Below are 72089 nucleotides of genomic sequence, written 5' to 3'. Positions count from 1 at the left end.
TAAAGGTGAATTTAAAGAAGATCGGCAATGGGGTTTTTAGTGGTGTTTAAAAACGCGGACCCAACGCGGAACGCGGCCGAAGAAAATCTTTGTCAACTCAGAGCGGACGCGGCCAAAAGCGCGGTTGGCGCGGTTGATGCGATCAAATCAGATGAGTCTTCATTTAAAAAATAAATAAATAATAGAAAAAGTATAGAAATAATATAGAGGTATTTTTAAAGGGAAATGTTAGCAGCACTACTGTATTTTGATGAGAACACTCCTCACTTTATTAAAAGTACGGTATGGCCCACACCATAGGATGATCCAAACCGTTCAATAGATGGGCCACAGCATAAATAGCTTGTGCCTCAAAAATCATTTCCACAGGTTGATCCTAACCCTCCCATCTGAATTGTAGAGGGTTGATCCTAACCCTCTATAGATGGGAGGGTTAGGATCAACCTATGGAAATAATTTTTGCCGCACAACCTATTTAAGCTGTGGCCCATCTAATGGACGGTTTGGATCATCTTATGATGCGGGCCATACCGTACTTTTAATAAAGTGAGGAGTGCCCTCATCAAAATACAGTAGTGCTGATAACATTTCCCTTTTTAAAATGGAATTTGCTAGGCAATTTTGTGAAAAGCCATTCAAGGGCTCACAGCCCACTCTTACAGCAGAGAACCACCTGAGATTCATTAAGGGCCCGTAATGAATAAGACAAAATATGCCACTAGATGGCTTTTTGCAAGATTGCCTAGTAGATCCCTTAAAAAAATGTTATATTCTCCCTCCTATTTACCTGGGACAGCCCCTGTAGTCCAAAAAAGTAGTTATAAATACACTCGAAGGGGTTGCCACAAATAAGCAAAGGGACACTAATGGCACTTCCCAAATATTTAGGGGTTGAAAAGGCATGATAGAACGGCTGTATTGGTTGGCAGGTGACAAGTGACAACACATTCAGCCATCTTGTTTTTTCAGGGTTATTTACTGTTACATGCTGGACATTTGAAAAAATGACGAGAAAATGTTGACTTTTGAGAAAACTCTAAGAAATGCTATTTTATTAAAAAAATGACTTTTTAGGACGAAAATACCCCTAACCTTACTTTATCTTTCTCTTCTTTGTTTTTACACTTTTTTACTTTTACTTTCAAGTTTTACAGTTTCATTTCTAGGTTTTACTCCGACCCTTTTTGTGTGAAACGGCCCATTTTCCGACGATAGAAGCCTTCTTCTCCGGCGAAACATCTTCATTTCTCCGGCATATGCTCATTTGTCTTGAGAGGTTAGAAAGAGTTCTCTAGAGACGCCCCTTTCTCATTTTCTTTTTCGTCTTCCAAATATCCAAAATCTCATTATCTTTGTAAGTATTTCCCCTTTTCTAGTGCCTGTAGCCAAAATAGGTGGCTGTAGCCAAAATCAATTGCCCAAAGAGCTTTCACTAGGCAAAAGGGTAGTGGAAGCCAAAATGGTACTCGCACGAGTTATTCATAACCAAAAAATAGGTTACTTGAAGCTAAAAAAATGTAACTCGAATCCAAAATCGATAGCTCAAACCCACAAATTGATAGTTGAAGCCAAAATAAGAAGCAAGGCACTTGAAGCAAAATGTAAGTTATTTGAAGGCAAAAATGATAGTCGAAGCCCAAAAAATGCTAGTTGAAGCCAAAAAAAAGTTACTCGAAGCCAAAAATGATAGTCGAATCCAAAAAATGATAGTTGAAGCAAAAAAAATGATAGTCGAAGCCAAAAAAAAATTTACTTAAGCCAAAAAACTAGTCGATGCCAAAAAACAAATTACTCAAAGCCAGAAAAAGTTAGTTGAAGCAAAAAAAAAGTTAGTTGAAAAAAGAAGTCGAAGATAAAAAAAATTTAGTCGAAGCCAAAATGTGTTAGTCAAAGCGAAAAAAAAAAGTTTGTCGAAGCCTAAAACGTGATAGTCGAAGCCAACAAATATTTCTCGAAGCTAAAATATATTAGTTAAAGACGAAAAAAGTTCCAAATGTTACTGGAATTCAAAAGTTTTAGTCGTAGCCAAAAACATGTTAGTAGAAGCAAAAAAACCAGTTATTCGAAGCCTAAAAAAATTTAGTCGAAGCGAAAAACACAACGGCGAATGTTACAGGAAACACATTTTTCACTTCGACCAAGTAAATTTTGGCTTCGAATATCCTGTTTTGGCTTCGAGTACCTATTTTTGCGTTGAGAAGAAAATGGGGAGATCTCGAAACCCTTTTTAGAAAGATTTGACGAGGCAGAAGGCTGATGGGTCCAATTTTGTGCATTTCAAGCAAAAAAAACCTTTGAATACCCTAAAAAATGAGAGAGAGAGAGAGAGAGAGAGAGAGAGAGAGAGAGATGATGTTAGATGGAGTTTTGAAAAAAAAAAGAAATATGGAGAGAGAGAGGGAGAATGAGATTTCAAGCTTACCTTCTTACGTATTGCCGGAGAAAAGAGTAGGTTTCGCCGGAGAAGAAGCACTTTAACTAGGTTAAAAACAGGGTAAAAGTAAAACTGTAAAAAGAAGAAGGGAAGCAGAATAAATGTACTGAGGGGCATTTTGGTCCTAAAATTTTGATTTTTTATAAATCAGCATTTATTCGTTTTTTCTCAACAACTGACATTTTTATGTCAATAATGCAACTCTCTGACACGTAACAGTAAATAACCCTTTTTATTTTTACTGAAAATGAATCTTGTGATTGGAAAAAGTTTTTATTTTTACTGTGGTTGGCAGGTGACAAGTGACAAGTGACAAGACATTCAATCCTATAGTTTTCAGTGGTTTACTACATTGAAAAAACAAATCTTGTTTTTTTTATTTTTACCGAGTCATTCATTTTTTTTTTTCGTTCAACATGACTCGGACTCGGCCGAGTCTGTGACTCTATAACGCGGCTACCACCATTCCGCGTCGACTCGGCCGAGTCCCGAGCCGAGCCAACGAGTTTTAAATCACACTGGTTTTTACCAATGTTTGATTTTTCTTTGGGAAATTGATCCGGAAATTGCATTTTATTTTGGAAATTATGAGTGCCTTGTACTTTCAATTCTTCTTACTACCGGATGGTGCCATACATAAAAGACCTATTTGCATCTTCTTTGAACAAGGGTTCTTTCTTCATCTTCTTTTTCTTCTTTTTATTTGTTTTGTTTTTTCATTACCACTGTCGGAGACCATTGTTGCAACTTGAAAGAGGAAGAGGGAAAAAAGGAAGAGGAGGATGAAGAAACATAAAAGAGAAGGAAGAATTGACGCCGAAAAAAAAGGAAGATGCTTGAAAAAATTAAAAAAAAGAGGAAGAAGAAGAAGAGGAGGAAGTTGGGATCGAGTCGAGAAAAGTTGAGATCAAGTCGAGAACTTTTCCTAACTCGTCCCCAACTTTTGCCGCCGCAACGTGAACCTATGTTTTCCTGAGATGGCTTGAAGTTTTCCTACTTAACCCAACATTTTCTACTTGACCCCAACTTTACTTAGTCAACATGAACTTTTGCCTACACGACACGAATTTTTCCCGCTAAGACCCAAACTTTTTTGACTTGACCCTAACTTTTCTCAACATGACACGAAGTTTTCCCGACACGGCCTGAACTTTTCCTACTCGACAACATTTCCACTTTTTTTTTCCTCTTTTTTCTTTCATTTTTTCTTGCGACGTCCATTTTTCCGATGTCATCCAATTTTTCTAGCGTCGATTCTTCTTTTTCCATTTCCTCCTCATTTTCTTCCTCTTTTCAAAATATAACGGAATTTAGGAGGTGGAATTGACACCGGGGCTGAATTAGAGGCAGGAAAAATGCCACAGTCTGTTTCTCGCCCCAAGAGGTGGTATCCTAAGCCAACCACAATTAGATTGGAATTTTATTATAATTTTTTAATTAAAACTTTTATTTTAATTTATTTTCTCATTTCGTTAGAGGGAGAATCAGAATAGGAATTTGTTACCGTTCGGATCGACGATCGCAATCCTTAGGGTTGTGGGAAAAAACACAAGAAGTAGAACTCTTGCTAAATGCTCAGAAAAGCTTTCTTTTTTTTAGCCAAAAACTATCATCCGCTTTCTTTTTATAGCCAAAAACTATCATCCCCTCTTTGCTCATTCTCATTGATATATTTGGAGATACAAGAAGTAAATGAATGAGATACATGGAAAATGACTTACCAATAACTTCTATACCTATTCTCAATAGTCAATACCCTATAATAACTTCTAGGACAATTTTCATGACAATACCATTTCCTAAGTAGTCAAAGTACAAACCCAATAAGTCTTAACAAAGTCCCTATAAATCATTAAAGAAATACTTAACTAACACATACTAAAAACTAGACATAGTAATTGCTTATCTAAATTCCCATGCAAAACCAAGACCAAGTCAAACCACATAGATGTGCCACATGGATGACAAATGGCATTATCCTACGGTGCCACTTGGATATGCCACTGCATCAGAATCGATATAAGAAGTTGATTCCTATTCCTAGGCATTCCAACCGCAGGCAGAGTGAAGTGATGATACAAGGACAAGCTAGTAATTGCAAGTGTATTCAAAGAGGAGAAAAAACTCTCCCCCTTGATTTTTGATCCAAGTCAAACCTCCTTTTTTTACTTTAGGTTGATCAAAAATCAACATGGTGGATATTTTCTCTCTCCGCCCTTTACATATAAAGGGCGGCCACCATATAATTACTCCAAAGGAGTTTTTACATGGTAGCCGACCGTCCAACGTAAAGGGCAGAGAGAGAAAAAACTCTCCCCCTTGATATTTGATCCAGGTCAAACCTTCTTTTTCGACTTGTAGGTTGATCAAAAATCAACTTGGTGGATATTTTCTCTCCCCGCCCTTTACATATAAAGGGCAGCCACCATATAATCTCTCCAAAGAGGAATATATCTGTAAAAAATATAAGAATTAATAAGTAATTTATGCCTGCTTGAAAACATGGCAGAATATGGAGGGCTGTCCATATCCCTAACATCCCTGATACAGGAGTGTCTTCCTAGCGGCTCTCAAACAAGAATAAGTATAGGGAAATGTTATCGGCACAACCATATTTTGATGTTTGCACAAACCCACCAGTCTTTTTCTTCCTTTTGACAGCTCTTTAATTAAAAAGAAAAGATGGTTTATGAAAATATCAATGTATGGTTGTGCTGATATCATTTCTCTAAGCATAACTTTCAAAAAAAATTTGCAAAAAGGGGAAGATTACCTTCTAGCTACCATAGGGAGAAGAGAGGTGCTTCCCATGGTTGAGGCCGTGTCACAAGTCACAACTGATTTACTTTGTGTCCAAAAGATTGCGTTTTGTAGAAGAAGAAAAACCTACTCTTTTGTCACACTCTTTAATACCCAGCAACACCGGGCCCCACACCCGTCAAGGCGTGGGTTGTGTCTGTGTCGGTGTCGATGGGATAAAAGATAAGGCTTTGCCTAATGTCGTTTGCATTTCAGGGAAAAAAACAAAAGAGTAGAGAAGAGAGACAGACAGAGAGAGAGAGAGAGGGGTGCAACTAAGCGGATAACGAAATCTTGGCGATTTTCTCTATCTAATGATTGAGGAGGACCACCCATGTGAGCATAATAACTAGCCTTGGAAGGGCCTAACCTTCTTGGTCGGGTTGAGGCCAACCCGAACAGAACCCGAGCCTAACCCTATAACCTGACCGACCCGACCCGAGCCCAACCCGAGCTAGGGTGCAACTCAGGTCGGGTTGAGGCCAACCCGAACCGAACCTGAGCCTAACGGCATAACCCGACCCGACCGGACCTGACCCTACCCAAACCTTAATAGAGAAAAAAAAAACGTGAATCTGTTGCTTTTTTCTCAAGAAACAAATGGCATAAGAAAGATAAAAGTTACAATGTAAAAAAGGGGAAAAAAAACACTAGTAACTACAGATCAATAGCTTGTAGAAAAAAAATCCTGAAAATAAAGAAAGGAAATAGGACCAAGAAAAACAGAAAAAGAAAAAAAATAAACCTAACCTGTGTTTGAAAACGTGAATGTGACGCGAAACACAGCTGAAGAAAATCCTTGTCGACTCGGCGCGGACGCGGCCAATAACGCGGTTTAAGTCAAATGAGTCGTATTTTTTAAATGAATAAAATATAAAAATCCAAACCAAGTAGGGTACACCAAATGAAGGGTAAAGATCATCTGACCATAATTGGGAAATACTCTATGTTTGTGGAGTTTAGTTTATGGTTTGTGGCCTGAGATTACTTAGGTAATCCATGGGTTAGACAAAATTGGTTGAGGGGTAAAGGTGTCATCTGGTTCTAATATATCTGTGATTAACTCAACACAATTCAGTTGTCCCCCCAACCAGTGTCACTTTAGGATCATCAGATGAGACATTATATCTGGAAAAAAAACTAGTGACAACTTCCTAAAGCTGACCGTCGACGGTGCAGCCATGGTTTTAAATTTCGATCGAAATCCGAAATTTCTGATTTCGGTGGAGACCGACACCGAAATTGATGAAAACCGAAACGGTCATTTATGTCGACCGAAATTTCGGTCAAAATTTCGGTTTTTCCGAAATTTGACTCAAAAAATCTTTTTTTTAATATTTCACCGAAATTTCAGCCGAAATTAAATATTGAATAAAATAATAATTTCTGGTTTTGTACCAGAGTTCATTTCGCTCGGTCGAAAATTTGAAATTTCAAGGTCCGAAACCGAAATTTTAAACCTTTGGTGCAGCTAGCGAAAATCCTGGTATTGCTAGAAGAGGGGGTATTATTTGAGAAAATAACAGTAGAGTAAAATTTGCTTTCTCTCATTCCTATGATGTGAATACTAATATGCTGGCTGAAGCTAATGTTATGAGAGATGGTCTCTACTACTATGATGCTTTAGGGATTAATAGAATTTGGGTTGAATTTGATAGTCTTGTCATTGTCAACATCAACAAAGGTAAAAAGAGAACACCATCTCTCATAGGACTAGGTTTTTCTACAAGAACCCCTTAAAAAACATAGGTTTTGGATTCTTCTTCTTTCTTCTTTCTTCTTTCTTACCCTTAGCAAAGACTTCAATCTTTAATTGATTAGGGTTCCAAACCCTCTTCATTTCTTCTGCCCAAGCAAAGCCCTAAGAGACCACGTGTGAAAAGCCCTTTTTCACTATTTTATTCTCTCCTCTCTCCATCTTGTTTTCTCTCTTCTTTTTTTCTTGTTTTCTCTCTTTTTTTTTTCATTCTTTCAATCGAATTACACCACCGACTCTCTCTGTTTTTTAATTAAGAGATGAGTGGGGTGTGGGGGCACACAACATGAGGATGGACCCCACAGCAAATAGGAGAGGATATTGATACGGCCCAAATATTTGTATTTTCCCCTTCACTGGCTTGGGACCATGGTTTGAAATTTCAGTTTCGACAAAAATTTCGGAACTACCCGAAATCCCAAAATTTGGTAAAGACGCACGAAATGTCGATTTTTTTCGCCGCGATTTCGATAATTTCGGCTGAAATTTGAGAAAGGAATAAAAAATTAATACTTTTGTTAAAGTATAAAAGATAAATAACTCCTTTTCTCCAATAGCTTAAGCTTTTGGAGAAGTTGGTAAGTTAAAAAAATTTATTCAAATTTCGCCAAAATTGACGAAATTGACTAAATTTTGGCAAAAAATTTTGAAATCTCGACCGAAATTTGGTTCATTTCACCAATTTCGGTTTCGGAACATTTCCGAAATTTTGGATTTCGGTCGAAATTTAAAAACATGCTTGGGACACAATATTGAAATAAAATTTAAAATAATTTTCTTTACTAACATGGCCAACTTTTTTATTGAATTCATACACGCTCTAAAATAAAATGAAGAAGTAAAGGATACGAACAATATCATTAGATGGATTGGCAATGGGTGAAAGCTCATGGCAACATCAAGAAGCTGAAAAATGCATAGCAAACATTGGATTGACAATGGTGTAACCACCATTAACTACAAGGTCGTGACCACTCACATACTTGGATTCATCACTTCCCAAATAGTCTATAGATCAAAGTCAATAGGTTTTTTTTTTTTGGTTTTTTTAAAAAAATAATCAGTTTAAAGGAGCTAGGAACAACCCTAGTAGGAAAATATGTAAGCATTAAAAAAATAATCAGTTTAAAGGAGCTAGGAACAACCCTAGAAGAGAAAATATGTAAGCATTAAAGAAGAGAATACATGGCACGATTTTATAGACCATCTACTTGGTGGGCTCTTACCTTGCAAAAAGTCGCATTAATTAGAGAACCGTATTATTGTGCATCAGTCCCTTGAAGTGTTATTATTTTATTTTCGAAAATAAAATTAAAGATATTTGGCTTTCTTGAAAACTTTGCACTATTTTAGGCAAACTTGGAAAGAATTCACACAACCTCCCCTTATTTTTCATTACTTAATATAAATTTTAGGCAAAACATGATTGTATACATAAATAATATATATATGCGTGTGTGTGTGTTAATTATTACTTCCAAAAAGTACATATCTTATTATGGAGTGCAGGGACCTTGACAAATTTTCCTTTTTGAATTATTTTAGTGAAATGATAAAATAAGGCTGTGCCTTATCTCTTTTGCATTTCAGGAAAAAAAAGAGTAGAGAAAGAGAGAGAGAAGTTAGTAGAGTGCAACTCAGGTCGGGTTGTGGCCAACCCGAACCGAACCCGAGCATAACCCTATAACCTGACCCGACCCGAGCCCAACCAGAACAGAAAAAAAAAAAAAACTGTGAATCTACTGCTTTTTTCCTAAGAAACTTATGGCATAAGAAAGATAAAAGTTACTATGTAAAAAACGGGAAAAAAAAACTAGTATGTAGCTACAGATCCATAGGTTGTAGAAAAAAAATCCTGAAAATAAAGAAGGGAAATAGGACGAAGAAAAACAGGAAAAGAAAAAAATCCTGAAAATAAAGAAGGGAAATAGGATGAAGAAAAACAGGAAAAGAAAAAAAATCAAACCCAACCTGTGTTTAAAAACGCGGATGTGATGTGGAACGCTGCCGAAGAAAATCCTTGTCGACTCAGCACGGACGTGGCCAATAACGCGGTTCACGCGGTCAAGTCAGATGAGTTGTAATTTTTAAATGAAAAAAATACAAAAATGAAAACCAAGTAAGGCACACCAAATGAATGGTAAAGATCATCTTACCATGTGGGAGCCCACTAATTTTTTAAATTCAAAAAGACAAGATGAGTTAGTGAAAATATAAAGGAAAAATTGTCAACTGGTGACAGAAAAATACGAAAATAGTGAATGGGTGACACCCTTTTGAAAGTTGGTGAACGGAGGTCGAAACACCTTTTCTGACATGGCATTTTACCCAATTACCCTTCATGGCAAAAAGAACACGTTATACTATATTTTTCTCTCTCTTACTTTTCACCTACCAAAGTTTACCGCCTACCTCTTGCAAATTTCTCCATTAACGCCTGAAACCCACGAAGTGTAAGTGAAGGTTAGTAGCTTATCTACTCTCTTAGGATTAGTGTTTTCATTAATGCGTTTGAACCCTGTCTTTAGTGTGTGATAATAACCCTGTCTGTATTGTGTGTGATAACCCTATCTTTATTGTGATTGATAACCCTATCTTATAACCCTTTTAAAATGGTGACTTAGGGCTTCTGCTTCTATTATCTCTGAAACTGTTCTTATAGAGTTGGTACCCTACTTATAAAGTTGGTATTAGTGTTTGATGACCCGAATATAGATGGTTTATGTAAACCCTTTTGTACATGAATCACAATTTTTTGCACTTGATAATCCCTTATTTGTTGTTGGTAAGTCCCATATATTTACCTGATAAACTTGTTTTGACACTTGATGTAGTTGTAGGTGTTGGATGTATATGGGAAGTATTTGTGCGCCTCCAGCAATGCCTTGTTTGGACGAATTGTATATATTCCTTCGTCGGTACATGTAAGAGGCTTTTTTGTAGCTATACATGTTACTTTACAACTTATCCATGATTTAGTGTTCCCACAAAATTCATTTAATTGTACAGGGATATAAGACTTCAGGGCGTGATTCAATGGATGACAAAAATAAGTTGGACTCCGATCGGTTGGCGAACGAGCTATTGCATCGTACACTTGACCATATCCCGTCAGAAGATATTGGGATGCTTTTAATCCCATGCTGTTTCATTGGGCTCTTGTGCTTGTTGATATGGTGAATAAAAAGATGGTCGAGTTCAACTCATGGAAGGGGACTCATTTCAGGAGCGAGCATCTCCCACTGTAAGTAAATTAACATCTTCCATAACATTTAAAGTTACTTCCATATGTATAACACTCAATATTCCTTCATTGTCTTAAATTCAGGTAGCATTAATGAAGGAATATTTGAAGGGCCGGGGTTGCAACATCGATGACTTTCCATATTCACAGATGGATGGCTTCCGAAAGCAGAACAATGGGTGGGTTCAAACTTAAAACTTTCGATTTTTTGTTAGTATTCCTATCTCATTCGTAGTTAGCTTAAAAGTAACTCCATTCAATACATGCTTTTATACAAGGTTGATTGCGGCGCTTTTGTCCTAAAAGCGATTGAGCATCTCTACCATGGTCAACCACTGAACTTTGGGCCGACAGACATTCATGAATTTCGGCTACAACTCTGTGAGAGATTTTTACGAGGAGAGTTTGGGGACTGCACACTTATATAGGAACACCTTCTAATGTTGATGGATGTTTATTTTTTCTGATGATTAAACTTTATTTTTTAATGGAGATTGGCAGGGGATTTGTTAAATGGCAAGGGAAGTTGTTATGGTCTGTATTTTTGTTTGTGAATGGGTGGAGAACTTGTAAATTGAAATAGGTTTAATGGAAGTGTGTTTGTGTTTGTGAATGGGTGGAGAACTTGGTTGGTGAAACAGGTTTTATGAAATTGTGAACTTGTTTATGAATGTGGAGAAGTTGTAAATGTAAGCAGGTTTTATGGAATTGTGAACTTGTTTATGAATGTGGAGAAGTTGTAAATGTAAGCAGGTTTTATGGAAGTGTATTTGTGTTTGTGTTTCAATTTGAATATTGGAACTTGTAAATTTAAACAGGTTTTAGACATGTGTGTTTCTGGGTTGATAACCCACATTCGAAGGTTAATAACCCAAAAAAAGGGAGGTTGGTAACCTTAAGTTCCAATTTCAGCAACTTTACTCGGCTGGACAAATGGTTGGTGACCCTCTTTCTGGGTTGATAACCCACATTCGAAGGTTAATAACCCAAAAGAAGGGAGGTTGGTAACCTTAAGTTCCAATTCTAGCAGCTTTACTCGGCTGGAAAAATTGTTGGTGACCCTCTTTCTGGGTTGATAACCCACATTCGAAGGTTAATAACCCAAAAAAGGGGAGGTTGGTAACCTTAAGTTCCAATTCCAGCAGCTTTACTCGACTGAAAAAATGGTTGGTGACCCTCTTTCTGGGTTGATAACCCACATTCGAAGGTTAATAACCCAAAAAAAGGGAGGTTGGTAAGCTTAAGTTCCAATTCCAGCAGCTTTACTCGGCTGAAAAATGGTTGGTGACCCTTTTTCTGGGTTGATAACCCACATTCCAAGGTCAATGACCCAAAAAATGGGAGGTTGGTAACCTTAATTTTCAAGTCCAGCAGCTTCACTCCTCGGACGGAAAAATGGTTGGTGACCCTTTTTCTGGGTTGATAACCCACATTCCAAGGTCAATGACCCAAAAAATGGGAGGTTGGTAACCTTAATTTTCAAGTCCAGCAGCTTCACTCATCGGACGGAAAAATGGTTGGTGACCCTTTTTCTGGGTTGGTAACCCACATTCCAAGGTCAATGACCCAAAAAATGGGAGGTTGGTAACCTTAATTTTTCGGTCGATCACCCACTTTCGAATGTTGGTAACCTCGTTTTGAGGGAGTCGATAACCTGGATTTTGAATTCCAGTAGCTTTATCAACCAAGGGAATGGGTTGATGATCCAATTTTGAGTGTTGATAACCTCACTTCCGATTGGTTGATGACCTATTTTGGGGGAGTCGATAACCTAGATTTTGGTTGATAACCTAGGGAATTGGTTGATAATCCTATTGTTTGTGCCGGTAATCCAATTCTGACTGTTGATAAGTCCCTTTTCATGGTTTAGATGTAGGAGAGCGACAACTAAATAGAGAACAAATAGCATATCTATATCCAAAAAAATTGTTTATGTATTGATGTTCCAATTACAACCATTCTTTACAAAATAACAAAAAAGAAGTCATCACAATATCTGAGAAGTTTGTATGTTCAAGGGACCGTACTTCATATTCATGAACCCCAACTCGATAAGCTGTATACTGGCGGCTCTCTTCCCTCGCTAATGTTATACGTTCTTCTGCGTAATACAACTTTGTTTGCCAACTATGACCCAATTTCTGACGCTTTTGAATGAAGTCTGTAGTCTGATGTTTACTGTGCTCTACCAATGATGCAATCGGCAATCTTCTCGCATCCTTCAGGACAACATTGAAACACTCCGATCTATTTGTAGTCAATACATCATACCTATTCCCCTTAAAATAAAAACTAGCCCAGTGTTCGTTCGCAATGTCACTTATCCACTTGTGGGCACGTTCATTCCTCACCTTAATCTTCTCCATTGTTTCTCTGAACACACTCTCTCTCAAAGTCCGTGCGGCTTTCCAAAACAATCTCTCAAGTAGAACATCTTTGAACTCGGATCGCAAATTGGCGGCGAGGTGACGCATGCAATAACTATGATGAGAATTGGGAAATATATTAGGCACTGCCTGCAACAACCCCTTATGTCGATCGGAGCATATGGTGAATATGTTCGTCTCCGCTGCCAATACGTACTGCCTCAGCAACATAAAAAACCACCTCCAACTATTTTCGTTCTCCGTCTCAACAACCCCAAATGCTAATGGATATAAACTGTTGTTACCATCGACCCCGATTGCAATCAATAAGATTCCTAGATACTTCCCTCGCAGATGTGTCTCATCAACCAAAATTATAGGCCTGAGTGTTCGATGAAAAGACCGTATGCTAGGACCAAATGTCCAAAATAAGCGAACAAATCTATCATCTCTCCTAGGTCGTAAATCTCTGGCTCTGAAAACACGCATATAGCTGCCGGGATTTCTTCTCATCATCTGAACTGTAAGTGCAGGCAATATTCGATAAGAGTCCTCCACATTCTCACACTTAATCTCAAGTATGATGTTCATCGCGTTGTACGCCTTCCAATAGCTTATAATTATACCCCAATGCATCTTGATATATTCTCGTATCATCCTCGTCCTCACATCATCTGGGCAAGCAAATAAGCGTAAACATGTCTGAGCAACCCAAGCTGCTGTGACAAGAGGGTGATCATTGCCCCTTAATTTAGTTCTACACGTATGGTCGGGGACAAACGACTTCACTAACACACAGGTCATATGATTAGTACCCGTTATACGCCATTTCCAACCCTCTACCTTGCATCGAACGGCATACTTCTTCGGTGTTGACTTTGACCTCACGAACATAAACCTCTGCCGAATAGCGTACTCTTTGACAACCTTTTTGAAGTGTTGCATATAGAAAATATTGCCCCAACCGTTAACTGCTCAAACTGAAGATTATTAGTATCTACATCATGGGCCCCAACAAACATCTCATCTGCTTTCATTGGCGGATTACTGTTAGTCGGAACCGGTTGAGATCCCTCTCTGATAGGAGAATCCGCACTGAAAGGCTGAGCGCATGGACTAACACCGATATTTCCATAATCGTCATCATCATCATCCTCCTCCTCCTCCTCCTCATCATCATCATCATCACTACCATCGTCATTATCATCATCATTTCTTTCTTCTTCTAAATCTAAACCCCTCACACAGAAACCGTCTTCAAAAACATTACTGAAGTCCACTTCAAGATCTCCCACATTTTGGAAGTCATCAATACCTCCACAAACATGGTTGCCATACAAATCACTTGCCAATGTTTCATTTAAGTCAATTTCAGACCTGCATAGTTTGGCAATATATAATCAAGTTGGATCCATATAAATTATAAATTGAAATATTGAAGTATTCAAACATTGCCAAATAACTACAATACCTTATGACAGGTTCTGCTGGAGCACCTCTGATCTCTTCACTAACATATCTCCCATCAAATTCACTTTCGTAGTCTTTTTGCAAGTCCACTTCAAAACAAAGACGTTTTTGGGACGGAATCGAAGTAGAAGGAATGCTACGATTAAGAGAGGGTCTCCTAGTGCCGAGTTTGTTTGGGGGAAGCATTGACGAATTCAAAGAATTAATACATTTGTCATTTATGCTCTTAGTTATGTATATCATCACAGAATTGAATATGTATCTGTCAAACATCCTTAACATTGTTTGGAGGACATCATCATCATCGACGTCGATTAAAGTGACTATATATGGATCCACAACATATCGACATTTTATTGATAGTAAAACATGCCTTTCTATAACACCAATCCTTCTTCGGATTGCAGCTTCAAATTCGTCGAAATTGATTCCGCGGCTGACAGATAACAATGTCTTCTTCCCTCCGACGTATTCCCAAGAAACATCATCTTTCAAATCTCCATCATAGTGTAAAAGAAGAGAAACCATTGTTTCGGACATTTTTATAAAATTCTAAATAGGGGTTCTAAACAGAGTTGTTACTAAAAGGGGATCTTCATATCTTCTTGAGGGGTATTCAAGTGTACACAATGGGTTACCAAGTTCATAATGGACTCTAAATGGGGTTTTACTACCTCAATGGGGGTTTGAAAGTCAGTCCACAAGGTGTTCTAAGAGATTATCAGCTACCTAATGGGGGATTCAAGTCCGTACGGAGGCTTCTGTAAAGGGTAATCAAGTTGCAAATTAGGGGTTTTTAACTCTCTACACAAGGGGGTTTTCAAGTTTCTAAAGGGATTACCAAGTATATAGAAGGGGAGTTACCAACAATGTACAAGGGCTTTTCAACACTCTCCAAGGGGGTTACCAAGCCTCTCCGAGGTGTATCAAGTGTCAAAACAAGTTTATCAGGTAAATATATGGGACTTACCAACAGCAAATAAGGGATTATTGAGTGCAAAAAATTGTGATTCATGTACAAAAGGGTTTACATAAACCATCTATATTCGGGTCATCAAACACTAATACCAACTTTATTAGTAGGGTACCAACTCTATAAGAACAGTTTCAGAGATAATAGAAGCAGAAGCCCTAAGTCACCATTTTAAAAGGGTTATAAGATAGGGTTATCAATCACAATAAAGATAGGGTTATCACACACAATACAGACAGGGTTATTATCACACACTAAAGATAGGGTTCAAACGCATTAATGGAAGCACTAATCCTAAGAGAGTAGATAAGCTACTAACCTTCACTTACACTTCATGGGTTTCAGGCGTTAATGGAGAAATTTGCAAGAGGTAGGCGGTATACTTTGGTAGGTGAAAAGTAAGAAAGAGAAAAATCTAGTATAACGTGTTCTTTTTGCCATGAGGGGTATTTGGGTAAAAGGCCATGTCAGAAAAAGGTGTTTCGACCTCCGTTCACCAACTTTCAAAAGGGTGTCACCCATTCACTATTTTCGTATTTTTCTGTCACCAGTTGACAATTTTTCCAAATATAAAACTAGGGCTGTGCTAATATCATTTTCTTAGATTTAAAATATTAATTTTTTAGATATTAATTGTTTAACTATTAATCGTTGGTACTTTGGCTATGATATTCACACTACCATTCTTTAATAATGAGACAAACTCACTTTATCTTTTATTATTTAAACAGCTGTCAAAAGCTATTACAATTTCTAAGAAGCCTCAACAACCCATTGATTATAGAATAAGACATGTGAGAATATAGAATAAGACAATGTGAGTTTGTGTTGAACACAAGCATCCTTCAAAAAATAACGAAAATAGAGGTTATATCTTTGTCTACATGCATAACTGTAGAGACAGCCAAAACGAGGCACTCTTTTGTGAACAACTGTACAGAAAAGAGGTACTCTTTTGTGAACTATATTACAAGAAAAAAACTAGTGACAACTTCCTAAAGCTGAACGTCGATGGTGCAGCTACCGAAAAAACCTGGTATTGCTAGAAGAGGGGGTATTATTTGAGATAATGACAATAGAGTAAGAATTGCTTTCTCTCATTCCTATGATGTGAATTCTAATATGCTGGTTGAAGCTAATGGTATGAGAGATGGTCTCTACTACTTTGATGCTAGGGATTAATAGAATTTGATAGTCTTATCATTGTCAACATCATCAAAGGTAAAAACAGAACACCATCTCTCATAGGACTAGGTTTTTCTCCAAGAACCCTTTAAACATGGATTTTGGATTCTTCTTCCTTCTTCTTTCTTACGCTTAGCAAAGACTTCAATCTTTAATGCATTAGGGTTCCAAACCCTCTTCATTTGTTTTGCCCAAGCAAAACCCTAAGCGACCACATGAGAAAAGCTCTTTTTCACTATTTTATTCTCTCCTCTCTCCATTTTGTTTTCCCTCTTTTTTTTCCTTCTTTCAATCGAACTACACCACCGACTCTTTCTGGTTTTTAATTAAGAGGTGAGGGGGTGTGGGGCCGACAACATGGGGATGGACCCCACAGCAAATAGGAGAGGATATTGATACGGCCCAAATATTTGTATTTTCCCCTTCACTAGCTTGGGACCATGGTTTCAAATTTCGGTTTCGGCAAAAATTTCGGTCTTAGCCGAAATCCCGAAATTTTAGTAAAGATGGACGAAATGTCGATTTTTTGGTCCAAAATTTCAGTAATTTCGGCTGAAATTTGCGAAAGGAATAAAAAATTAATATTTTTGTTAAAGTATAGAAGATAAATAATGCCATTCTCCAACAGCTAAAGCTTTTGGAAAAGTTGGTAAGTAAACAATTTTTATTCAAATTTCGCTGAAATTGACGAAATTTCCGAAATTTTTGCCGAATCCAACATTTGGTACGTGTCGCCAATTTCGGTTTCGGAACGTTTCTGAAATTTCGGATTTCGGTCGAACTTTTAAAACCATGCTTGCGACACAATACTGAAATAAAATTTAAAATAATTTTCTTTACCAACAAGGTCAATTTTTTATTGAATTCATAGAGGCCCTAAAATAAAATGAACAAGTGGAGGATAGGAACAATATCATTAGATAGATTGGCAATCGGTGAAACCTCATGGCAACATCAAGAAGCTGAAAAATGCATAGCAAACATTGGATTGACAATGGTGTAACCACCATCAACTACAAGGTTGTGACCACTCACATACTTGGATTCATCACTTCCCAAATAGAGAGCAGCATTAGCAATGTCTTCTGCTTTAAGATAGACCCCCTTAAGATTAGCAGGACCCTCCATTGCCTTCTCAAGCTCTTCACCCTTTGCGGTAAAAAATTTCTCAGCCAAAGGGGTTACAAGACCATAAGGAGAAACACAATTTACTCTAACACCAAACTGCCCGAGCTCAACGGCCGCGTTCTTCTTGAGCCCCACCAGCGCGTGCTTTGAACTTGTGTAGGCATAAGTACTGAGCCCACCTAAGACAGAAGCAATACTAGCTGTACTAATTATGCTGCCGCGGTGAGCCGGGATCATGACCCGTGCAGCATGCTTGATGCCTAAGAAGGCCCCTGTTAGATTCAGGCTAAGTACTCTTTCAAAATCCACCTTCTCATTGTTAATAATGCTTTGCTTGTACGCGTCTAAGGTGCCCGCATTGTTGAACATTATGTCGAGCTTCCCATACCTGGTTACAACACTGTCGATAGCATTTCGGACCTGTTCTTCGTCTGAGACATCACAGTGGATGAAGGAATCGGGGGAGGCGAGGTCTTTGCTAACTAATTGGCCCAATTCGTCTTGGACATCGGCTATGAACACTTTGGCACCGTGCCGGTGGAACAATTTGGCCGTGGATTTGCCGATCCCGCTTGCTCCGCCGGTGATCAGTGCCACCTTACCTTCTAGTCTATAGATCAAAGTCAATAGGTTTTTTTTTGTTTTTTTTTTTTTTTTAAATAATCAGTTTAAAGGAGCTAGTAACAACCCTAGTAGGAAAATATGTAAGCATTAAAGAAGAGAATACATGGGATTAACACTTTGTAAAAAGACAATAAGTGATTCTGCTAAAATAAAATTATCATCTGAAGGGCTTTACTCATGTCTCATTTTACTAGAGCATCTATAGCCTATAGGAGGTTCTGGAATTCATCAAACAGGGCAACTTTTGTGAGTTTTTCTAGGCAAGATTAAGAAAGAGCAATGCTAATATCATTTCTCCAATCCATTGTTGTTGTGAAGGGCGCATTGGTGGTGGCTTGATAGAAGAATATTATCTTTCCCGAATAAAATATGTAAAATAAAAGAAAATATGAGATACATTACAAATTGTATGGGGAAACAATGACATTAGGTTTTCAAAAAGATGATAAAATAGAAATTTTCAAACATAATTTGTCTATAGCAAAAAAATTATTTACATAGCGTCTACTGTTAGACCTACCGAGAATGTATTCTACAAAGGTGAATTTAAAGATGATTGGCAATGGGCTTTTACCAATGTTTGATTTTTCATTCGGAAAATGATCCTGACATTCCGCTTTATTTCTGAAAATATGAGTGCCTTGTACTTTCAATTCTTCTTACTAACGGATGGTGCAGTACATAAAAAGACAGGTTTCCCCTTAAGTCTATATATATGCATGAGAATAGAGTCATTTTTTCATCTTCTCCGAACAAGGGTTCTTTCTTCATCCTCTTTTTCTTCTCTTTATTTGGTTTTTTTTCATCACCATTGCCAATGACCATTTCTGCAACTCGAAAGAGGATGAAGAGGGAAAAGAGGAAGAGGAGGATGAAGAAGAAAAAGAAAAGGAAGAAGAGGAAGAATTGACGCTGAGAAAATGGAAGATGTCGGAAAAAAGTAAAAAGAAAGAGGAGGACGAAGGGGAAGTTGGGGTCGAGTTGAGAAAAGTTGAGGTCAAGGCAAGAACTTTTCCCAACTGATCCCCAACTTTTCCTGTCACGAACTGAAGTTTCCCAACGTGAACCAATGTTTCCCCGACATGACTTGAAGTTTTCCTCCATTTACGTGACCCCAACTTTACTAAGTCGACATGAACTTTTGCCGACACGACACAAATTTTTCTCGATATGACCCGAACTTTTTGACTTAACCCCAACATTTCTCGACACGACCCGAAGTTTTCCCGACACGACCACAACTTTTCCTATTTGACACCAACATTTCCTTTTTTTCTCATCTTTTTTTCTTTCATTTTTCTAGTGTCGTCCCTTTTCCGGCATCATCTATTTTTTTCGGCATCGATTCTTCTTTTTCCATATTCTTCCTCATATTTTCTTCCTCTTCATGTTGTTCTTCCTCTTTCTCCCCCTCTTTACCTTCCTTTTATTTTTCTTCGACTTCTTCTTCTTCCTCTCCCTCTTTCTCTTCCTTCTGTTCTGAGTTGCAGCAATGATCGATGAAAAAACATAGCAAATAAGAGAAGAAGAGGAAGAAGATGAAGAAGGAACCCTGTTAGAGAATATCAGGTATACGATCTGATTTTCATTAACTTCTCCAAATGCTTAAGCTTTGGAGTAATTGGTAGTTTCACAAACCCTTAATTGGAGAAGATAAGGAATAAAAATGGCATTATTCTCATACATATAGACTTGATGGCAAAAGGGTCCTTTTTCTTGTACGGTGCCTGTTACGTGCAAAATAGAAACTCTTCTTTTTTCTCTCTTTTTTCTTTTATTATGTGTAGATAGCTAACGGCACATGATGTGTATGTGACGTGGGTTAGTGGAATAAGGTAGGATAAGTCTGCAGTTATCCTGTTATATGATGTAGTTATCATGTAGGTGATGTGGGTGAGTGGGAGTAGATCTTTCTCCTATTTTCTTGTATTGAATGTGGGTTCACTTATTTTAAATTGAATGGAAGCAATCTGCCAGGGTATCATTTTGAAACCCAACAAACACTTTGTGTTAACAGAGGCCAAGGTTTCCTCAATCAAACCTACATCTAGTGTTATTCTTCGTAGTTGTTTTCTAACACCATAGGTACAACTAAGATCAAGAGAAACTCTCCCCAGTACGTACCATTGTGATATCAAAGCTCAGGCATGGACCAACGTGTGGGGCGATTAGAGCAAGCAATGGAGTCGCTTTCAAAAGGCCAGCAAGACATGATGAATTGAATGGCGGAGATGTTCAAAAAATTGAACATACGTGTGGATCAAATCTCTAATCAATCTGCCAGGGAGACGGGGGAGACTTCCCACGCTCCTATTCGAATCAATGAAGATCAGGCTAATGGCAATGGTGGCTCTCATCATGCTGGTTCCACCAACTCATACACACCCAAATTTGTGAGGTTGGACTTTCCGCATTTCAACGGTGGTGAACATCCAACGAGTTGGTTATGTAGGGCAGAACAGTTTTTCCAATTTCATGAGACCCCAGTGACAGAAAAAGTATCGTTGGCTTCCTTTCACCTTGAGGGTGACGTCCAACTATGGAACCAATTGCCGAAGCAAGAAATGAAGGTAGTTACTTGGGAAGAGTTAAAGGATGGGCTCCATTCTCGATATGGTCCAAGCCAATTCTTATATTTCTTTGGAGAACTTACCAAATTGGAGCAAACTGAATCGTTGCGAGCTTACCAAACCCAGTTCGAGAAGTTACTTGCGAAGGTCAGACATCTTCCCCAAGATCGTCAGGTCAGTTGTTTTGTTAGGGAACCACATATTATACCTCGGAACCATTACGGAACCACATTTTATACGCTGGTAACACTAGGGAACAACATTTTCTACCCCAGAACCACTATGGAACCACATTTTATACACCAGAACCACATTTTATACCTCAGAACCACTAGGGAACCACATTTTATACCCCGAAACCACTAGGGAACCACATTTTCTACTCCGGAACCACTAGGGAACCACATTTTATACCCCGGAACCACTAGGGAACCACATTTTCTACCCCGGAACCTCTAGGGAACCACATTTTATACTCCGGAACTACTAGGGAACCATATTTTCTACCCCGGAACCACTACGGAACCACATTTTATACCTCGGAACTACTAGGGAACCACATTTTATACCCCGGAACCACTAGGGAACCACATTTTATACCTCGGAACTACAGGGAACCAAAATTTTTACTCCGGAACCACTAGGGAACAACATTTTATACCCCGGAACCATTAGGGAACCACATTTTATACCCCGGAACCACTAGGGAACCACATTTTATACATAACAACCATTAGTGAACCACATTTTATACATCGAACAGCTAGGGAACCACATTTTATACCCCGGAACCGCTACGGAACCACATTTTATACCCCGGAACCACTACGGAACCACATTTTATACCCCAGAACCACTACAGAACCACATTTTATACCTCAGAACCACTAGAAAACTAGATTTTCTACCCCGAAACCACTACAGAACCACATTTTATACCTCGGAACCACTAGGGAACTAGATTTTCTACCCCGGAACCACTACAGAACCACATTTTATACCCCGTAACCACTAGGTTCTAACATGTAACCAAACATGATTGTATACATAGAGAGAGATAGAGAGAGGTCAAGATAAACATGGCAACCAAACAAAGAGTCTCATAAATATGGTGAAAAAACCAAAGCACAAAAAACATGAAAACATGAAGAGAAGATGTTAAACCTAACCGAAGCTATGTTTATCACCCAAATAAGCAATGAAGATCTTTTTCCAAACTACAATGGCAATGGAGCTTTATCACGTTGGCAATGGGCTTTTTTCCTAATGTACAATGGCAATGGAGCTTTATCACGTTGCAAATGGAGTTTTTTTTTTCAACACTACAATGGTAATGGAGCTTGAAAACGTTGGCAAATGAGCTTTTTTCCAAAACTACAATGGCAATGGCAAGCTTCAAAAACCTTCCATGAAGCCTTGAGGAAGAAGAATGTGGTAGGTAAATGGCAACCTTCAAAACCCTCTCATGGAGTTTTCCACGTTAGAAAAGCCTTGAGGAAGAAGAAGGTGGTAGGTGAGAAGGTAATAAGTGTATAGGGATAGGTGAAAAAGGTGGAGGGAAAAAAGAGGTAGGAGGGGTATATTTGTCCTAAAAGCCATCTTCTCTCACCTGACAACACCTTTTTTATAATTTTCAAATCACTACCCTTTATTCACAATTTAGACAAAACTTTACATTTTTTTAATAATTTTTCCAAGAATAAACGTCCATAAGGAAGATATATTTGTAAAAATAGAAATTAGAAATCAGTATAGTAGAAGATAATGCCCAAATTAGGAAGAAAATAACAATTAAAAATAAATATAAAGCAAAAATAAAAAAAGCAGCCGAAACTTTAAACCCAAAATAGAAAGAAATCAAAAACATAAAAAAAAGGCCAAGTTGGGAAGAAATTAACAATAAAAATAAAGCCAAAATGAAATGAATAAAAATACAGCCACATCTTAAAGCCCCAAATAAAAATAAATTTAAAAATTAAAACTAAAGCCCAAATTAGAGAGAAATTAACAATATAAATATAAAATCCAAAATAAAATTCACTAAATTCACAAAAGAAAATAGCATGATGCCTTTACCCATCTTATTGCCAAACAAATCACACACCAATATTTTCAAGGGGTTTGAAAATTAGAAGAAGAAAACAAAATCCAATGAATCCATTTTTTATCTTTGAGATATATCCTTTCTGTTCATACCTGTTTTGTTTTTCTGAAAAAAATGTCATTACACAAATTTCCGTAACCTTGTTTGTGTTTTTTCTCAATTATTAATTAAAATGCTTTTTGGTGGCTTCTGCTAATAACATTGTTAATCCACAAAGCATTGATTTTGATAACCATAAAGAAAAATTGATATCTATAGAAAAAATGAAGGCCACCAAGTGGTTATAGAATTCAGTACCTCCATTCTGTAATAGTACATATAAATATGCTTGGACAAATAGAAGCGCAGGCAATGTAATAGGTTCCAAAACTCTTATTTCTTAACATTGGATTGTGAAGACTCTGGTTTCTCTTTTGCAACCACATATGATTCATGCTCAATATAATTTTCTCCATTTGAGTAAGAATATACCAATTATTAATTTTTTACCCTACAAAAGAACAATTACAATATATTGAAAGATGAAGGCAGCAGAGCAGTTATACATATAGCTTGATCTGGGTGTCAAAATGGATGGCCGGATTTTAATCCAAGGACAATAGCTAAAATGCAAAATAATTTGCAATCGTCGCAAGAAGAGTGCTCTAATTTGGGAGGCACTAACAAAGATGTAGGAAGTAAAACCGCAGATTCGGTAAGAGGGGAAAAACAGTTGCATGTGGTTTTTGATTTTCAAAACTGAGCAACTCATAAGATTTCATTGAAATAACAACAAAAGCTTAATAATATTCAATGAGAATCTCATTGTTTACACCATAAATTATGGACAATACACACAACATCCTCTACAGAGATGGATAACATATGATGGTGTGGTTCTCTTAAGCATTTGTCTTCCTTGCCATTAATTGTAAAAGGAATTGTCACTAATACCATATACTACTATATAAAATAAAAAATTTTACCCACCAATAAAATAGAAAAGGAGAAAAAGAACATTAAATGCAATTGAACAGAACCATCAATTTTATTGTAAAATAATAACAGAAATGCATAATTAGTTTTTTAACATTAAAATAGTGAAAAAAAAACTAAATATATCCATTAGAAATTGAAAGGGCTGCTATTGTTGGGATTTGATGAATTAGGCAAGACTTTCTGTTGATCATTTGATCTATCTGGGTAAACCATGATAACATGAAGCTCTTCCCTGCCCTGACAACAAATGGCATTAGAAAAAAAACTACATCAAACTCCAAATACAGATGCAATGAATCAGAAGGGATGTAAAACAATGTGGAGATTTAGATATCTACTTGGTCTTTTGGCTATATTTTTTAGCTATGTTTCCATGTTTAGTGCTAGGAAGGAACATATAGAATTCCAGGGCTATTAAAATTAAAATGGAGCTCAAAATAGCATGGAGCGAGGAGGAATAACATGCTCAAATTCCAAAATAAACAGTGGGATAAAATGAGCAAAGAAATTATAAAGATGATCAAGCAAAAACATAAAAAACAAAGTAAAAAAAAATCAACTCAAAGAAAGGGGTAAGGAGGAAAAAAGAAAGTTATTGTTGCTTTAATCATAAGTTCCATATCAGGTCCAACGATCCTATAGAAAAACAAACATGAAGCAAGTAAAAAAAATGAAAATATATAATTCCCATTGCCAAAAAATAACACAAGAGAAGAGGAGAAAAAAGGTTCTGCAACTTAAATCGGCTGGAAGGAAGAAATGATCCAGCTTTATTCAGCCGGAAACCATCTTCACTGAACTCGTACAAAAGATTATCTTGCAATCTACCAACTAATCTTTCACAACCCAACCGAAAACCTAACAACAGCCCATCATAAAGCAGGGGAAGAAAATAATATTACTACTTTTAATATCACCAAAATTGTACGTTTACCCTTGTTGCAAAAACAAAATGAATGAAACATTTTGTGGGGCAAAATGCATAGCTCAATTTGTTTAATGGGGAGATTTTAGTTCTATTTGCAACCCATAAAAAACTACTTATGAGAGCACGGTTTGTGGTTTTTTTTTTTTTTTTTTATGTAGAGTTTACAACATAGAGTTGATACTAAACCCATGGTAGAAACAAAACTGAATCCCAAAGGACACATAAACAATAAGACAAAAAGACAAGAAATAAAATGGACCTGGGAAATCTGAATGGTTTTCTGCTTCCCGGCTTGCCAACAATGATGGTGGTGGTGTTATTTTCTACCAGATAAGAATGGAAGTAAGGTATTTGAAGAGGAAGAGGCTTTGCCTCTGCTTGCCACGGCACTAAAACCCTAGTCTGAGTGAAAATAGTAACAATCAGAAAGAAACCCACGAATGATGGAAACCCATAATCAAAGAGGATTTAATGGGATTATTATGGAAACGTTACCACTTAATTGGTTGTGTGTTATTGGAAACGTTAGCTGTTAATTGATCTTTAGCTGTTATTGGAAACGTTACCACTTAATTGGTTGTGTGTTATTGGAAACGTTACCACTTAATTAGTTGATGTTAATTGCGATTTAGGCGAGAATGAGATGTGTTGGCCAAGACGCCCCTAATTGAGCGTTAATTGTGATTTAAAAAAAAACGTCAAATTAAAGCCATTTCACGCCCCTCCTTTGCATGTGATGACAGCCACATGTTGACTTTTTGGCAGATTTTGTCTTATTTATTGATGTGGCTGTCATCACTTACAAAGGAAGGGTGTGAAATGGCTTTCTGCGAAGGTGCCCCCCCCCCTAAACGTAGTTAATGGAACTTTCTAGTTAGATGGGAACCTCTTTGGTACTAGGGCCATATTTGGAAACTGGCCATGAATTTGTTTTCATGAAAAATTTAGTTTCACTGGCAGAGAGATTTAAGAGGGCACAAAATCACATATGAGTAGAGGGTGAGAAAGCCTGAAGAAAAAAAAAAGGAATAAAAACACTCCACTCAAAATATGATTGATTATTTATTATTTTATTTTTTTAGAAACTTTTCACCCTCTACTCATTGGTGCCCTCTCAAATCTCTCCTTCTCCCAACTACCCTACCCCTAGCTCATCGGGTTCGGGCTGAGCCCAGCCCAAGTTGCACCCCTAATTTTTCCCAAAAGAGCATTTTCCCTTTTTGAATAATGCCAAGTGAACGTATTTATACAAAAGAGTATTTAACACTTAAAACACCATTCAAATGAAACTTATGTGAATCTTTTTCTTAAAACTTAAGATTGAATCTATGTCACACCCTGACCCTACTGTATAAATTTTGTTAGGTTCTAGGTCTTCCCACCCTCCCCGATTTTGTTTTCCAGCATCACTAATTGTGCCTGACCCACTTCGAAGGCCCGTCCCTTAGAGATTCTGAAAATGTGTCTACACAGGGAGAGGGGGAATCCACATATATAGCCCAACAACCTTTCCTCCCTTTCCGATGTGGGATCTCACAATCTAATAAAACATGTGAGATTATAAATCCTTAAAACTCATTATTCTAATCATTTGTGAAATAATTTTACTACTTGGGCACTGCTCATTTAAGATTATGTCAAACGATTGTGAGTGCCAACCCCGTTTATGGGGCCCACAATTACGCTTAAATTTGAGTCCAATAATCAGTTGTCATAATCTTAAACAAACAGGCCCTTGTACATTAACCCTTCCTCCCAAACCTACTATGATTCTACTCTTTCCATACACATATTGTTCACTTATAATGAGTTATTATATACATCATCTTAATTTTATGATGCTTCCCACACGCTTCATATATACTTTTTAAAGCCTTTTGCTTCCCAATTTTCTCTCTTTTAAACCCATTGATTACCGCTTCTGCTTCAGCTTCCCGCGTCACTTCTCGCACTCACTTCCCATTTGGCAACTATACTATGTATCCACTACTATAGTAGGTAGGACACAGTGGTGCATCCAAACTGACCCAAAAGGTTTTTAACAGGTCCATGAGCTTGTGGAATGTAGAAGCAGTTTCCGTAACTCAGGCTCACCAAAGTGGCTTGAGCTAATACTGTTAAAAAATAACCCCAAAAAAAATAAAAATCTCTTGATCGCATCCAATCACATCATTTTAGAGTTTGGTTCCATTCAGTTAATAGAATCTACCCTATTTGGGAAAAAATCATATATAAATCATTCCCATTTTTCGATTACGTTTGTTACAAGCCTTAATATATAGTCTCTATCTCTTAAACTACTAAACCTTACATTAGGACAAGGCCCCTAATGTAAGGTTCACAACCTTAAAGCAAGCTGGGAAACAGATGACCATCTAACGAAAGCTAAAAACAACATCAAGAAGCATGGGAAGTGTACATACCAAACGCTGGATTGACAATAGTGTAACCTCCATCAACTACAAGGTTGTGCCCACTTACATACCTCGATTCATCACTCCCTAAATAAAGAGCAGCTTCAGCAATATCTCTTGGCTTCAACACTTCCCCTTTCAGGTTAGAATAAACATTCTTATAAGTCTCACCATCTTCATCAATCTCTAACTTGAAGGGATCCTTAGTCAAAGGAGTTGCTATTACATATGGGGATATGCAATTCACTCGAATGCCGAACTGCCCAAGCTCAACAGCGGCATTCTTCGTGAGACCCACCACTGCGTGCTTCGAGCATGTGTAGGCATGAGAGGCTGCCCCACCAGAGATAGAGCAAATGCTAGCTGTGCTAATTATACTTCCACGGCGAGCTGGGACCATGACACGGGCCGCATTCTTGATGCCCAAGAAGACGCCAGTTATGTTGACGCTAAGGACCCTCTCAAAGTTGTACTTTTCATTGTCAAGGATGTTTGTCTTGAGTTCGTCAACAATGCCTGCATTGTTGAACATGATGTCGAGCTTCCCGTACTTTGTAATGGCACTTTTGATGGCATTTTGGATGGCATCTTCATCTCTGACATCGCAATGGATGAAGGAGGAGTCTTTAGGGCCGAGTTCTTGGCAAACTGAGTGGCCTAGATCGTCTTGAATGTCAGCAATGATGATTTTGGCACCATGGTGATGAAATAGTTTAGCAGTGCTCTCGCCGATGCCGCTTGCGCCTCCAGTAATCAGTGCTACCTTACCTTCCAATCTAAGAGAAGTGTGACGAATCATCAAATTCTGGAGATGCATATGATCGGAGTAGAATATGCAAGGAGAAAAATAAAATAAAGTATAGAAATAGGAATTAATTAGGCAAGTCAAGCCAGTTAAGGTTGTCTTACAGACTTTATTTTCCGATTTATGCAGGTGGCTGCAAGGAAATAAAGTCTCGAAGATACATGCTAAAGTGTGATCGAGGGTATATATATGCCTTTGCAAGGACAATGACCCTGGACAAGATCCTCATAGTGGACTACCTGCGCAATCGACATGTATGGATCATATGTTATTGTGCGCTATGTGTAGAGGCAGGGGGACAATTGACCATATGTTCCTGGATTGGAAAACAACTAGGTATGTGGAACAAAATTTTATGTTGATTCAACATATCATGGGTATTTCCAGCTAAGATATAAGAGCTCTTGGAAAGTTGGTCCTTGGTTCCATGGCATAGAAAAGGCAAAATCATATGGGATGTGATACTATTAGCGGTCATTTGGGTGTTATGGAGAGAGAGAAATGCCAGGGTGTTTAGAGGCTTTGTGAAAATTCCTACTTCATGTACATCAAGATAATTGCACTAATCATTGCTTCGGTTAGATCTTTGATTAGTAAGAGGTGTACAATAGTAGGGAGGTAAGGCCGGTCATCTCACAGGTTTGGGAGCTTGCAGCAGTTTCTTCAAATTGAACTTTGATAGTTCAAGTTTGGATAATCCTGGGCTGACAAGAGTAGGTGGGTTGTTAAGTGATGGAAGTGGAGTTACATATGGGCTTTCATAGAAATAAGAATGCCCAAAGTGGAGTCACATAGGAATCGCCGATGTCAATGAGGCTAGGATCAAAGCGCGGTACACGAAGGAATAAGAATGATACACCAGGACATTCTAGATGAGGTGTCGCTGAATGTGATAAAATGGTTGAAGGGTAACCCATCCCATCCTTGGTGGTTTGGAAGATCGATTTATGAGTGAGTGGATAGAGTGGAGAGAGCTGCAATCTAATTTCATCATGTTAGAAGATCAGATTAATAGTGAGGCCGATAGGCTAGCTAGGGAGGGTGCCTCTAGAGAAGAGTTGGTAGTCTTCGACTTTCTCTCCCCGTGATGTATTGTTATTTTGTGGTGCTTTCTTTTCTCTTCTAGCTTGTATTTCTTGGATCATCTCGATTGCTGGGGTCTCCCGTGTAATTTTTTTTTCCCACTGTTCATGTTACTCTTTGCCATTTATAAAAATGCCTACAACTATCGATATAGGGCTGCACCCCAAGTTCAACACAAATCTAGAATCATCGGCTACTCTAAAGACTTTTGAATGAGACACTAAACATTCTTTTTATAGAAAATAAAAATTCATGAATACACCCTTTCACCTAAACATTTAAAATAACTATTTTTTGAATAATAAAAATAACCTTTGGGGGTATAAGAAGGGGAATCTTATTGTAAATTTTATAGCTCATATTATTTTTATGTTATATGGGATTTGCTAGCATCCATCGCAAAAGGCATTTCACGGATGGGCTGTTGCATGTGAGAAAAGCCACTCAGGTTCACTTTTCAGCAGATTTTGTCTTCATTCACGAGGTGGCTGCTCTCACATGCAACAGCCTACCAGCCTATTCGTGAAATGCCTTTTGCGATCGAAGCTAGCAAATCCCATGTTATATTGTAGGCATTTGCTAGCGTCCATCGCAGAAGGCTTTTCGCGGATGGTCTGTTGCATCTGACAGCAGCCACAGAGGCTCACTTTTCAGCAGATTTTGTCTTCATTCACTCGGTGGCTGTGTCAGATGCAACAAACCATCCGCGAAAAGCCTTCTGCGATGGACACTAGCAAATCCCTATATTGTATGTCCTATTTGTTAAATTGAATCACCACTTAGAGTTGCACTGCAATGGTACTATTTAATTAAAGATGACAGGACTCAGGAGGCTCTCCATATGCCAAAATGCAAGGACTTATATGATCTAAGATATGACTTGCAGAGAAGGTGATATTTGATCCAACAGCAGCTTCTTAAAAAGTGCACTGCTGTTGGATCAAATATCAAGGGTGTACCACTTTCATGGTACTTGACTGTCGGGCACCATATAAAACTGTGATTTGCAATAACAATTTGAGAAAATGTACCTTAGCCATCTTATAAACCACCCATTTTACCTACATGACCTCCTCTCAATGTAAATCAAGAGGATGAGAAGGCCCAATGCCAATCAAGAGAGTAATTGATAGGCCCCATAGAGATGATCTGCACTAGAGATAATGAGATGAACTGAAGACGTCCACATTGACTTAGGAAAAACAAAGACAGACCCGCACAAAACACACATCAGGATACACTAAGGTTGTGTTAGGACTACCAGAATCTGCATGCGTCTTATTTCGAGTATGCCTGATTCAGGCGTTTAATTGGTTCCAAAAAATGAAAGTAATACCGAGGCAGAATCAAAGGGAGAAAATGATGGAATCAGTTTCCCACCGTAAGAAGTGGGATTCTAATTCTACCCCAGTCAAAATGAGACTTTTATTGGAAATTTCTGAATATTATATATAGGGGGAAATGTTTTCTGCGCGATATCTCAGATAAGTTATCTGAGCAAGAGCTCAAAAAATCATGTGGGCCCACATTGTTTGGATGATCCAAAGCATTCATTTGATAGGCCCTTACATAGACGGGGTGTGCCCAAAAAATCAGCTCCATAGGATCATCCTAACCCTTCGATTTTTGGAGGTTAAAAATAGACAGATTTGTGGAGGTTTATACCCATCCACTTTAACCTCCACAAATCGAAGGGTTGGGATAATCCTCTGGAGCAGATTTTTTGTGCACACTCTATCTATCTTTGGACTATCCAAATAAATGCTTCGGATCATCCAAACAATGTGGGCCCATATGTTTTTTTGAGCTCTTGCCCAGATAACTTATATGAGGTATCGAGCAGAAAACGTTTCCCATATATAGGGTGTAGAAACAGGGTGGTCTCTCATTTTGAGCTCTTGCTTGCTGTTTATGCGTTCAAGAGTGCAGAAACAGGGTGGTCGCATATTTTGGGGGATCCAAAGCATTCATTTGATGAGCCCTATCATAGATAGGGTGTCCACAAAAAATCAGCTCCATTTGATCATCCTAACCCTTCATTTGTGGAGGGAACTGGGTAGATTTGTGGACAAACAGTATCCGCTCATTTTCCCTCCACAAATGGAAGGGAAGGGTTAAGATGATCCAATGGAGCAGATTTTTGGTACACACCATCGAATCTCCTCCATAAAGTGCAGTCAAACCCCGATGCTCATCAGCATAGCACAACTTATGCCCCAACCAATGGATCCTCTATCTCTTTCCATCGCGTATAAAGTTATTTAAATATATACTTATCTCTAGTATCGATCCAATGACAAAAATGGATTCTCAATTTTCTAAAATGGAAATCTTATGGGTTAAAAAAAAATAAAAATCCACAGAAGGTGTATCAACAAAGAACATATGTGCAAATTGTTGTAAAATAGGTTTAGGGGGGGAAATACCTCTTGGCAACCGTAGAGAGAAGGGATAGGCTTCCCATGAGCTGGTGCAAAATCTGGACACAAATAGGTTACAATGGAGAGATATTTATACTGATATCATTTGGCATGTTTTTCTTGATTCCGGAGGGGCTGCTGTTATCATTTTGCGTGTTTTAGTAGAAAGGAAGATAATGGATTATGGCATCTATGGGTATGACGCAATTTTTGCGTGCGAGTTTAGTTCTTACGTTTCTGCTTTCACTATCTTGATGGCTTTGAAAGGCCCTTTTCATTTTAGATTGTATTTGTGACAACCTATTGTGGGCCCCAAACAGATTATTGGGGCCCAGAATCAATTTTCCCAATCTAAAACAAACAAAAGCCTAAGATGAACGATTCCTTTTGTCTGCCATTTCCAAGTCAAGTGGAAAACTTGTATTTTGTATAAGGTTTAATCTAATGCATTGCTAGCATAATGAGAAATGAGAGAATATGAGTTGTATCACTAGGTGTTCAATATTTTTAAACCATTACGAGTGCTCTTTTGGTCACATGGTGGCTTTTGAGTGTGTAATTGTGCTTACTCGACTACTTCCTAAAGTTTCATCCTAAATTTCGATATAATTTGCATGTATTACAGGCGTTAATTCATTTTTTAAAACTAATTAAATACCGAAATTGAGCAAAATTGGAATACGATGCCGATTCTAGTGCCTGATTTCATCAATCCAAACACACCCTAAGGTGGTTTTTTGGGGCAATCCTAAAACAAGCATGTCCGTTAATGGATGTGATCGAGTCCGTTAATAGGCACCTTACACCTTCGTTTAATTTTTTATAATGGTTTACCAGATAGGCTCCCGATTAAACACATATGACACCATGTGTGACCCAACATTTATGTTTAGGATTGACCATAAACCTGATCATCTATGTAAGTAGAGTCTTTTCAATGAGAATTTATATGATGGGCGGCCGTGAAAACATGTGAAGTCTAAAAAAGTATGTACGGCCCACGTTTTCTTTTCAATAATGCTGCTTGGATAATGATCCCCATCGCTATTCTTTTTTCTTTTGCACTTTCCCAGTTTTGTTTTGTATGGGGAGGGTTGCATTGACTATATCGATAGCGTTCCTTTGTCATGTTCCAAGTCATTTTCTCTATCTGATGGCATCTTGACGGTACTAATGACAGCCACATGTTAACTTTTTGGTACATTTTGTCTTATTCATTGATGTGGCTGTCATCACTTACAAAGGAAGGGTGTCAGATGGCTTTCTGCGAAAGTGCCGCCCTAAACGTAGTTAATGGAAAGCTTTCTAGTTAGATGGGAACCTCTTTGGTACTAGGGCCATGTTTGGCACCTATCCATGAATTTTTTTTTCATGAAAAATTTAGTTTCACTGGCAGAGAGATTTGAGAGGGCAGAAATCAGTAGAGGGTGAGACAGCCTGAAAAAAAGAAAAAGGAATAAATAAACTCCATATGATTGATTATTTATTTATTTTTTAGAAACTTTTCACCCTCTACTCATTGGTATCTTCTCAAATCTCTGCTTCTCCCAACTACCCTACCCTATATCTAGATCTGGCAAACGCGACCCGTGCCCGGGGTCGACCCGACCCACCCGCAAATTTGCGTGCACGGGTCTGAGTTTTAGTGATAAATAAAACATAACATACAAACCAATCAGAAAGATATAAGATAGAGTTTTTATGAGCCAATTAAAATAAATCCAAATAAGTTATCCTTTGAAATTTTAATGAAGTTAGGTGGTCCCCAGCAGAGTCGCCAGTTTGTGGGACCCAATCCTGTAAGAGGAGCGCTGCCCGCCTCCCTCTCTTGGTCTCTCGTACCCACGCGAATGGCGTGTGCTTTTTATTATTGATTTAATTCATCTTTTTCGTGAACTTGGGATCACTAAAGCAATCCGAATTTCACGCAAAAGAGAATGACAGAGTCGCCGCCTAGATGAGAGATCTAGGACCTATAAGTGACCATCAATCAATATTCGTTACCTGATTATGAGAATGGAAGGTATGGGGAATTACCACCGCATGCACCATTTTTGTCTGATAATCCGGTCTTCAATTTCAAAAGTTAACTCTCTTGAATTTCTTTTAAATGACTTATTTAACTCTATATTAATGTGTGAACTATGTGACAAGCATCCTAAAATCTAATTTCAATGTAATCCCTAATGTATATCTTGATTTTCTTAATTTGTTTGAATCTACCAGCTTACACCATATAATTTTGAGTCCAATAATCAAATTTGGACTTCGAAACTGCTTTGATCATCCTAATTTTGAGTCTTAAAACTGATTGGTGGACTCAATTTTACTTTTAATTTTGAGTCCAATAATCAGTTAATTTTGAGTCCAACAATCAGGTTTAAGACTTTTGGTATCTATGAAAACAGGCTATGATAGATTAAGATGCCACTAAGTAATAGGCACCTTACACCTTCGTTTAATTTTTTATTCTTTTTGGCTTTAGCAATTTGATTTAGATTAGTTTGAGGGATAGTGCCTCTCTAAAAGCTTTTTTAATGGAAAATGCTAGAACCACAATCACCTATGGGAAAGAGCAGAGGATCACTTTATGGGCCCATGTGTGCCAAGTGGATGTGATCGAGTCCGTTAATCTGATCGCCCAATGAAAAGGCGAACCAATGCCTCTGGCCCCACCTTAAGCGAATTATCCTAGGTTGTTAATCTATTAGGCCTTTTTTAGGGTTTCACCAAGAGAGCATAAAACATTGATCTTTGTAGGCCATAATCATAAGAATGTGATGTCTGTTTGATCTGTGACCAAGACCATTTGTGTTATCTTATAATGGTTTACCAGATAGGCTCCCGATTAAACACATATGACACCATGTGTGACCCAACATTTATGTTTAGGAATGACCATAAACCTGATCATCTATGTAAGTAGAGTCTTTTCAAGGAGAATTTATATGATGGGCGGCCGTGAAAACACGTGAAGTCTAAAAAAAAGTATGTACGGCCCACGTTTTCTTTTCAATAATGCTGCTTGGATAATGATCCCCATCGCTATTCTTTTTTCTTTTGCACTTTCCCAGTTTTGTTTTGTATGGGGAGGGTTGCATTGACTATATCGATAGCGTTCCTTTGTCATGTTCCAAGTCATTTTCTCTATCTGATGGCATCTTGACGGTACTAATGACAGCCACATGTTAACTTTTTGGTATATTTTGTCTTATTCATTGGTGTGGCTGTCATCACTTACAAAGGAAGGGTGTCAAATGGCTTACTGCGAAGGTGCCCCTCCCTAAACGTAGTTAATGGAAAGCTTTCTAGTTAGATGAGAACCTCTTTGGTACTAGGGCCATGTTTGGCAACTGTCCATGAATTTTTTTTTCATGAAAAATTTAGTTTCACTGGCAGAGAGATTTGAGAGGGCACAAATCAGTAGAGGGTGAGACAGCCTGAAAAAAAAAAAGAAAGGAGAAAAAGGAATAAATAAACTCCATATGATTGATTATTTATTTATTTTTTAGAAACTTTTCACCCTCTACTCATGTCCTCTCAAATCTCTCCTTCTCCCAACTACCCTACCCTATATCTAGATCTGGCAAACGCGACCTGAGCCCGGGGGTCGACCCGACCCACCCGCAAATTTGCAGGCACGGGTCTGAGTTTTAGTGACCCGCCATAACTAACCCGCGGGTGACCCAACCCGCAAAAACACGGGTCGGGTCGGCTCAACCCACGGGCACCCGCACCGAACGAACGGTCTAGATCATAGTAATCTAACTCATCGCTCTTCTTTTTCTTGTCCGAGAGTGCTTATCTGGTTTTCTGCCACATTTAGTTTGTCACGACTGTTCAAACTTCAACCCGAGATTATCAACCCTAACCCAACCCAAACTGAGCCTCGGATTGAGGATGGTCAACCGTAACCCAACCTGCCTCCAAATCGGGTTGGTTTGGGTTTGGGTTGGGTTCGGGTTGAGTCAAGTTCATCTCGGGTCAAATAGAAAAATACAAGGGAAAACAACATAATCCTAGAAAAACATGAGAAAACTAGAGGACAGAGGTCAGCTTCAGGTCGGTTCGAGTCGCCAAGGCCTCAACCCCAACCTAACCCGAAATTAAATCGGGTTGGCTTTTCCCTACCCTAACTCAACCCAACCCAACCCGAGAAAATGCCAACCCAACCCGATCCAAAATCTGGTTGAACCCATCGGGTTCGGTTGAGCCCGACCCAAGTTGCACCCCCAAGTGAGTGGGCCTAATTTGATTACAATGAGGCCACCCATACCAACGAGTAAGGGGGTCAATGAACGGTCCGATGTACTATCCAAATCAAAACTTAAATTGGCTGCGGATTATCCATTGTGTATTGGTACAGGTGTTCAGGGAACATATTTTCCAAAGTAGGAAAATCGAGCATTTTCGTCCCCTGAAGATTGGGACGATTAAGAAGAAGGGAATGGTATTTCTTCGTTAGGATCTTCCAACTCTTTAGATACACTATTAAAATGGGCTTAACGGTAACATGAAAAACAAAAGTAATGAACAATACCTTTAAGAAAATCTCACCTTAGAAGATGATTCCTTTCAAACGAAACTGATTACAAAAACTCGGGTGTTGCCGAAGAACGATTACAAATCCCGGTACTGCTGGAATTTGGATCTACGAACTATCATGCAACAAACTAAGACAAAACAATCAGATAAAGATAAATTAAGACAGTTGTTGTTTGATGTGAGTGATGCAGCCTCCTTCTTATAGCAACTCGTTGTGGCGGTTATTCCCTACAATAACTTCCTTTTTTGAAATTTGAATGGCACTTGCACCGGTGCTTGTAACTTACAAAAGCCACAACCACCGCTTTTATTTTTCACACCACTTGTAACTTCATGTATGAAAATAATTGCCGCCAAATATCTGATGGAGAATTTCAAAATGGGTGTAAACAGACAAGATCTAGACACATTACCAGGATCCATGGACACATTTCAGATCCTTTTCATAGGATCCAAAATTATATTGATTGGAACCGGACAAACAACAATAGCCCGTAGGATAGTCCTAAATCCGATTTGTTTTACTATTTTTCAAAAATACCCTTCAATTTTTTAAAACTTTGATCAAGGGTTATTTTAATAAAAATAAACTATATGCACTTTTTTTCCAAACGATTCCCCCATTTTCACTATTTTGTCATTCATCTTTCTCAAGTCTCAAGTCTCAAGTCTCAAGTCTCAAGTCACCGGCCCCTTCTTTTCCTTTCTTAACCATTGACATGAGAATTTTAACTGTGTATACTATACGCAGGGACAGAGGCAGCCCCACTCCCCCCTGAAAATTTTGGGATCGATTTTACCGTATATTTGAATTTCACATTTGTCCTTTGCCCACTTAAATTTCTCGTTTTTTCGTGAAGAGAGGCAATGCCCTTTTGGAACTTTCTATGATATTTTCGCAAATGACCGACCCTACTTCCACGGGCAAGAAACACGATCTTCCACTATGAGAAAACAATATACGAGGATTACAATGGATTAAAACCCAAACCCGCAACCCTTTCCTTGTTTCTCTCAACCCAAGACCGTACTAGAGAATAGGGAAGAAAACCCAAAGAGAACAACCTTCTCTCTCTCTCTCTCTCTCTCTCTCTCTCTCTCTCTCTCTCTCTCTTCACAAGGTAGACAACAAACCTCACGCCTCTCACACACCCTTGGTCGTATGAGAGATGACTTATATCAAGGTATTGCCCAAACCCTATTAAGAGGACACTTTCTGTTTTGGTTTCCAATCACGAAAGCAAACATACTCTATAGGAAACAAGGCAACTTTCATTCTTGCCTTCCCCTTCCCACCGAGTGTTGGGAAATAGGGCAACTTTCCCAACAAAAGACATACATACATATTCGACTACAAGATTATACCCACTCACACACCTCGAATCATGACTCCCCAAATAAATGTTGGAAATTTAATCGTGACCACTTGATCTTGATCATCTATCCACTTGACTTTCTTGGCTTGGAAGACAAGACTTGACCACATTGGAAATCTCCTTTGTGGCATTTAATGGCCTAGGAACTATGTTTTGTGTTTTGGAATTGTGCTAGTCATTTACTTTTCATGTAATAGTGTGTTAGTGGTGCTTAGGAAAGCTAATAGTAATTAAGAAAAGTTAATTTCGGATTTGTAATGAGGGTTAAGATTTAGACCTTGTATTTTCTTTATTTGTAAGTTCTTTTAGTGAAATTTGAAGGGTTTTGAGTAATACATCAACTTGGGTTACTTTCTTTGTGTGTTTGACATCAAGAGAACAATCTTCTTCTCTTGAAACTCATATTCTCCATCCAACCTCGTTGGTTTCATTCCAACAAAGTGGTCTCAGAGCGTAGGTTGAAAGTTGATCATGGCTTCCAATATGTTGCAACCTCAACTTCTTCGATTCAATGGCAAGAACTACAACCAATGGAGCATTCAAATGAAGGTGTTGTATGGATCTCAAGATCTATGGGATATTGTTGAGACTGGCGTTGAAGAACCGGAGGATCAAGCGGCTCTCACTCCGCAACAACTCAATGAGTTGAAAGACAATCGGAAGAAAGACAATAAGGCTTTGTTCTTTATCTATCAAGCGGTGGATGAAGTCATCTTTGAACGAATTTCATCGGTGACTGCGGCAAAAGAAGCGTGGGATACACTCTATACATCATACAAAGGAGAAGACAAAGTAAAGTTGGTAAAATTACAAACCCTTAGATGTGACTTTGATGCATTAAGGATGAAAGATTTCGAATCGGTTGAAGATTTTTACAATCATGTTATTTCTCTTGTGAATCAATTGAGAATAAATGGTGAAGATATTCAAGATCGAAGGATTGTGGAGAAAATACTTAGAAGTTTGACTCGAAAATTTGAGTATATTGTTGTTGTGATTGAAGAATCAAAGGATTTAGCTACTTTATCCTTAGAAAGTTTATTGGGATCGCTCCAATCCCATGAACTACGAATGAAGCAATTTGATTCTTCTCCTCTAGAACAAGCTTTTCAAACTCAAGTCTCTTTTAGGGGTGATTCTAGAGGAAGAGGAAGATGAAGAAATTCTTTTCGTGGAAGAGGGAGAAATGGTGGAGAAAGAAATCAAGAATATGAAAAAGATGAGAGTGGTTCTTCTACAAGAGAAAGAGGGAGAGGAAGACCTCTATCCCAAATTCAATGCTATCATTGTCAAAAGTTTGGTCATACCATGAAGTATTGTAGGAAGAAGATTACGGAAGAAAGCAAGAAAGACTCCACCTTCATGCATGAGAAAGAAGAAAGTAAAGATGAAGACACACTTTTTCTTGCTTGTAATGTGCAAGAAGTGGCTCTTGAAGAGACGTGGTATCTTGATAGTGGTTGTAGTAACCACATGACGGGCAACAAAGGCGTATTTGCAAAGTTGGATGAATCTCTCCAAAGTGAAGTTCTAACGGGTGATGACAAGAGGCTTTCCATAAGGGGAAGTGGTGATATTCTTGTTCAAACAAAGAAAGGCGTCAAGCGCATCTCCAATGTTTTCTATGTTCCCGGTCTAAAGCACAATCTCTTGAGTGTTGGGCAACTTCTAATGAAAGGGCACGATGTTCATTTCAAGGAAGATGTATGTGAAATCAAAGACAAGAATCATGTTCTTATAGCCAAGGTGAGAATGACTCAAAACAAGATGTTTCCTCTAAAGTTTCAAAGTGAAGCTTTTCCTTGCTTCAACACTATTGTCAAAGATATGTCATGGCTATGGCATCTTCGCTATGGTCACTTGAGCTTTAGCACTTTATCTCTTATGAACAAGAAGCATATGGTGAGAGGCATGCCGAACATCGACCACCAAGATCAAGTGTGTGAAGGATGTGCACTTGGAAAGCATCAAATAGACTCTTTTCCCATTGGAAAGGCATGAAGGGCATCAAATCCTCTTGAGCTAGTGCATTCGGATTTATGCGGGCCTATGCAAACAAAATCAATTGGAGGTAATTGATATTTTCTCACCTTCATTGATGATTATAGTAGAAAGACATGGGTTTATTTTTTTAAAGAAAAATCGAAAAATCTTTGGATGCTTTAAAATTTTCAAGAGCTTGGTTGAAAAGCAAAGTGGTTTCATGTTGAAAACTCTGCGTTCCGATAGAGGTGATGAATATGTTTCTCATAAGTTTGAGAATTTCTTGAAAGAGAATGGGATTCGGCATCAACTTACCACTCAGTACACACCTCAACAAAACGGAGTTGCCGAAAGGAAGAATCGGACAATTATGGAATTGGCTAGAAGTATGTTGAAAGCTAAAGGGATGCCTAATATGTTTTGGGCGGAAGCCGTTGCATGTGCCATTTATCTCTTGAATCGGGCATCATCAAAAAGTGTTCCAGGTACGTATGACTCCTCAAGAAGCTTGTAGTGGTCATAAGCCTTGTGTTTCTCACTTGAGAATTTTTGGTAGTATTGCCTACTCTCATTTGCCAGATGAAACAAGAAGAAAGTTGGATGATAAATCTGAAATATGTATCCTTGTTGGATATAGTTAAAGTTCAAAAGCGTACAAGTTGTTCAATCCCATGGCTAAGAAAATTATCATAAGTAGGGATGTGAAGTTCAATGAAGAAGAATGTTGAAATTGGAATCAAAGTGAGAAGAAGAAAGAAGTTTTGGTAGATATGGATGAAAGCAAAGATACTCATGATGGTGGAATTGAAGAAAATGAAGAGGATATGGCTCCTCCTATCACTTCATATTCTTCTCCGTCTTTTTCGGCTCCATCATCTTCATCGTCTTCAACAAGCCCTGACTCTCCTCCAAGGCAGACGAAATGCATAAGAGAAATTTATGAAAAGTCTAGAAGAATTACCGATGAAGAGTTAGCAAATTTTGCTTTGTTTGCCGATGCCGATACGATTAGTTTTGAGGAGGCATGTCAAGAAAAAAAGTGGAAGCAAGCAATGAATCAAGAAATGTGTTCAATCCAAAGGAACAATACTTGGAAGCTAACAGAGCTTCCAAATGGGCAAAAGACTATCGGTGTGAAGTGGGTTTACAAGACAAAGTTGAATGCAAGTGGTGAAGTTGAAAAGTATAAAGCTCGCTTAGTAGTAAAAGGCTACAAGCAAAGGTATGTCACTGATTATAAAGAAGTGTTTGCTCTCGTTGCTCGTCTTGAGATAATTCGTATGGTTCTAGCTTTGGCGGCACAAAATAGTTGGAAGGTTTATCAAATGGATGTCAAATCGGCATTCTTAAATGGGTTTCTTGAAGAGGAGGTGTATGTTGATCAACCTTCCGGTTATGTGAAGAAAGGTGAAGAAAGCAAAGCGTGCCGATTGAAGAAGGCTTTATATGGCTTGAAACAAGCACCAAGGGCATGGTATAGTCACATTGACGGATATTTCATGAAGAATTATTTTAAAATGTGTCCTTATTAACACACCCTCTACATCAAAGAGAACGCTAAAGGTGAGCTTTTGATTGTTTGCTTATATGTTGATGATTTAATTTTTACCGGCAATAGTTCAAGTATGTGTGAAGAATTCAAAAGAAATATGATGCAAGAATTTGAGATGACCGACATGGGTCTTCTCCATTTCTTTGTTGGTATTGAGGTCAACCAAAGAGAGGATGGAATTTTTATTTCTCAAAAGAAGTATGCAAAGGATTTGCTAAAGAGGTTTAGAATGGAAGGTGCTACACATATTAGCACACCTATGGAAGTTGGTTTGAAACTATGCAAGAATGAGGATGAGAAAGGAGTTGATGCAACTCTTTATAGAAGTCTTGTCGGTAGTCTCATATACTTGACGGCTACAATACCGGATCTTATGTTTACGGTGAGTATGATTAGTAGATTTATGGAATCACAAAAAAGAAGTCATTGGGAAGCCGGTAAAAGAATCCTAAGGTATGTAAGTGGAACGGTTGATCATGGGATACGTTATGGAAGAGTTAAAGATTCAAGTTTGATTGGTTATTGTGATGGTGATTAGGGCGGAAGTGTTGATAATAGCAAGAGTACTTCTGGCTGTGTTTTTAACATTGGTTCGGGTGCAATTTCATGGGCATCAAAGAAGCAATCGATTGTTTGTCTTTCTACGGCGGAAGCGGAGTACATTTCATTATCTTCGGCGGGTTATCAAGCTCTTTGGCTACGATGGATATTAGAAGAACTCAAACATCCGTAACAAAGTGGTACGGGTTTATTTTGTGATAATAGTTCAGCGATTTCACTCACAAAGAATCCAGTTTTTCATGGCAAAAGCAAGCACATAAGGATCAAGTATCATTTCATTCGAGACTTGGTAAATGATAGAGTTGTCAAGGTTCGTTTTTGCAAGACTCAAGGTCAAGTTGCGGATATTTTTACAAAGGCTTTGAAGACCGATACATTCATCAAGATGAAGGCAAAACTCGGTATTGTAGTGGTCTAGCTTAAGGGGGGCTGTTGGAAATTTAATCTTGACCACTTGATCTTGATCATCTATCCACTTGACTTTCTTGGCTTGGAAGACAAGACTTGACCACATTGGAAATCTCCTTTGTGGCATTTAATGGCCTAGGGACTATGTTTTGTGTTTTGGAATTGTGCTAATCATTTACTTTTCATATAATAGTGTGTTAGTGGTGCTTAGGAAAGCTAATAGTAATTAAGAAAAGTTAATTTCAGATTTGTAATGAGGGCTAAGATTTAGATATTGTATCTTCTTCATTTGTAAGTTCTTTTAGTGAAATTTGAAGGGTTTTGAGTAGTACAACAACTTGGGTTACTTTCTTTGTGTGTTTGACATCAAGAGAACAATCTTCTTCTCTTGAAACTCATCTTCTCCCTCCAACCTCGTTGTTTTCATTCCAACAATAAAGGCAACATCCTCTACTTTCAAAAAAAAAAAAAAAACCTTAAGGTTTGCAGAATCATTTGCAACCTTCTCAAACTCTTCAACCACTCCCTTAACAAAGACCATAGCCAAAGGTGTTGCAACGGAGAAAGGAGACATGCTATTTACTCGAATTCCAAGCTGCCCGGGTTCGGCGGCCATGTTCTTCGTGAGCCCGCCACCGCGTGCTTTGTGCAGGTCTAAGCATGGGAGCCAGCTCTGGCTATCACCGAGCTCCCCTGCATGTCGGTATCATTACGCGGGCTGGGTGTTTTGTGCCCAGAAATACACCCCGTTACATTGGTAATTCGTGTTGGGTATAAAATATGAGAGAACATTTCCTACACACTTGTGTAGGTAAATTACCTACACACTACCTTAAAATACAGTAGGGGCCCACATTGTTTGGATGATCCGAACAATTCATTTGAATGGTCCTCACATAGATAGGGTGTCCACAAAAAATCAGATCCATAGGATCATCCCAACCCTACGATTTGTGGAGGTAAAATGGACGTGTATAAACCTTCACAAATTAGTCCATTTTTTTGCCTCCATAGTTTGAATGGTTAGGATGATCCTATGGATCTGATTTTTTGTGGACACCCTATCTATGTGAGGACCATTCAAATGAATGGTTTGGATCACCCAAACAATGTGGGCCCACTGTATTTTAAGGTAGTGTGTAGGTAACTTACCTACACAAGTGTGTAGGTAACTTACCTACACAAGTGTGTAGGAAATGTTCTCTCATATAATATAACCCATGTATGTTCTAATAGAAGCCCAATAAGATAATGGACCGATGTAGTGGGTCCATTTGGGCTAGAGCCCACTAACCTATTAAAACCCTAGTGTATCTAATATATATAGGGGCTGGAGGAAACAAACTTGGTATTCTAAATTAGATACCTTGGGTGTAATGCTTCAAGCAACCTCTTGCTTGACCTAATTACTCTAACAATCTTGAAGCATTAAGCTTAAATTTTCTCCCTGGGATCATCTTCTCCTCTCGAAATATTTATCGTTGGAATCAAGACAAAGAAAGAACCGATTTGGGCGTGGGTTTTTTTTGTTTTCTCCCTCAAAATTTGTTTGGGCCGTGGATTTCTTCTCCCACAGAAATTCTCACAATGTTCGTTTTTTTGTGCGTGGGATTTTAATCCCTCGGAAAAAGACTCCATCGTTTTGTTGGGTAACCTGCTATTATACACTAAGCAGCCCACTCACTTTGTGTTGGGGTTGCTCCCTCTCTCTCTTTTGTTCAACAAATCAAATTTGGATCCACCGATTACAAGAAGTTGCAAGCGCAACTCTCTTTTCTTGAGGTTGGATCAACCGGTTAGAAGAAGTTGCAGGCCTCCCTCTTCATATTGATTTAAAAAAAAGGGGGGCAAGCTCTCTCTCTCTCTCTCTCTCTCTCTCTCTCTCTCATACCCAACAACAATATTTGATTGGAGTTTTGTGATCGTTTTGTCCACCTTCTCCACATACAAGATCGAAGCTGATGTTACGATTATGGGGGTTTAAAACCTTGTTGGCCGAACCCTCTTTGAGATCAACTTGTTGGGATAAAGCAGTGAAAAAGGGGCGTTTTTAAGCGAAAAAAGAAGAAGAAAGGAAACGTTCAACTCTGTGGAAAAATCTCGCCTCAGCCTTCTCTATGAAACCGATCATGTTGGGGTTTCACACGACAATGGATTGAAACTGGAAATCGGTTTGGGTTTCTCCTCTCACAATTTGCCTTGTTGAATCCAAGCTACTGTTGATACACTCTTTTGGAGGTTGTGTTGTTGGTGGGATCCTTGTGTCATAGTCCCTGTGGCCACAACTGTCGCTTTGCCGAACCTTGGAGTCTAAATACCATTGCCGAACCCTTGGTGGACGAAAATCCTTTTTGTTTGGCCGCATCCCATGGGGCTGAATATTCAACGGAATAATTTGGTGGAGGAATCGTTGGTCCCGAATTTCTCTTGGATTTGCGGGCGGTTCACACGGCTCGGTTCTTGGATTCAACTTGGATTGGGTTCTCCCGATTCGCCAATCAGGTGTACTCTTTCCAATTTTTATTTCCTTTTAAATATACAATGGAAAAGAACACTGTGCCGTTTGAGATGGTCAAACTTCAATCCTTTGGTGGATCTGAGTTTAATTCCTGGAAGCGAAAGACCCAATTCGGTCTGACATACGTGAATTATTTTTATACCGTTTTGAGTACCTTTGATGAGACGGATGAAGAAGTTGATGGATCTCAATGGCTTAAAGATGAGGATTTCTGCAAAGACTACTTGTTGAATTGTCTTTCAGACCGTCTTGCAGAAACCTCTAGTAAATATAACACTGCTAAAGACCTATGTGACAACTTAAATGCTCAATTCAAGAAGGAGGAGGAATTGTTCAAGACTCATCTTGTGGACAAATTCATGGATTTCTAGTTTCAAGAGGACACGAAAATCACTCCTCAAGTAACTGATCTAGAGAATTTGAGATCTAAGTTGCATAATGAAAAAATAGTAGTCTGTGACTCGTTTCTTGAAGGTGCAATTGGACACAGGCCATAGCCGAATTCAATTTTTCGTTTATTAGAGGGGACCAACGAATTAGATTCACGTTTTTGGGTTCAAGAAAGATAACCAAACGTTGGTTTTGCAACATGCTTTTCACCCAACAGAGAAGGCAAAAAGGTAATCGATTGTTTTGAATTGGGAAACCCTTGCTATTGTTCGGTGGTGGATCTCTGCAAAACCACCGTTGGAATTCTTGGTCTCTTTCAACACCAAAAGAGGACATATGTTGCACTATTTTTTTTTCCTCTTGAAGCCTGGTAGAACTTCAGCCATAGTTGGGCAGATCATGGTGGAAATAAAAACACCACAATTTCAAGGGTCTTTTGGGGGTCGATTTGAGCGTGGGTGTATTCTTCCACAGATCCAATTTAGCCATGGTTTTGCCTTCCTCAAAACTTGTTTGGGCGTGGGTTTCAATCCCACATAAATCAATTGGTTTTTCGGATTTTTGGCTGTGGGTTTCTTTTTTTTTCTTCACCTCAGAATAGAAACGAGGGTTTCTTTCATCTTGGAACAGACATCTTGAAAGAAATATGTTGGATCGTTGGGGGTTTCTCTCGGATTCTTAATCGGCGAGAGCTTCAGATTCCTTGGCCAGCTGCCGGCTCCAACTTATTTGCAACCCTAAACTCTTGTGGAGCGCAATTATCTCTCTTTCTGTACAAGAGATTGGTGTTTTGGCAAGCCGGTTCCATTGGTTGTGGAAACAAGGGCTGAGATTTGGGGGGTTTTTTGACTCATCATGGGCTCTATCTTGTTGCCCGTAACCTCTCTGCTCCAAAGGGCTGAACTTGTGGAAGTTCTTTGTGGTCGAAATTTTTTTTAGTGATGGACGGCGAAATTTCGGAATCCAATTGTTGGAGCCAAATCCCCTTGGTGGATTGATCTATTGGAGCTATTTGGTTCGAACCAGAGATATTTGTCACCTGTTTGGACAGAATACCTATGCGCTATATCAGCTGTGTGCGATATCACCTTTTGGGATATTTTGTGCCTAGGAGGATTTTATGCGATATTTGGCGCACAAGAGCGAGAAATCAATTTGTGTAATTGTTTTTGCAATTTGGAAACTGGTTTATGCGAGAAACCTGTAACCGTTGATTGATTCACTCAACTCGCAAGAGTAATTACAGCCAGTTCCAAGTGGTCTTGTAAGCTGGTTCTTGTGGATCTTCTCAGACATAATTGGTATGAGACAGTAGAACGAGAAATCTGTTTTTCAGAAATTGCTGTCAACTGATGCAAGCCGCCGGCTTCTAACTGGTTACCTTCGCGGCATTTGTGGCCGGTTTTTTTGAACTAGTTTTCTCAGACTTTACAACTGGTTCAGTTTGTGAAACTGGTTTTAGACCAGTTCTCTACAACCAGTTTTGTTGACAGTTTGGGTTCTTTTGAATCTGTTTGGTTTGCCACCAGTTCTTGCATGAGCCTAAATGCCTCGGGTTTGGCCTTGGCTGTTTCTTTATTCTCTGGTTCACCCCCTGTAAATCCCAATATTTGTCAGTTGGGTTTGGGTTATTACCTTGGTGGTTATCTGTTGCTGAAGGGTTTCACCTTGGCTGTTGGATTTGGTACGCGATTTGGTTCACCAATTTGGCTTCGGCTTTCGCAATACACAAATCAGGTGCACTCTTTCCATATTTACTTTTGTAGTTAGCCTAAAATGGAAAAGACTATTATTCCCTTTGAGATGGTCAAACTTCAATCCTTTGGTGGATCTGAGTTTAATTCATGGAAGTGAAAGACTCAATTCGGTCTAAAATATATGAATTGTTTTTACACCTTTTTGAGTACCTTTGCTGACACGAATGAAGAAGTTGATGAATCTCAATGGCATTCTTTTAAAAATGAAATGTATAGGAAAAAGGTGCAAATGGGACTGGATGATCTCAAACGATTCGTTCGAATCGAAAATGAGACTTGAGCCAGGAATAACTTGGAGATGGTTAGACAGCAACAGTCTGCTGCTAACGCGGTAACAAATCCCAAGAAATTTTCTTGAAAATCCAAGTCACCTAAAATTGACAATCCCAAGTTGGAGGCCAAAAAGCCTATCTTCCAGAAAAGAAGGGTAAGCGCCACAACTGTGGAAAATGTGATCACTTTGCGGCAGATTGTAGGCTACCAAACCAGTCTAAATCTGACACACCACAGAAGGAAGCTCATATGATGGTGGGTAAGACTGAGCCTAAGAGTTTTGTTGCTATGCTGGGCAACAGTAAGGCCAGTCCTTCTTCAGATTGATGGTTAGATACAGGAGCCACTTGTTGCCGCGAAAGAGACCGTTACAGTGGCTAGTGGAGCAGAGGCAAAGATTACTCACACTGGTACTGCGAACTTGGTCCTTTCTTCAGGACAAATACTAACTTTAAAAATTGTTAAAGTAGTTCTTGCTCTTCAAAAGAATTTAATTTTTATTAGTCTTTTAGACTATGCTGGCATATGTACTTCATTTATTCCTAAGTTGTTACACAACCGATTGGGACATGTGCACTATCAGAAAATGGTCTAATTTATTAATACTCATAAGATACCATTGTATATGTCAATTATATTTGACAAGTGTGAGTGTTAGGAGTGATAGAGAAGGAGAAGATACACATTACCAGGGTTCAAGGAATTATGTGTCTCTCAGGGCGTAATCCTTGAAACTACTGCTCCTCTCTCGCCTCAATCAAATGGCATAGCTGAGTGTAAGAACATGACGTTAACTTAAGTGTTAAACTCAATGTTAATGTCAGCTAGCATGCCTAGTTGCATTTGGGGAGAGGCAGCTTTGACTGCAAATCACATCCTAAATCTCTATATGTTCCTCCATGTGATAGAGTACCCAAGAATTTGGTGAGGACTTTGTGACCTACCAATTGGAGAATAATCCATCATCCTATCAAGAGGTGATGAGATCTAGGGACTCTATGTTGTGGGCAGAAGCCATTCATGATGAAATGAGCTCTCTGTTAGAAAATCTAACTTGACAGCTAGTCGATTTGCCAAAAGAGGCTAAGACTATGGGCTGTAAGTAGATATTTGTATGTGATTATATAAAGTTTGTTATGGTCTTAAACAAGCACCTAAATTGTGGCATAATTTTTTTTTTTTGACAAAGTAGTAAAGAGCTTTGGGTTTCTGACAAATTACTCGGATAAATGCCTTTACTATCGTTTTGTGTCGAATACGGTCATGATTATTTGCTTGTATGTAGATGTTGATTCTTGTTTCCAATCTCTGTGTGATGAGTAATGTGAATCTAACCTTGGGTAAAGAATTCGACATGAAAAGATCTGGGTGTTGTGAACACCATTCTTGGTATGAAAGTAAGTTTTGAAAGGCAAGGAATCACCCTTGGCCTAGCCCATTATATGAAAAACTACTTTCCTTTTGAGGATACAGTGAGTGCAAACCGATTGAGACACCATTTTGATTATACCAAGAAGCTGATCTTTAAGGAAGAGACAGTGTAAGCCAGTTAGATTATTCTAAACTGATAGGTAGTCTCATGTCTGTTTTGTGTTGCACCAGGCCAGACATAGCCTTTGTAGTTGGCATGCTGAGTCGTTTTACTAGCATTCCTGGCCATGAGCATAGAAATGCCCTTATGAGGCTGATGAGATACCTTTCGTGTCCTCAAGAGTATGCTCTGAACCATGGTGGCCATCCACTTATTGTGGAAGTTTATTCTGATGTATCATAGGGCTCAGAATCAGATGACAGCAAATTTATTGTTGTTGTGTGGAAGTCGAATTGGAACTTTATGCCCTAACTTCAGCTATAGATGAAAGCTAAGGGATAAAGAATCTGATTATGGTTATGGTATTCCACTGACCCGATTAAAGATTAGTTCTTTAGTGGGTTAAGGATTAGTTCCTTATGTGTGTTATGTGGTAATCAAGCTACAACAATGGTTGTGAAGAACTCACTCTTTAATGGTAAGAGGAGACATCTTAGGCTGCAACAGGCCATATGCTGAATTATCTCAAGAACACGGGATTATCACTTTGATTGATTCGAGATCGAAGGATAATAGGCCGAAGTTCTCACAACATGGACTGACCAAAAGATCGAATATTCAAAATTGTGGGGGAGATGGGGTTAAAGACCGTGTAGACATGTCTTAACCTACATCCATGTTATTTTGAATTTTTCGAATCTCCCTCTGTTTTGGCTAAGATAGGCACTTGATATGTTTCGATGATGTTTACAGTTGTTGTATGTCATTCCACATTTGATGACATGTCCTTTTTTGGGAAAGGTTGTACATTCCAAACTTGATGATACAGCTTAACTCAAATATGGATAAGATGACTGTAACATTCCAAAAAAAAGAAACATGAAATGGTTCTTTGCAAAAGAAACTATTTGGTTTTGTTCTTTATTGAAACTTGACAATTAGGAATGGTTATTTGCAAATGAAGCTGTTTAGGTCTTGTTCTTTATTGAAACTTGACAATGATGCTTATGGTGAGAGTGATACTGATACTTTTTCAGTCATTTTAGAATTGTATTAAGTTCTTCTTCAGGTAGAACTAGATACTTTCGTGAATTATGGAATTGTACTAAGTTCTTCTTCAGGTAGAACTAGATACTTTAGTGTTTTACACAAATGATTGGATTCATTTTTATGAAATCCATATTTGGTAATTCACAGGGATTGGCGAAAAAGGAGGAGCTTGTCTTGATTTGGACTTTGATGAAGATGACTTACTTAAATCTTCTAAAGTCATAAAGACTATGCTTTTATTTCAGTATGTATAGAGTTCACTTTTTTTTTGAACTTTATTTTGGATCTCGATGAGAATCATACCCCATGAATGAATTCCTCTAAGATCAATGGGGTTCACTTATATGTGAAACTACCTTTTGGTTGAGTTTAGCTTGTTGTATATCTAAAACTTTTAGTTTGTCATAAAAGGATTCGTGTTTTCAGTTGGATTACAGATCTTTTATGATATAGACCATATGGTGATGTGGATGATTCAATATTTTGTTGTGAACATTACACTATCTATCTATTGGATTGTGCTATATGTAGAACATAGGAGGAGATTGTTGGGTATATAATATAACCCATGTATGTTCTAATATAAGCCCAATAAGATAATGGACCGATGTAGTGGGCCTATTTGGGCTAGAGCCCACTAACCTATTAAAACCCTAGTGTATCTAATATATATAGGGGCTGGAGGCAACAAACTTGGTATTCAAAATTAGATACCTTAGGTGTAATGCTTCAAGCAACCTCTTGCTTGACCTAATTACTCTAACAATTCGCACCCTTTCGAAGTCCAATTTCTCGTTGTGGAGGGTGGTTGGCTTGAATGTGTCTATGATAGGGGTCAAAAACAGGGCGGGTTCAACCCAGAAAAAGTCAAGTCAGGTTGGGTTGAGTTTGGGTTCGGTTTCGGGTTGGGAAAATCCCAACCCGGGTTGAGTTCGGGTCCAGTTGAGGTTGAGGGCTTCCGCAACCCGACCCGAGTGAAACCCAAGATTTTTTTTATCATTTTTGTTTCCAGTATACTTAAAAAGTCAGGTTGAACTCGGGGTCGTGTCAGGTTGGGTCGGGTCAGGTTGAACCTCATCAGGTTGGAAATCAGGTCAGGTCCAGTTTTGGTTGAGTAAATAGTTTCTCAGGTCGGGATCGGGTTGGACTCATCCCGATCTGAGTTGCACCCATAGTCTATGAGGCCGGCATTGTTGAACAAGACATCTAGCTTTCTGTGGTTGGAGACAGTACAATCGACGGTGTTTTGGATGTGGGTTTCATTCGTTACAATGCAGTAGATGAAGGAGGCATTTGTATGGCCAAATGCTTAGCAAACTGAGTGACCCTGTTCGTCTTGGATGTCATGACGACTTTGGCAGCAAAAAAATTGCCAGTGCATTCACCGATCTCACTGACACCGCAGGTAATTAACGCCACTTTCCTTCAAGTCTACAAAGCATGGTTGCAAAAAGTAGTTACAACATTCTACAATTAATTGAAATTTCTTTAACAAAGCTCGAATTTTCTACACTTCGTTCTGAACTTTAATAAAAGTTTCTAAAAAATACTTTAAAATTGTAAGGATTTGAGACCTTGTTGATGAATAACTCTAAATCAATTCAAGATTTTTTTACTAGAGTTACTACCACCGTAAACTAAATCCGGTCTCTTGGTGAAGCTCTAAAAAAATAAAAAAAAATAAAAAAAAATAAAAAAATAAAGTATTTGTGTATTCTTCCTTTATGAAAGGCTTTATCTATTCTTTTGTTTTCTCTTGGGATACGACAAGCTAGAGCATTTGATAGGACTGTCTTCATTTGCCAAATTATTACCAGAAAAAATGCTAAGAAACTTTGTGGGATCTCATATATATACCGAAAGGCCACGTTTGGATACCGGCAAGATTTAGATTTGGATTTAGTTGATATTTTGAACTCGATCAGATCCTTAGATTTGCAAAAAATTCCGATGTTCAAATCTTTTCTGCCAGACATTATTTGGAAATCAATATTTGTGGCAACTTCCGTCACCATCGTTGCTCCGGCAGCAGCGAGACATCCCTCCCTCTTTCTCTCTCTTGAAACATGATCATGACGATGATTGATGTGTTTTGTATCCAAAACTCAAATCCAAATCAAAATACAAATGCATGAGGTATCCAAACGGGCCCAAAAGGAAAACAAGCAAAATTGGGATTTGTGTCAGGAAAACTCCAACGAAATACAAAGTGAATAAGATCACCAACCAGGACAACAACCCAAGCACAAAAACTATGTCCCAGCACTGCACTTTTTTACATCCCACCACAACTCAAACAAGTTTTTCATAAATTAAAAACACTTGGGATTTATCTTTAAACTCCATTGCAAATACAAATCTAGTGGATAAGACATGTAGAAGAGCTTCATGCATTTTTCCACTATATGTGGGTCCAAATGTAGGCCACACTTAATAAAGGGAAGTGATATTTACGCCCCTTTTGATCACCAGGCACACCCGGTGTCAGTGTATCAATGACAAAAGGAGGCTTAATGTACTTGATGTCAGAAAAATTCAAGGGCTTTGATTGCAACGTTGACTGTCATTGGGTGTCCCTGGTGATCAAAAGGGGCGTAAATATCATTTCCCTTAATAAAGCACCAACACCTTTTGCACTTATAATTAGCATCTTCTGCTCCTCTTTCTCGATGAGGAATCAATTTGACTAGTAGTTTGTTAAGAAGTCACCTATATGGTCCTCACTATGAACAGTGTATGGTGATCAAAGAACCAATTACTTCAAAAGCTTAACCTGTTAGAGTTGGTGTTATTTAATCATTCGTGCTTCAATACTCTCCCTCACGTGTGGCCCCTCATTTTTGGGGGTGGTCTCTTTTTTTGGGTAGCTCGTACAAGTGGCACATGTGGCCCCTCTTTTGGGTTCGCCATACATATGGATTTTTAATATCAATGAGTTGTTGGGTTTTAAACACATGACTTGCTGTGAGGCAACAGTTCATACTTCAACACTCAAGGGATAAATTAAATGTGAAACAACAAGTTACAACAAAAGATTAAGTGTCAGAGTTGGTGTTATTTAATCATTTACGCTTCAACACTGACAATGATACCCAGTCACAAAAGTAATAAGGCATGTTTGGATTGCAGGAATTGGAAATAGGAATTGGCATTTCATCCCATCTTGTCCTACTTTGAAAATTGCAACGCATACATTGGATTGACAATGGTGTAACCACCATCTACCACAAGGTTGTGACCACTCACATACTTGGATTCATCACTTCCCAAATAGAGAGCAGCATTAGCAATGTCTTCTGCTTTAAGATAGACCCCCTTAAGATTAGCAGGAACCTCCATTGACTTCTCAAGCTCTTCACCCTTTGCCGGAAAGAATCTCTCAGCCAAAGGGGTTACCAAACCATAAGGAGAAATACAATTTACTCTAACACCAAACTGCCCGAGCTCAACGGCCGCGTTCTTCGTGAGCCCCACCACTGCGTGCTTTGAACATGTGTAGGCATGAGTACTGATCCCACCTAAGACTGAAGCAATACTAGCTGTACTAATTATGCTGCCACGACGAGCTGGGATCATGACCTGAGCGGCGTGCTTGATGCCCAAGAAGACGCCTGTTAGATTCACACTATTTACTCTTTCAAAATCTGCCTTCTCATTGTTAATAATGCTTTGCTTGAATGGGTCTATGATGCCAGCATTGTTGAACATTATGTCGAGCTTCCCATACTTGGTAACAACACTGTCGATAGCATTTCGGACATGGTCTTCGTTTGAGACATCACAGTGGATGAAACAATCGGGGGAGGCGAGGTCTTTGCTAACTAATTGGCCCAATTCGTCTTGGATGTCGGCTATGAACACTTTGGCACCGTGCCGGTGGAACAATTTGGCCGCGGATTCGCCAATCCCGCTTGCTCCGCCAGTGATCAGTGCCACCTTACTTTCTAGTCTATAGATAAAAGTCAATAGGTTTTGAAAAAAAAAAATCAGTTCAGAGGAGCTAGTAACAACCGTAGTAGGAAAATTATGTTAGCATTAAAGAAGTGAATACATGGGATTAACACTCTGGCAAAAGACAATAAGTGATTCTGCTTAAATAAAATTATCATCTGAAGTGTTCTACCCCTGTCTCACTTTAGTAGAGCATCTCTAGGAGGTTCTGGAATTCATTAAACATGGCAACTTTTGTGAGTTTTGCTAGGCTGGATCAAGAAAGAGCAACTCTAACATCATTGGAGGTTTGATGGAAGAATATTATCTTTCCAGGATAAAATATGTAAAATAAAAGAAAATATGGAATAAATTACAAATTGTATGGGAAAATATGAAATTAAGTTTTGGAAAGGATAATAAAATAGAAATTTTCAAATATTATTTGTATATAGGAAAAAGAATTATTTACGCAGCGTCTAGTGTTAGACCTATCAAGAATGTATTCTATAAAGGTGAATTTAAAGAAGATCGGCAATGGGGTTTTTAGTGGTGTTTAAAAACGCGGACCCAACGCGGAACGCGGCCGAAGAAAATCTTTGTCAACTCAGAGCGGACGCGGCCAAAAGCGCGGTTGGCGCGGTTGATGCGATCAAATCAGATGAGTCTTCATTTAAAAAATAAATAAATAATAGAAAAAGTATAGAAATAATATAGAGGTATTTTTAAAGGGAAATGTTAGCAGCACTACTGTATTTTGATGAGAACACTCCTCACTTTATTAAAAGTACGGTATGGCCCACACCATAGGATGATCCAAACCGTTCAATAGATGGGCCACAGCATAAATAGCTTGTGCCTCAAAAATCATTTCCACAGGTTGATCCTAACCCTCCCATCTGAATTGTAGAGGGTTGATCCTAACCCTCTATAGATGGGAGGGTTAGGATCAACCTATGGAAATAATTTTTGCCGCACAACCTATTTAAGCTGTGGCCCATCTAATGGACGGTTTGGATCATCTTATGATGCGGGCCATACCGTACTTTTAATAAAGTGAGGAGTGCCCTCATCAAAATACAGTAGTGCTGATAACATTTCCCTTTTTAAAATGGAATTTGCTAGGCAATTTTGTGAAAAGCCATTCAAGGGCTCACAGCCCACTCTTACAGCAGAGAACCACCTGAGATTCATTAAGGGCCCGTAATGAATAAGACAAAATATGCCACTAGATGGCTTTTTGCAAGATTGCCTAGTAGATCCCTTAAAAAAATGTTATATTCTCCCTCCTATTTACCTGGGACAGCCCCTGTAGTCCAAAAAAGTAGTTATAAATACACTCGAAGGGGTTGCCACAAATAAGCAAAGGGACACTAATGGCACTTCCCAAATATTTAGGGGTTGAAAAGGCATGATAGAACGGCTGTATTGGTTGGCAGGTGACAAGTGACAACACATTCAGCCATCTTGTTTTTTCAGGGTTATTTACTGTTACATGCTGGACATTTGAAAAAATGACGAGAAAATGTTGACTTTTGAGAAAACTCTAAGAAATGCTATTTTATTAAAAAAATGACTTTTTAGGACGAAAATACCCCTAACCTTACTTTATCTTTCTCTTCTTTGTTTTTACACTTTTTTACTTTTACTTTCAAGTTTTACAGTTTCATTTCTAGGTTTTACTCCGACCCTTTTTGTGTGAAACGGCCCATTTTCCGACGATAGAAGCCTTCTTCTCCGGCGAAACATCTTCATTTCTCCGGCATATGCTCATTTGTCTTGAGAGGTTAGAAAGAGTTCTCTAGAGACGCCCCTTTCTCATTTTCTTTTTCGTCTTCCAAATATCCAAAATCTCATTATCTTTGTAAGTATTTCCCCTTTTCTAGTGCCTGTAGCCAAAATAGGTGGCTGTAGCCAAAATCAATTGCCCAAAGAGCTTTCACTAGGCAAAAGGGTAGTGGAAGCCAAAATGGTACTCGCACGAGTTATTCATAACCAAAAAATAGGTTACTTGAAGCTAAAAAAATGTAACTCGAATCCAAAATCGATAGCTCAAACCCACAAATTGATAGTTGAAGCCAAAATAAGAAGCAAGGCACTTGAAGCAAAATGTAAGTTATTTGAAGGCAAAAATGATAGTCGAAGCCCAAAAAATGCTAGTTGAAGCCAAAAAAAAGTTACTCGAAGCCAAAAATGATAGTCGAATCCAAAAAATGATAGTTGAAGCAAAAAAAATGATAGTCGAAGCCAAAAAAAAATTTACTTAAGCCAAAAAACTAGTCGATGCCAAAAAACAAATTACTCAAAGCCAGAAAAAGTTAGTTGAAGCAAAAAAAAAGTTAGTTGAAAAAAGAAGTCGAAGATAAAAAAAATTTAGTCGAAGCCAAAATGTGTTAGTCAAAGCGAAAAAAAAAAGTTTGTCGAAGCCTAAAACGTGATAGTCGAAGCCAACAAATATTTCTCGAAGCTAAAATATATTAGTTAAAGACGAAAAAAGTTCCAAATGTTACTGGAATTCAAAAGTTTTAGTCGTAGCCAAAAACATGTTAGTAGAAGCAAAAAAACCAGTTATTCGAAGCCTAAAAAAATTTAGTCGAAGCGAAAAACACAACGGCGAATGTTACAGGAAACACATTTTTCACTTCGACCAAGTAAATTTTGGCTTCGAATATCCTGTTTTGGCTTCGAGTACCTATTTTTGCGTTGAGAAGAAAATGGGGAGATCTCGAAACCCTTTTTAGAAAGATTTGACGAGGCAGAAGGCTGATGGGTCCAATTTTGTGCATTTCAAGCAAAAAAAACCTTTGAATACCCTAAAAAATGAGAGAGAGAGAGAGAGAGAGAGAGAGAGAGAGAGAGAGATGATGTTAGATGGAGTTTTGAAAAAAAAAAAGAAATATGGAGAGAGAGAGGGAGAATGAGATTTCAAGCTTACCTTCTTACGTATTGCCGGAGAAAAGAGTAGGTTTCGCCGGAGAAGAAGCACTTTAACTAGGTTAAAAACAGGGTAAAAGTAAAACTGTAAAAAGAAGAAGGGAAGCAGAATAAATGTACTGAGGGGCATTTTGGTCCTAAAATTTTGATTTTTTATAAATCAGCATTTATTCATTTTTTCTCAACAACTGACATTTTTATGTCAATAATGCAACTCTCTGACACGTAACAGTAAATAACCCTTTTTATTTTTACTGAAAATGAATCTTGTGATTGGAAAAAGTTTTTATTTTTACTGTGGTTGGCAGGTGACAAGTGACAAGTGACAAGACATTCAATCCTATAGTTTTCAGTGGTTTACTACATTGAAAAAACAAATCTTGTTTTTTTTATTTTTACCGAGTCATTCATTTTTTTTTTTCGTTCAACATGACTCGGACTCGGCCGAGTCTGTGACTCTATAACGCGGCTACCACCATTCCGCGTCGACTCGGCCGAGTCCCGAGCCGAGCCAACGAGTTTTAAATCACACTGGTTTTTACCAATGTTTGATTTTTCTTTGGGAAATTGATCCGGAAATTGCATTTTATTTTGGAAATTATGAGTGCCTTGTACTTTCAATTCTTCTTACTACCGGATGGTGCCATACATAAAAGACCTATTTGCATCTTCTTTGAACAAGGGTTCTTTCTTCATCTTCTTTTTCTTCTTTTTATTTGTTTTGTTTTTTCATTACCACTGTCGGAGACCATTGTTGCAACTTGAAAGAGGAAGAGGGAAAAAAGGAAGAGGAGGATGAAGAAACATAAAAGAGAAGGAAGAATTGACGCCGAAAAAAAAGGAAGATGCTTGAAAAAATTAAAAAAAAGAGGAAGAAGAAGAAGAGGAGGAAGTTGGGATCGAGTCGAGAAAAGTTGAGATCAAGTCGAGAACTTTTCCTAACTCGTCCCCAACTTTTGCCGCCGCAACGTGAACCTATGTTTTCCTGAGATGGCTTGAAGTTTTCCTACTTAACCCAACATTTTCTACTTGACCCCAACTTTACTTAGTCAACATGAACTTTTGCCTACACGACACGAATTTTTCCCGCTAAGACCCAAACTTTTTTGACTTGACCCTAACTTTTCTCAACATGACACGAAGTTTTCCCGACACGGCCTGAACTTTTCCTACTCGACAACATTTCCACTTTTTTTTTCCTCTTTTTTCTTTCATTTTTTCTTGCGACGTCCATTTTTCCGATGTCATCCAATTTTTCTAGCGTCGATTCTTCTTTTTCCATTTCCTCCTCATTTTCTTCCTCTTTTCAAAATATAACGGAATTTAGGAGGTGGAATTGACACCGGGGCTGAATTAGAGGCAGGAAAAATGCCACAGTCTGTTTCTCGCCCCAAGAGGTGGTATCCTAAGCCAACCACAATTAGATTGGAATTTTATTATAATTTTTTAATTAAAACTTTTATTTTAATTTATTTTCTCATTTCGTTAGAGGGAGAATCAGAATAGGAATTTGTTACCGTTCGGATCGACGATCGCAATCCTTAGGGTTGTGGGAAAAAACACAAGAAGTAGAACTCTTGCTAAATGCTCAGAAAAGCTTTCTTTTTTTTAGCCAAAAACTATCATCCGCTTTCTTTTTATAGCCAAAAACTATCATCCCCTCTTTGCTCATTCTCATTGATATATTTGGAGATACAAGAAGTAAATGAATGAGATACATGGAAAATGACTTACCAATAACTTCTATACCTATTCTCAATAGTCAATACCCTATAATAACTTCTAGGACAATTTTCATGACAATACCATTTCCTAAGTAGTCAAAGTACAAACCCAATAAGTCTTAACAAAGTCCCTATAAATCATTAAAGAAATACTTAACTAACACATACTAAAAACTAGACATAGTAATTGCTTATCTAAATTCCCATGCAAAACCAAGACCAAGTCAAACCACATAGATGTGCCACATGGATGACAAATGGCATTATCCTACGGTGCCACTTGGATATGCCACTGCATCAGAATCGATATAAGAAGTTGATTCCTATTCCTAGGCATTCCAACCGCAGGCAGAGTGAAGTGATGATACAAGGACAAGCTAGTAATTGCAAGTGTATTCAAAGAGGAGAAAAAACTCTCCCCCTTGATTTTTGATCCAAGTCAAACCTCCTTTTTTTACTTTAGGTTGATCAAAAATCAACATGGTGGATATTTTCTCTCTCCGCCCTTTACATATAAAGGGCGGCCACCATATAATTACTCCAAAGGAGTTTTTACATGGTAGCCGACCGTCCAACGTAAAGGGCAGAGAGAGAAAAAACTCTCCCCCTTGATATTTGATCCAGGTCAAACCTTCTTTTTCGACTTGTAGGTTGATCAAAAATCAACTTGGTGGATATTTTCTCTCCCCGCCCTTTACATATAAAGGGCAGCCACCATATAATCTCTCCAAAGAGGAATATATCTGTAAAAAATATAAGAATTAATAAGTAATTTATGCCTGCTTGAAAACATGGCAGAATATGGAGGGTTGTCCATATCCCTAACATCCCTGATACAGGAGTGTCTTCCTAGCGGCTCTCAAACAAGAATAAGTATAGGGAAATGTTATCGGCACAACCATATTTTGATGTTTGCACAAACCCACCAGTCTTTTTCTTCCTTTTGACAGCTCTTTAATTAAAAAGAAAAGATGGTTTATGAAAATATCAATGTATGGTTGTGCTGATATCATTTCTCTAAGCATAACTTTCAAAAAAAATTTGCAAAAAGGGGAAGATTACCTTCTAGCTACCATAGGGAGAAGAGAGGTGCTTCCCATGGTTGAGGCCGTGTCACAAGTCACAACTGATTTACTTTGTGTCCAAAAGATTGCGTTTTGTAGAAGAAGAAAAACCTACTCTTTTGTCACACTCTTTAATACCCAGCAACACCGGGCCCCACACCCGTCAAGGCGTGGGTTGTGTCTGTGTCGGTGTCGATGGGATAAAAGATAAGGCTTTGCCTAATGTCGTTTGCATTTCAGGGAAAAAAACAAAAGAGTAGAGAAGAGAGACAGACAGAGAGAGAGAGAGAGGGGTGCAACTCAGCGGATAACGAAATCTTGGCGATTTTCTCTATCTAATGATTGAGGAGGACCACCCATGTGAGCATAATAACTAGCCTTGGAAGGGCCTAACCTTCTTGGTCGGGTTGAGGCCAACCCGAACAGAACCCGAGCCTAACCCTATAACCTGACCGACCCGACCCGAGCCCAACCCGAGCTAGGGTGCAACTCAGGTCGGGTTGAGGCCAACCCGAACCGAACCTGAGCCTAACGGCATAACCCGACCCGACCGGACCTGACCCTACCCAAACCTTAATAGAGAAAAAAAAAACGTGAATCTGTTGCTTTTTTCTCAAGAAACAAATGGCATAAGAAAGATAAAAGTTACAATGTAAAAAAGGGGAAAAAAAACACTAGTAACTACAGATCAATAGCTTGTAGAAAAAAAATCCTGAAAATAAAGAAAGGAAATAGGACCAAGAAAAACAGAAAAAGAAAAAAAATAAACCTAACCTGTGTTTGAAAACGTGAATGTGACGCGAAACACAGCTGAAGAAAATCCTTGTCGACTCGGCGCGGACGCGGCCAATAACGCGGTTTAAGTCAAATGAGTCGTATTTTTTAAATGAATAAAATATAAAAATCCAAACCAAGTAGGGTACACCAAATGAAGGGTAAAGATCATCTGACCATAATTGGGAAATACTCTATGTTTGTGGAGTTTAGTTTATGGTTTGTGGCCTGAGATTACTTAGGTAATCCATGGGTTAGACAAAATTGGTTGAGGGGTAAAGGTGTCATCTGGTTCTAATATATCTGTGATTAACTCAACACAATTCAGTTGTCCCCCCAACCAGTGTCACTTTAGGATCATCAGATGAGACATTATATCTGGAAAAAAAACTAGTGACAACTTCCTAAAGCTGACCGTCGACGGTGCAGCCATGGTTTTAAATTTCGATCGAAATCCGAAATTTCTGATTTCGGTGGAGACCGACACCGAAATTGATGAAAACCGAAACGGTCATTTATGTCGACCGAAATTTCGGTCAAAATTTCGGTTTTTCCGAAATTTGACTCAAAAAATCTTTTTTTTAATATTTCACCGAAATTTCAGCCGAAATTAAATATTGAATAAAATAATAATTTCTGGTTTTGTACCAGAGTTCATTTCGCTCGGTCGAAAATTTGAAATTTCAAGGTCCGAAACCGAAATTTTAAACCTTTGGTGCAGCTAGCGAAAATCCTGGTATTGCTAGAAGAGGGGGTATTATTTGAGAAAATAACAGTAGAGTAAAATTTGCTTTCTCTCATTCCTATGATGTGAATACTAATATGCTGGCTGAAGCTAATGTTATGAGAGATGGTCTCTACTACTATGATGCTTTAGGGATTAATAGAATTTGGGTTGAATTTGATAGTCTTGTCATTGTCAACATCAACAAAGGTAAAAAGAGAACACCATCTCTCATAGGACTAGGTTTTTCTACAAGAACCCCTTAAAAAACATAGGTTTTGGATTCTTCTTCTTTCTTCTTTCTTCTTTCTTACCCTTAGCAAAGACTTCAATCTTTAATTGATTAGGGTTCCAAACCCTCTTCATTTCTTCTGCCCAAGCAAAGCCCTAAGAGACCACGTGTGAAAAGCCCTTTTTCACTATTTTATTCTCTCCTCTCTCCATCTTGTTTTCTCTCTTCTTTTTTTCTTGTTTTCTCTCTTTTTTTTTTCATTCTTTCAATCGAATTACACCACCGACTCTCTCTGTTTTTTAATTAAGAGATGAGTGGGGTGTGGGGGCACACAACATGAGGATGGACCCCACAGCAAATAGGAGAGGATATTGATACGGCCCAAATATTTGTATTTTCCCCTTCACTGGCTTGGGACCATGGTTTGAAATTTCAGTTTCGACAAAAATTTCGGAACTACCCGAAATCCCAAAATTTGGTAAAGACGCACGAAATGTCGATTTTTTTCGCCGCGATTTCGATAATTTCGGCTGAAATTTGAGAAAGGAATAAAAAATTAATACTTTTGTTAAAGTATAAAAGATAAATAACTCCTTTTCTCCAATAGCTTAAGCTTTTGGAGAAGTTGGTAAGTTAAAAAAATTTATTCAAATTTCGCCAAAATTGACGAAATTGACTAAATTTTGGCAAAAAATTTTGAAATCTCGACCGAAATTTGGTTCATTTCACCAATTTCGGTTTCGGAACATTTCCGAAATTTTGGATTTCGGTCGAAATTTAAAAACATGCTTGGGACACAATATTGAAATAAAATTTAAAATAATTTTCTTTACTAACATGGCCAACTTTTTTATTGAATTCATACACGCTCTAAAATAAAATGAAGAAGTAAAGGATACGAACAATATCATTAGATGGATTGGCAATGGGTGAAAGCTCATGGCAACATCAAGAAGCTGAAAAATGCATAGCAAACATTGGATTGACAATGGTGTAACCACCATTAACTACAAGGTCGTGACCACTCACATACTTGGATTCATCACTTCCCAAATAGTCTATAGATCAAAGTCAATAGGTTTTTTTTTTTTGGTTTTTTTAAAAAAATAATCAGTTTAAAGGAGCTAGGAACAACCCTAGTAGGAAAATATGTAAGCATTAAAAAAATAATCAGTTTAAAGGAGCTAGGAACAACCCTAGAAGAGAAAATATGTAAGCATTAAAGAAGAGAATACATGGCACGATTTTATAGACCATCTACTTGGTGGGCTCTTACCTTGCAAAAAGTCGCATTAATTAGAGAACCGTATTATTGTGCATCAGTCCCTTGAAGTGTTATTATTTTATTTTCGAAAATAAAATTAAAGATATTTGGCTTTCTTGAAAACTTTGCACTATTTTAGGCAAACTTGGAAAGAATTCACACAACCTCCCCTTATTTTTCATTACTTAATATAAATTTTAGGCAAAACATGATTGTATACATAAATAATATATATATGCGTGTGTGTGTGTTAATTATTACTTCCAAAAAGTACATATCTTATTATGGAGTGCAGGGACCTTGACAAATTTTCCTTTTTGAATTATTTTAGTGAAATGATAAAATAAGGCTGTGCCTTATCTCTTTTGCATTTCAGGAAAAAAAAGAGTAGAGAAAGAGAGAGAGAAGTTAGTAGAGTGCAACTCAGGTCGGGTTGTGGCCAACCCGAACCGAACCCGAGCATAACCCTATAACCTGACCCGACCCGAGCCCAACCAGAACAGAAAAAAAAAAAAAACTGTGAATCTACTGCTTTTTTCCTAAGAAACTTATGGCATAAGAAAGATAAAAGTTACTATGTAAAAAACGGGAAAAAAAAACTAGTATGTAGCTACAGATCCATAGGTTGTAGAAAAAAAATCCTGAAAATAAAGAAGGGAAATAGGACGAAGAAAAACAGGAAAAGAAAAAAATCCTGAAAATAAAGAAGGGAAATAGGATGAAGAAAAACAGGAAAAGAAAAAAAATCAAACCCAACCTGTGTTTAAAAACGCGGATGTGATGTGGAACGCTGCCGAAGAAAATCCTTGTCGACTCAGCACGGACGTGGCCAATAACGCGGTTCACGCGGTCAAGTCAGATGAGTTGTAATTTTTAAATGAAAAAAATACAAAAATGAAAACCAAGTAAGGCACACCAAATGAATGGTAAAGATCATCTTACCATGTGGGAGCCCACTAATTTTTTAAATTCAAAAAGACAAGATGAGTTAGTGAAAATATAAAGGAAAAATTGTCAACTGGTGACAGAAAAATACGAAAATAGTGAATGGGTGACACCCTTTTGAAAGTTGGTGAACGGAGGTCGAAACACCTTTTCTGACATGGCATTTTACCCAATTACCCTTCATGGCAAAAAGAACACGTTATACTATATTTTTCTCTCTCTTACTTTTCACCTACCAAAGTTTACCGCCTACCTCTTGCAAATTTCTCCATTAACGCCTGAAACCCACGAAGTGTAAGTGAAGGTTAGTAGCTTATCTACTCTCTTAGGATTAGTGCTTCCATTAATGCGTTTGAACCCTGTCTTTAGTGTGTGATAATAACCCTGTCTGTATTGTGTGTGATAACCCTATCTTTATTGTGATTGATAACCCTATCTTATAACCCTTTTAAAATGGTGACTTAGGGCTTCTGCTTCTATTATCTCTGAAACTGTTCTTATAGAGTTGGTACCCTACTTATAAAGTTGGTATTAGTGTTTGATGACCCGAATATAGATGGTTTATGTAAACCCTTTTGTACATGAATCACAATTTTTTGCACTTGATAATCCCTTATTTGTTGTTGGTAAGTCCCATATATTTACCTGATAAACTTGTTTTGACACTTGATGTAGTTGTAGGTGTTGGATGTATATGGGAAGTATTTGTGCGCCTCCAGCAATGCCTTGTTTGGACGAATTGTATATATTCCTTCGTCGGTACATGTAAGAGGCTTTTTTGTAGCTATACATGTTACTTTACAACTTATCCATGATTTAGTGTTCCCACAAAATTCATTTAATTGTACAGGGATATAAGACTTCAGGGCGTGATTCAATGGATGACAAAAATAAGTTGGACTCCGATCGGTTGGCGAACGAGCTATTGCATTGTACACTTGACCATATCCCGTCAGAAGATATTGGGATGCTTTTAATCCCATGCTGTTTCATTGGGCTCTTGTGCTTGTTGATATGGTGAATAAAAAGATGGTCGAGTTCAACTCATGGAAGGGGACTCATTTCAGGAGCGAGCATCTCCCACTGTAAGTAAATTAACATCTTCCATAACATTTAAAGTTACTTCCATATGTATAACACTCAATATTCCTTCATTGTCTTAAATTCAGGTAGCATTAATGAAGGAATATTTGAAGGGCCGGGGTTGCAACATCGATGACTTTCCATATTCACAGATGGATGGCTTCCGAAAGCAGAACAATGGGTGGGTTCAAACTTAAAACTTTCGATTTTTTGTTAGTATTCCTATCTCATTCGTAGTTAGCTTAAAAGTAACTCCATTCAATACATGCTTTTATACAAGGTTGATTGCGGCGCTTTTGTCCTAAAAGCGATTGAGCATCTCTACCATGGTCAACCACTGAACTTTGGGCCGACAGACATTCATGAATTTCGGCTACAACTCTGTGAGAGATTTTTACGAGGAGAGTTTGGGGACTGCACACTTATATAGGAACACCTTCTAATGTTGATGGATGTTTATTTTTTCTGATGATTAAACTTTATTTTTTAATGGAGATTGGCAGGGGATTTGTTAAATGGCAAGGGAAGTTGTTATGGTCTGTATTTTTGTTTGTGAATGGGTGGAGAACTTGTAAATTGAAATAGGTTTAATGGAAGTGTGTTTGTGTTTGTGAATGGGTGGAGAACTTGGTTGGTGAAACAGGTTTTATGAAATTGTGAACTTGTTTATGAATGTGGAGAAGTTGTAAATGTAAGCAGGTTTTATGGAATTGTGAACTTGTTTATGAATGTGGAGAAGTTGTAAATGTAAGCAGGTTTTATGGAAGTGTATTTGTGTTTGTGTTTCAATTTGAATATTGGAACTTGTAAATTTAAACAGGTTTTAGACATGTGTGTTTCTGGGTTGATAACCCACATTCGAAGGTTAATAACCCAAAAAAAGGGAGGTTGGTAACCTTAAGTTCCAATTTCAGCAACTTTACTCGGCTGGACAAATGGTTGGTGACCCTCTTTCTGGGTTGATAACCCACATTCGAAGGTTAATAACCCAAAAGAAGGGAGGTTGGTAACCTTAAGTTCCAATTCTAGCAGCTTTACTCGGCTGGAAAAATTGTTGGTGACCCTCTTTCTGGGTTGATAACCCACATTCGAAGGTTAATAACCCAAAAAAGGGGAGGTTGGTAACCTTAAGTTCCAATTCCAGCAGCTTTACTCGACTGAAAAAATGGTTGGTGACCCTCTTTCTGGGTTGATAACCCACATTCGAAGGTTAATAACCCAAAAAAAGGGAGGTTGGTAAGCTTAAGTTCCAATTCCAGCAGCTTTACTCGGCTGAAAAATGGTTGGTGACCCTTTTTCTGGGTTGATAACCCACATTCCAAGGTCAATGACCCAAAAAATGGGAGGTTGGTAACCTTAATTTTCAAGTCCAGCAGCTTCACTCCTCGGACGGAAAAATGGTTGGTGACCCTTTTTCTGGGTTGATAACCCACATTCCAAGGTCAATGACCCAAAAAATGGGAGGTTGGTAACCTTAATTTTCAAGTCCAGCAGCTTCACTCATCGGACGGAAAAATGGTTGGTGACCCTTTTTCTGGGTTGGTAACCCACATTCCAAGGTCAATGACCCAAAAAATGGGAGGTTGGTAACCTTAATTTTTCGGTCGATCACCCACTTTCGAATGTTGGTAACCTCGTTTTGAGGGAGTCGATAACCTGGATTTTGAATTCCAGTAGCTTTATCAACCAAGGGAATGGGTTGATGATCCAATTTTGAGTGTTGATAACCTCACTTCCGATTGGTTGATGACCTATTTTGGGGGAGTCGATAACCTAGATTTTGGTTGATAACCTAGGGAATTGGTTGATAATCCTATTGTTTGTGCCGGTAATCCAATTCTGACTGTTGATAAGTCCCTTTTCATGGTTTAGATGTAGGAGAGCGACAACTAAATAGAGAACAAATAGCATATCTATATCCAAAAAAATTGTTTATGTATTGATGTTCCAATTACAACCATTCTTTACAAAATAACAAAAAAGAAGTCATCACAATATCTGAGAAGTTTGTATGTTCAAGGGACCGTACTTCATATTCATGAACCCCAACTCGATAAGCTGTATACTGGCGGCTCTCTTCCCTCGCTAATGTTATACGTTCTTCTGCGTAATACAACTTTGTTTGCCAACTATGACCCAATTTCTGACGCTTTTGAATGAAGTCTGTAGTCTGATGTTTACTGTGCTCTACCAATGATGCAATCGGCAATCTTCTCGCATCCTTCAGGACAACATTGAAACACTCCGATCTATTTGTAGTCAATACATCATACCTATTCCCCTTAAAATAAAAACTAGCCCAGTGTTCGTTCGCAATGTCACTTATCCACTTGTGGGCACGTTCATTCCTCACCTTAATCTTCTCCATTGTTTCTCTGAACACACTCTCTCTCAAAGTCCGTGCGGCTTTCCAAAACAATCTCTCAAGTAGAACATCTTTGAACTCGGATCGCAAATTGGCGGCGAGGTGACGCATGCAATAACTATGATGAGAATTGGGAAATATATTAGGCACTGCCTGCAACAACCCCTTATGTCGATCGGAGCATATGGTGAATATGTTCGTCTCCGCTGCCAATACGTACTGCCTCAGCAACATAAAAAACCACCTCCAACTATTTTCGTTCTCCGTCTCAACAACCCCAAATGCTAATGGATATAAACTGTTGTTACCATCGACCCCGATTGCAATCAATAAGATTCCTAGATACTTCCCTCGCAGATGTGTCTCATCAACCAAAATTATAGGCCTGAGTGTTCGATGAAAAGACCGTATGCTAGGACCAAATGTCCAAAATAAGCGAACAAATCTATCATCTCTCCTAGGTCGTAAATCTCTGGCTCTGAAAACACGCATATAGCTGCCGGGATTTCTTCTCATCATCTGAACTGTAAGTGCAGGCAATATTCGATAAGAGTCCTCCACATTCTCACACTTAATCTCAAGTATGATGTTCATCGCGTTGTACGCCTTCCAATAGCTTATAATTATACCCCAATGCATCTTGATATATTCTCGTATCATCCTCGTCCTCACATCATCTGGGCAAGCAAATAAGCGTAAACATGTCTGAGCAACCCAAGCTGCTGTGACAAGAGGGTGATCATTGCCCCTTAATTTAGTTCTACACGTATGGTCGGGGACAAACGACTTCACTAACACACAGGTCATATGATTAGTACCCGTTATACGCCATTTCCAACCCTCTACCTTGCATCGAACGGCATACTTCTTCGGTGTTGACTTTGACCTCACGAACATAAACCTCTGCCGAATAGCGTACTCTTTGACAACCTTTTTGAAGTGTTGCATATAGAAAATATTGCCCCAACCGTTAACTGCTCAAACTGAAGATTATTAGTATCTACATCATGGGCCCCAACAAACATCTCATCTGCTTTCATTGGCGGATTACTGTTAGTCGGAACCGGTTGAGATCCCTCTCTGATAGGAGAATCCGCACTGAAAGGCTGAGCGCATGGACTAACACCGATATTTCCATAATCGTCATCATCATCATCCTCCTCCTCCTCCTCCTCATCATCATCATCATCACTACCATCGTCATTATCATCATCATTTCTTTCTTCTTCTAAATCTAAACCCCCCACACAGAAACCGTCTTCAAAAACATTACTGAAGTCCACTTCAAGATCTCCCACATTTTGGAAGTCATCAATACCTCCACAAACATGGTTGCCATACAAATCACTTGCCAATGTTTCATTTAAGTCAATTTCAGACCTGCATAGTTTGGCAATATATAATCAAGTTGGATCCATATAAATTATAAATTGAAATATTGAAGTATTCAAACATTGCCAAATAACTACAATACCTTATGACAGGTTCTGCTGGAGCACCTCTGATCTCTTCACTAACATATCTCCCATCAAATTCACTTTCGTAGTCTTTTTGCAAGTCCACTTCAAAACAAAGACGTTTTTGGGACGGAATCGAAGTAGAAGGAATGCTACGATTAAGAGAGGGTCTCCTAGTGCCGAGTTTGTTTGGGGGAAGCATTGACGAATTCAAAGAATTAATACATTTGTCATTTATGCTCTTAGTTATGTATATCATCACAGAATTGAATATGTATCTGTCAAACATCCTTAACATTGTTTGGAGGACATCATCATCATCGACGTCGATTAAAGTGACTATATATGGATCCACAACATATCGACATTTTATTGATAGTAAAACATGCCTTTCTATAACACCAATCCTTCTTCGGATTGCAGCTTCAAATTCGTCGAAATTGATTCCGCGGCTGACAGATAACAATGTCTTCTTCCCTCCGACGTATTCCCAAGAAACATCATCTTTCAAATCTCCATCATAGTGTAAAAGAAGAGAAACCATTGTTTCGGACATTTTTATAAAATTCTAAATAGGGGTTCTAAACAGAGTTGTTACTAAAAGGGGATCTTCATATCTTCTTGAGGGGTATTCAAGTGTACACAATGGGTTACCAAGTTCATAATGGACTCTAAATGGGGTTTTACTACCTCAATGGGGGTTTGAAAGTCAGTCCACAAGGTGTTCTAAGAGATTATCAGCTACCTAATGGGGGATTCAAGTCCGTACGGAGGCTTCTGTAAAGGGTAATCAAGTTGCAAATTAGGGGTTTTTAACTCTCTACACAAGGGGGTTTTCAAGTTTCTAAAGGGATTACCAAGTATATAGAAGGGGAGTTACCAACAATGTACAAGGGCTTTTCAACACTCTCCAAGGGGGTTACCAAGCCTCTCCGAGGTGTATCAAGTGTCAAAACAAGTTTATCAGGTAAATATATGGGACTTACCAACAGCAAATAAGGGATTATTGAGTGCAAAAAATTGTGATTCATGTACAAAAGGGTTTACATAAACCATCTATATTCGGGTCATCAAACACTAATACCAACTTTATTAGTAGGGTACCAACTCTATAAGAACAGTTTCAGAGATAATAGAAGCAGAAGCCCTAAGTCACCATTTTAAAAGGGTTATAAGATAGGGTTATCAATCACAATAAAGATAGGGTTATCACACACAATACAGACAGGGTTATTATCACACACTAAAGATAGGGTTCAAACGCATTAATGGAAGCACTAATCCTAAGAGAGTAGATAAGCTACTAACCTTCACTTACACTTCATGGGTTTCAGGCGTTAATGGAGAAATTTGCAAGAGGTAGGCGGTATACTTTGGTAGGTGAAAAGTAAGAGAGAGAAAAATCTAGTATAACGTGTTCTTTTTGCCATGAGGGGTATTTGGGTAAAAGGCCATGTCAGAAAAAGGTGTTTCGACCTCCGTTCACCAACTTTCAAAAGGGTGTCACCCATTCACTATTTTCGTATTTTTCTGTCACCAGTTGACAATTTTTCCAAATATAAAACTAGGGCTGTGCTAATATCATTTTCTTAGATTTAAAATATTAATTTTTTAGATATTAATTGTTTAACTATTAATCGTTGGTACTTTGGCTATGATATTCACACTACCATTCTTTAATAATGAGACAAACTCACTTTATCTTTTATTATTTAAACAGCTGTCAAAAGCTATTACAATTTCTAAGAAGCCTCAACAACCCATTGATTATAGAATAAGACATGTGAGAATATAGAATAAGACAATGTGAGTTTGTGTTGAACACAAGCATCCTTCAAAAAATAACGAAAATAGAGGTTATATCTTTGTCTACATGCATAACTGTAGAGACAGCCAAAACGAGGCACTCTTTTGTGAACAACTGTACAGAAAAGAGGTACTCTTTTGTGAACTATATTACAAGAAAAAAACTAGTGACAACTTCCTAAAGCTGAACGTCGATGGTGCAGCTACCGAAAAAACCTGGTATTGCTAGAAGAGGGGGTATTATTTGAGATAATGACAATAGAGTAAGAATTGCTTTCTCTCATTCCTATGATGTGAATTCTAATATGCTGGTTGAAGCTAATGGTATGAGAGATGGTCTCTACTACTTTGATGCTAGGGATTAATAGAATTTGATAGTCTTATCATTGTCAACATCATCAAAGGTAAAAACAGAACACCATCTCTCATAGGACTAGGTTTTTCTCCAAGAACCCTTTAAACATGGATTTTGGATTCTTCTTCCTTCTTCTTTCTTACGCTTAGCAAAGACTTCAATCTTTAATGCATTAGGGTTCCAAACCCTCTTCATTTGTTTTGCCCAAGCAAAACCCTAAGCGACCACATGAGAAAAGCTCTTTTTCACTATTTTATTCTCTCCTCTCTCCATTTTGTTTTCCCTCTTTTTTTTCCTTCTTTCAATCGAACTACACCACCGACTCTTTCTGGTTTTTAATTAAGAGGTGAGGGGGTGTGGGGCCGACAACATGGGGATGGACCCCACAGCAAATAGGAGAGGATATTGATACGGCCCAAATATTTGTATTTTCCCCTTCACTAGCTTGGGACCATGGTTTCAAATTTCGGTTTCGGCAAAAATTTCGGTCTTAGCCGAAATCCCGAAATTTTAGTAAAGATGGACGAAATGTCGATTTTTTGGTCCAAAATTTCAGTAATTTCGGCTGAAATTTGCGAAAGGAATAAAAAATTAATATTTTTGTTAAAGTATAGAAGATAAATAATGCCATTCTCCAACAGCTAAAGCTTTTGGAAAAGTTGGTAAGTAAACAATTTTTATTCAAATTTCGCTGAAATTGACGAAATTTCCGAAATTTTTGCCGAATCCAACATTTGGTACGTGTCGCCAATTTCGGTTTCGGAACGTTTCTGAAATTTCGGATTTCGGTCGAACTTTTAAAACCATGCTTGCGACACAATACTGAAATAAAATTTAAAATAATTTTCTTTACCAACAAGGTCAATTTTTTATTGAATTCATAGAGGCCCTAAAATAAAATGAACAAGTGGAGGATAGGAACAATATCATTAGATAGATTGGCAATCGGTGAAACCTCATGGCAACATCAAGAAGCTGAAAAATGCATAGCAAACATTGGATTGACAATGGTGTAACCACCATCAACTACAAGGTTGTGACCACTCACATACTTGGATTCATCACTTCCCAAATAGAGAGCAGCATTAGCAATGTCTTCTGCTTTAAGATAGACCCCCTTAAGATTAGCAGGACCCTCCATTGCCTTCTCAAGCTCTTCACCCTTTGCGGTAAAAAATTTCTCAGCCAAAGGGGTTACAAGACCATAAGGAGAAACACAATTTACTCTAACACCAAACTGCCCGAGCTCAACGGCCGCGTTCTTCTTGAGCCCCACCAGCGCGTGCTTTGAACTTGTGTAGGCATAAGTACTGAGCCCACCTAAGACAGAAGCAATACTAGCTGTACTAATTATGCTGCCGCGGTGAGCCGGGATCATGACCCGTGCAGCATGCTTGATGCCTAAGAAGGCCCCTGTTAGATTCAGGCTAAGTACTCTTTCAAAATCCACCTTCTCATTGTTAATAATGCTTTGCTTGTACGCGTCTAAGGTGCCCGCATTGTTGAACATTATGTCGAGCTTCCCATACCTGGTTACAACACTGTCGATAGCATTTCGGACCTGTTCTTCGTCTGAGACATCACAGTGGATGAAGGAATCGGGGGAGGCGAGGTCTTTGCTAACTAATTGGCCCAATTCGTCTTGGACATCGGCTATGAACACTTTGGCACCGTGCCGGTGGAACAATTTGGCCGTGGATTTGCCGATCCCGCTTGCTCCGCCGGTGATCAGTGCCACCTTACCTTCTAGTCTATAGATCAAAGTCAATAGGTTTTTTTTTGTTTTTTTTTTTTTTTTAAATAATCAGTTTAAAGGAGCTAGTAACAACCCTAGTAGGAAAATATGTAAGCATTAAAGAAGAGAATACATGGGATTAACACTTTGTAAAAAGACAATAAGTGATTCTGCTAAAATAAAATTATCATCTGAAGGGCTTTACTCATGTCTCATTTTACTAGAGCATCTATAGCCTATAGGAGGTTCTGGAATTCATCAAACAGGGCAACTTTTGTGAGTTTTTCTAGGCAAGATTAAGAAAGAGCAATGCTAATATCATTTCTCCAATCCATTGTTGTTGTGAAGGGCGCATTGGTGGTGGCTTGATAGAAGAATATTATCTTTCCCGAATAAAATATGTAAAATAAAAGAAAATATGAGATACATTACAAATTGTATGGGGAAACAATGACATTAGGTTTTCAAAAAG

General features: G+C 38.3%; 4 protein-coding genes and 2 pseudogenes across 4 annotated transcripts in view; 1 reads left to right on the top strand and 5 right to left on the bottom strand.

Moving 5' to 3' along the window:
• The window catches only part of LOC143863949 (secoisolariciresinol dehydrogenase-like), a 6770-nt gene extending 1475 nt beyond the window's left edge, over nucleotides 1-5295 (bottom strand). The window contains exon 1 of the mRNA XM_077374750.1: nucleotides 5208-5295. Within this exon, the coding sequence (XP_077230865.1) occupies nucleotides 5208-5245 (38 nt within the window). The 5' untranslated portion in view covers nucleotides 5246-5295. The remainder of the gene's footprint in view (nucleotides 1-5207) is intronic.
• An 11886-nt stretch (nucleotides 5296-17181) lies between these two features.
• LOC143863400 (secoisolariciresinol dehydrogenase pseudogene) lies at nucleotides 17182-17991 on the bottom strand (annotated as a pseudogene).
• Nucleotides 17992-26754: 8763 nt separating this feature from the next.
• On the bottom strand, nucleotides 26755-31446 carry LOC143863773 (secoisolariciresinol dehydrogenase-like). The gene is made up of 2 exons (XM_077374536.1): nucleotides 31288-31446; nucleotides 26755-27749 (listed from the first exon to the last, which is right to left on the bottom strand). Exons 1-2 carry the CDS (start codon nucleotides 31323-31325, stop codon nucleotides 26957-26959), a joined length of 831 nt encoding a protein of 276 aa, XP_077230651.1. The 5' UTR covers nucleotides 31326-31446; the 3' UTR covers nucleotides 26755-26956.
• A 6227-nt stretch (nucleotides 31447-37673) lies between these two features.
• On the top strand, nucleotides 37674-38360 carry LOC143863399 (uncharacterized). Its single transcript, XM_077374065.1, has one exon. It carries the CDS (start codon nucleotides 37674-37676, stop codon nucleotides 38358-38360), a length of 687 nt encoding a protein of 228 aa, XP_077230180.1.
• A 13830-nt stretch (nucleotides 38361-52190) lies between these two features.
• LOC143863905 (secoisolariciresinol dehydrogenase-like) lies at nucleotides 52191-58968 on the bottom strand. Its single transcript, XM_077374687.1, has 2 exons — nucleotides 58876-58968; nucleotides 52191-53174 (listed from the first exon to the last, which is right to left on the bottom strand). The coding sequence occupies exons 1-2, from the start codon at nucleotides 58911-58913 to the stop codon at nucleotides 52394-52396; spliced, it is 819 nt and encodes a 272-aa protein (XP_077230802.1). The 5' UTR covers nucleotides 58914-58968; the 3' UTR covers nucleotides 52191-52393.
• Nucleotides 58969-70849: 11881 nt separating this feature from the next.
• On the bottom strand, nucleotides 70850-71659 carry LOC143863398 (secoisolariciresinol dehydrogenase pseudogene; annotated as a pseudogene).
• Between the last annotated feature and the right edge of the window lie 430 nt (nucleotides 71660-72089).

Source organism: Tasmannia lanceolata, unplaced genomic scaffold (assembly GCF_043159265.1).
Source record: "Tasmannia lanceolata isolate RefF3 unplaced genomic scaffold, GAP_Taslan_0.1 ptg000044l, whole genome shotgun sequence".
Lineage (NCBI taxonomy): Eukaryota > Viridiplantae > Streptophyta > Magnoliopsida > Canellales > Winteraceae > Tasmannia > Tasmannia lanceolata.
The sequence above is the reverse complement of the archived record's forward strand: the minus strand, read 5'-3'. Positions and strand labels throughout refer to the sequence as shown.

What these genes read in the sequence shown, in the direction of transcription:
- LOC143863773 (XM_077374536.1), bottom strand. Translation starts at nt 31,325, where the DNA reads ATGGGAAGCCTATCCCTTCTCTCTACGGTTGCCAAGAG. An exon ending in CTCTCTACGGTTGCCAAGAG is followed by an intron (nt 27,750 to 31,287) that starts GTATTTCCCCCC and finishes CACTTCTCTTAG; the next exon opens with ATTGGAAGGTAAGGTAGCAC.
- LOC143863399 (XM_077374065.1), top strand. Translation starts at nt 37,674, where the DNA reads ATGGCTTCCAATATGTTGCAACCTCAACTTCTTCGATTCAATGGCAAG.
- LOC143863905 (XM_077374687.1), bottom strand. Translation starts at nt 58,913, where the DNA reads ATGGGAAGCACCTCTCTTCTCCCTATGGTAGCTAGAAG. An exon ending in CTCCCTATGGTAGCTAGAAG is followed by an intron (nt 53,175 to 58,875) that starts GTAATCTTCCCC and finishes TTTTATCTATAG; the next exon opens with ACTAGAAAGTAAGGTGGCAC.